At 63.1% G+C, this 56,205-nt stretch overlaps 2 protein-coding genes across 2 annotated transcripts; one reads left to right on the top strand and one right to left on the bottom strand.

The window, feature by feature from the left end:
* Positions 1-1,964: 1,964 nt before the first annotated feature.
* KIRREL1 (kirre like nephrin family adhesion molecule 1) lies at positions 1,965-32,249 on the bottom strand (the record flags this gene model as incomplete). The annotated part of the gene is made up of 15 exons (XM_084276557.1): positions 1,965-2,468; positions 3,036-3,110; positions 3,241-3,380; positions 3,865-3,972; positions 4,108-4,306; positions 4,418-4,518; positions 4,721-4,847; positions 4,962-5,089; positions 5,181-5,329; positions 5,531-5,636; positions 6,469-6,619; positions 7,413-7,570; positions 9,498-9,647; positions 10,602-10,751; positions 32,198-32,249. The coding sequence occupies 15 exons, from the start codon at positions 32,247-32,249 to the stop codon at positions 1,965-1,967; spliced, it is 2,298 nt and encodes a 765-aa protein (XP_084132683.1).
* An 18,214-nt stretch (positions 32,250-50,463) lies between these two features.
* On the top strand, positions 50,464-53,419 carry LOC311202382 (natural killer cell receptor 2B4-like). The gene is made up of 8 exons (XM_084276977.1): positions 50,464-50,883; positions 50,963-51,244; positions 51,526-51,648; positions 52,073-52,137; positions 52,267-52,332; positions 52,449-52,514; positions 52,632-52,691; positions 53,002-53,419. Exons 1-8 carry the CDS (start codon positions 50,664-50,666, stop codon positions 53,077-53,079), a joined length of 960 nt encoding a protein of 319 aa, XP_084133103.1. The 5' UTR covers positions 50,464-50,663; the 3' UTR covers positions 53,080-53,419.
* Positions 53,420-56,205: the final 2,786 nt, after the last annotated feature.

Raw genomic sequence — 56,205 nt, 5'->3', positions numbered from 1 at the left:
GGGGTCCCATTTCCCATGCTGGGGAACAGACCCACTCACCTGGGGCCAGGGGGGTCCTGGGGGGGCCCCATTTCCCAGATGGGGAAGGGACCTGCTCACCCAGTGCTGGGGGGGGGGTCCTGGGGGGGCCCCATTTCCCATGGTGGGGAAGGGACCCGCTCACCCAGTGCTGGGGGGGGGGCTCCTGGGGGGGCCCCATTTCCCACCCCAGGTTTTTGGGGGGTGGGGTGTGTGTGTTTTAATTTAAAGCTTCAGCTTTGATTCACGGCACCCGGGGGGGGGGGGGGGGGGGCGGCTTTGGGGGGTGTGGGGGGTGGTTTTTTGGGGGGTGGGTGGGTGGGTGGGGCTGCCGCTGTGGCTATTGCTATTGATGTGGGGGTGCAGCACCTGGGGCGGGAGCCCCCCCCCCCCCTTCCCCGCCCCCCACTCCCCAAGGTGGGGGGTGTCCCCAAAAGGAGGTGGGCTGGGGGGGTGAGGAGGATTTGGGGGGGGGGGTTAAATCAGGCACCATTGCACATGGCACACAGTCCTGCAGGCAGAGGCTCAGGCTCAGCACCCCCCCCCAGGCATTGGCCCGTCCTGACAGTACCTTTTTTGGGGGGCTGGGGGGGGGGGAATAAGGGGGAAAGGGGTGGGGGAGCAGAGGACCCCCCCCTTCCCCCCCAAGGTTGTGCCGTTGGGGTTACACTGGCACCCCCAAACCCTCCCAAATCGTACCTGGGGGCCCATCAGGGTGGTGGGGGGGGGCATTTCGTACCAAACCCTGGGGTGACTGAGGTGTGTGTGTGTGTGTGTGGGTCTCCCCAGCCAAAACCCCCTCCCACACCTCCACCCACCCCCCAAAACTCCTCCCAACCCAGCAGCAAGATCGAGGTCCCCCAGTAACTCCCAGTAACTCCCAGTCCCCGGAACTGGGGAACTGGCTCCTGCTCGGGTTGGGTTTGTTGTGGCTCCAAACCCTTGGTGCTGGAGTTGGGGGGGCTTCCTGGTGACTGGGGGCGGGGGGGCTTCCCATCTTCATATACATTCATAATGGGGACCCCCCCCCGTGTCCCCACGGGGTCACTGGGGACCGGGCTGGTGACAGCAGGATGGGACCCCCGCTGCCTGTCCCAGAGCTACGAGTGTGCGTTTTGGGGGGGGTGGGGTGTGAGGGGGGGGTCTCTGCTGGTCTGAACTCACCGGTCCCGACCCCCTGGGAACCCCTGGGGTCCCCCCTGCTCGTGGCTCTGAGGGTGGGGGGGCTGGTGGCAGTGAAGGCACAGGGACCGGGGACGGGTGACACCGGAGTCCAGGTGTGGTGTGTGTCCGACTGTACACACACAGCACGGCAATCCGGGGGGGTGTGGGGCTGGGGGGGCTGGGGGCAGCTCCAGTGCACCCCTTTTTACCCTGGCAGGTGCTGGCTTGGGGGTGCTGGGGGGTGAGGGGGGGGGAATGACACCCATCAGGGAAAGGATCCGGCCCCGTGGATTTGGGGTGGGGGGGTGGAATCTGGGGTGGTGGGACAGCGGGGGCTGCAGAGCCGGCCCCGACAGCCGCCCGCGCCCGCTGAGGCTCTGAGGGGGGGTCCCCAGGGCTGGGGAGGGGGGGGGCACAGGGTTGGGATGCTCCCCAACCCCCCCCGCCCCCCTTCTCCCTCCAGGAAGGTACCGAACAGAAAGATGAGTGGAAGCTCGAAGAGACTCAGGGTGGGGGTTAAGGGGGCTGAAGGGGGGGGGTGGGTGGGTGGGGGTGAGGGGGGCCACATCCCCCACTTACCACCAACCCCCAGTTGGGTGTGTTTGGGGAGGGGGGGGAACAGGGAGTTGGGGCAGCACATAGAGTCCAACCACCAGAAGAGAAGCTGGGCAGGAGGGTGAGGACGAACCCCTGAATATCAGGGGACAGTCGTGAGGTACCTATGGACCCCCCCACCACCCGTACCCCCCCCCTCCCCTTCTTTTCATCCCCCCCCACCCCCTTTAGACGTGCGTCTGCATCCGCTGCTGGAAGCGCTGCCCGTAGTCCGAGTGCTGGGAGGTGTAGGAGAAGCGGGTGGCGCTGGCGTACTTGCCCATGGGGTCGTAGGCGTCGTAGGGTGCCCTGTCCAAACCGGGGGGCTGCCCGTACCCCAAACGGTAGGTGGCATAACCAGCACCCGCCGGGAAGGCGGCGTGACCCCCGTAGTTCTCATAGGAGAGCTGACTCGCCGTCTCACCGCCCCCCGTACCGGGAGGGGGTCCAGGACCCGGTGCCGCCGCTACCGCCGCCGCCGCTGCCGCCGCCGCTGCCTCGGGGTTGTAGTCGGAGGTGGGAGCCCGGCTGTAGGTGTTGAGCTGGGCGTAGCCGCTGGAGTGGGACAGGCGGGAAGGGGGACGGGTGTCGTAACGCGCCGGGCCGGGGTTGCGGTAGTCGGCGTAGAGGACGGTGCGGGACGACGGGCGGTCCTCGTGGGCGCGGACGTTGTAGTAGCCGTTGGTGGGGTCCTGGGAGGAGAGGGGGATGACAGGAGATTTGGGGGGGGGCTCCGTAGGGAGCAGATCCATGAATCCCAGCCCTTTCCCCTCCCTGAGCTTGAGGGGGCTCCATAGGGAGCAGATCCATGAATCCCAGCCCTTTCCCCCTGCTGAGCTTGAGGGGGCTCCATAAGGAGCAGATCCATGAATCCCAGCCCTTTCGCCTCCCTGAGCTTGAGGGGGCTCCATAGGGAGCAGATCCATGAATCCCAGCCCTTTCCCCCTGCTGAGCTTGAGGGGTCTCTGTAGGGAGCAGATCCATGAATCCCAGCCCTTTCCCCCCTCCCTGAGCTTGAGGGGTCTCCATAGGGAGCAGATCCATGAATCCCAGCCCTTTCCCCTCCCTGAGCTTGAAGGGGGCTCCATAGGGAGCAGATCCATGAATCCCAGCCCTTTCGACTCCCTGAGCTTGTGGGGGCTCCACAGGGAGCAGATCCCTGAATCCCAGCCCTTTCCCCCCCCGCTGAGCACCCCTCAGCCACCCCATTTGGGACAAAAAGGGGGCCCTGCCCCTTGTTTTGCACCCCAGCCCCAGACCTTGAGCTCGTACTCCTCGCGGGTGTCGCTGTCGCAGCGCAGGTCCTGCTTCAAGTCCACGTCGTCCTTGAACGACTGCGGGAGAGGGGGAGGGAGAGACGCGCTCAGACCTCCGCCATCCCATCCCCCCCCAGCGTGGGGCGGGCAAGGGCGCTGTGGGGTGATGGGGTGACCCCCCCAGCCCTCATTGTGGGGTGCCCCTCACCGAGTAGATGGCCTTCATGACGCGGGTGGCCGTGGAGACGCTGGCCGTGTCCTCCTCGCGATCCGCGTGCAGCGTCAGGGGCTCCCTGTTCACCGTCTCCACCTTGATGTCCAACTTGCGCAGCGTCACGTCCTTGCGGCCTTGGGGACACGTGGGACCGAGGATGGGGACGGCCACCAGCAGCATCCGCCCACTCCCACCCCATGGGTGGCACCCCTTGCCATGGGCAGCACCCACAATCCCCCCCTGCAGATCCCCCCTCCCCACACTTCCTCCCCACACTTCCTCCCCACACTTCCTCCCTCCCTCCCTCCCTCCCTCCCTCCCTCCCTCCCTTCCTCCCTTCCTCCCTTCCTCCCTTCCTCCCTTCCTCCCTTCCTTCCTTCCTTCCTTCCTTCCTTCCTTCCTTCCTTCCTTCCTTCCTTCCTTCCTTCCTTCCTTCCTTCCTTCCTTCCTTCCTTCCTCCCTTCCTCCCTTCCTCCCTTCCTCCCTTCCTCCCTTCCTCCCTTCCTTCCTCCCTCCCTTCCTCCCTTCCTTCCTCCCTTCCTCCCTTCCTCCCTCCCTCCCTCCCTTCCTTCCTCCCTCCCTCCCTCCCTCCCTCCCTCCCTTCCCCCCTCCACTCACTTCCTTTCCGGCGCCGGTAGAGGAAGCAGGCGAGCGCCGCGAGGAAGCCGATGAGGAGGATGCTGGCGCCGATGGTGGCCCCGGCGATGATGCCCACGGGCAAGACTTCTACAGGAGACGGGGAGACGTTAGCTGGGGACAGGGGACAGGGGCGCTGCCAGGAGGTGGCCGTGGGGGTGGGCTGCCTGCCCTCACCCCCGCGGCGGGCGGTGCGGCGTGGCCGCGGCGCCGCGCCGGCGGTACCTTTCTCCTCCAGCTGGATGATGGCGGTTCCCGGCCCGAAGCTGTTCCAGGCTGTGCAGTTGTAGCGGGTCTGGAAGTCGGCGTCCATCACGTTGTTGATGGTGAGGGTGGAGAGGACGCCGCTGCCTGTGTTACTCCTCTCCACCGTGTACCGCTCCAGCGTCCCCGCCTCCAGAATGTTCTCCTTCCAGGCCCACGCCTGCCCCACGCCGGGGTGGGGGAGAGGAGGGGGGTGGTGGTGGGGGTTGTGTCAGCACCTGCACCTCAGCAGCACCCCCCTCTCCCGGCACCCCAAGCCCCCCACACTCACGATGCGGTCTGGGGGCGGCGTGCTGCCGATGAAACACTCCACCTTGCCGCGGTCCCCGCGCACCGCGTACTGCACGGCCTCGCTCGAGATGATGGGGGGTCCTGGGGAGGGGGGGGGGTTAAGGAGGAAAGGGAGGGGGCTTGACTAAACTCCCCAGGGAGAAGGGGATGCCACATGACAGGCACAACTCATCACAAGCATCACACCATCCGTGTCCTGGCTCAGGAGGTGGCACGGGGTGGGGGTGGGGGGGAGGATGAGGAGGGGGCTGGTGGCTGCTCACCAGGGGAGGGGGACACTCACCGTTGACGTAGAGGGTGACCTCACGCTCGCCCACCCCGATGCGGGGCACGATGGCCTTGCAGACGTACTGCCCCGCGTCCGCCTGCGTGACGGACTTGAGGTACAGCTGGTTGCTGTTGCTCAGGACCTGGGTGCAAACACCAGGGGGGGCATCAGGGAAGGGGGGGGGTACAGGGCTTTGTCTTCCCCCTCCCCCTCAACCTTGGACCACCCCCTCCCCAATTTAGCCCCCAGACCTTACCATGTTGGACTCCTTTTTGGTCCAGGTGAGGGTGAGCGGCGGGTTGCCGGACCACACGCACGTCAGCGTCACGTCGGAGCCGATGTCTGTGACGGTGGGTTTGGGGTCCACCACGATCCGAGGGGCGACTGGAGGGGTAGAGGGGTTGGGGAAGAAGGTGAGGAGCAGCCCAGGGGTGCCAGGGGAGGGTGATGGTGTTGGGGTTGCTGCCCCACTCACAGTGCACGTCCACCAGCGTGCTGACGTTGGTGCTGCCGATGTCGTTGTGCACCTCGCAGGACACGGGCTCCGTGAAGAAGGTGTAATCCACCTGCGTGTCGTACTTGTTCTCCTTGGCATCCTCGATGATCACCCCCCCCTTGGCCCACCTGAGTTGGGGGGGGGAGGGCAGAGACCCAAGGTGGGCATGTTCAGGGGGTGCACAAGACTCCCAGCCCCCCCTCTCTCCCCCCACCTCATCCCCATACGATGCTGAAGCCCAGCCAGGAGGTTGGGTGGGGGGGCCCCCCAGGAGGTGGAAGGGGCACCCCCCCCCCCCCACCAGGAGGTTTGGGGGGGTTGGTCCTCACCTGTAGCCCTTGATCTCAGGGTTGGCGGTCGCCATGCAGGTGAACACGACCCTCTCGCCCTCCTGCACCGTCTGGGGCTGGATGGACAGGGTGACAGTCGGGGGATCTGTGGGAGGGGGGATGGAGCCGTCACAGGCGCTGGCACGGGGCAGGGAGGGGGGGGAACCAAGGGAGAATCCCCCTGCCCTGCACTGTCTGGGCTGCATATCGCCCCCTCCCCACACTGCCACCCAGGGAGGTCCCAAATGCTCAGAGAATCCCTGCCTGCTGTGGGTGCTGCTGTGGGTGCTCTGTGTCTCTTCCCAGTGTGGGCACCCTGTATACCCACCCCTCATGGGGTGCTGGCACCCCACATCCCCATCTGGTGTGGGTGTCAGCCATGAACACCCCACATCCCTGCCTGGTGTGGGTGCCAGCTGGGTGCACCCCACATCCCTGCTGCCCATGGGTACTAGTCATGAGTACCCCACATCCCTGCCTGGTGTGGGTGCCAGCTGGGTGCATCCCGCATCCCTGCTGTCCGTGGGTGCCCCACATCCCTATCTGGTGTGGGTGTTGGTCGTGGGCACCCCACATCCCCACCCAGTGCGGGTACCAGCTGAGAGCACCCCGCACCCCCATCCTTCATGGGCGCCGGCCGTGGGTACCCGGCGGAGCCTTCCCGCAGCTGCCGCTGGAGGTCGGTGTTCGCCACCGAGTCCCAGCCCGACCATCCCCGGCACCAGCCGGCTGAGACCGAGGTAACCTCCCCCATCCCCTCCCAACAATGCGAACCTCCCCATCCCCCAACCTCCCCATCCCCCAACCTCCCCATCCCCCAACCCCATCCCCTCGTCAGGGACCCGGCTCCAACCGCAGAACGGGGCCACCCAAGCGCCCCATCACTCCCAGGTACCCCCCAAACCCCCCATCTCCATCTCCGCCCAGCTCCCACTCACGGTGGACGTTGAGCTTGACGAAGGTCTCCTTGCCGGCCGGGATGGCGTCGTTGGTGCTGCGGCAGGAGAACACCCGCCCGATGTCCAGGTCGGTTGGGTTGATGGCGAGTTGGCTGGTGGTCGTCTCCCTCTTGCCATCAGCCAACACCTCCTGACAAAGAGAGGGGGACAATCCCTGTTAGCTCCCCATGCCAGGGATGCTGAGGTCCACATTGGCTCCCAGTGCCAGGGATGCTGAGGTCCCTGTTGGCTCCCAGTGCCAGGGATGCTGAGGTCCCCATTGGCTCCCTATGCCAGGGATGCCACAGCCCCCATTGGCTCCCCATGCCAGGGATGCCAAGGTCCCTGTTGGCTCCCCATGCCAGGGATGCTGAGGTCCCCATTGGCTCCCTGTGCCAGGGATGCCGAGGTCCCTGTTGGCTCCCAGTGCCAGGGATACCAAAGTCCCTGTTGACTCCCAGTGCCAGGGATGCCACAGCCCCCATTGGCTCCCCATGCCAGGGATGCCAAGGTCCCTGTTGGCTCCCCATGCCAGGGATGCTGAGGTCCCCGTTGGCTCCCAGTGCCAGGGATGTCGAGGTCCCTGTTGGCTCCCAGTGCCAGGGATACCAAAGTCCCTGTTGACTCCCAGTGCCAGGGATGCTGAGGTCTCCATTGGCTCCCTGTGCCAGGGATGCCACAGCCCCCTTTGGCTCCCAGTGCCAGGGATGCTGAGGTCTCCATTGGCTCCCTGTGCCAGGGATACCAAGGTCCCCGTTGGCTCCCAGTGCCAGGGATGCCACAGCCCCCACTGGCTCCCCATGCCAGGGATGCTGAGGTCCCCGTTGGCTCCCAGTGCCAGGGATGCTGAAGTCCCTGTTGGCTCCCTGTGCCAGGGATGCCGAGGCACAGCATGGGGTGGGAGGGCTGGATGTGGGGTCGGGGGTCCCGGTGTGTCCCCGTACCGTGGTGGTGATGGCTCCATCCTGCTGGAGCCCATCCCTGTACCAGAGGATGGTGGCTGCTGGCTTGGCGCTGCGTGCCCGGCACGTCAGGTTGTAGGGGGTCCCCGCACGCAGCAGGATCTCGGGGGCTCCGTCGATGGTGGGGTCCTCAGGGGGGACTGCAGAGGGGAGAGGGGACACCGGGGTGGGTGCCAGGGCTCCCTGGGCACGCAGAGACCCCCACACCACGGCGTGTCCCTGGTACAGGGGGTGTGATTTCAGGCAGTGGAGGTCGATCTCCTCCCTGGCACCATGGGCAGGATTCAGCATTGGGCTGGTGCCAAGGGGGTCTTGATCCCCTTCTGCATCCAGAGCTAAAACCCCCTCACTGAGTTACCAGCTCTTGTGGGGAAGGAAAGTGGATGCCAGCCAGGGTGGGGGGGCATGAGCTGAGCTGGCCTGGGGTGTCCCTGGGATGGGGGCTTGGAGGGAGGGGAGCTTTTGGGGAGGGGGGTTCGTGCCACACGTGTGGAGATGGATGGGCTGGGATGGCTTCAGCTGTTTGGGAACGTCCCCAGTGGCAACAAGGGAAATGGCTCTGGGGCAGGAGTGAGGGTCCCCAGCCCCCACCTCTGCCCAGGGAACCCCCTGCCCAGGGACCCCCATGCCCAAAGAACCCTGGGACCCCCCAGCCCTGCCTCAGCTGAGCCCCACACCAAGCAGGGAGACCCCCACTGAGCTTGGTAGGGAACCCCCTGGGTACCCCCAACCTCGGCAGTGCCACCCCAAAGACCTTAGGGCAGGGCTGTTCCCACCACTTCAAGGGTGTCCCCTTCAGGCTGGGGGTCCCCAGGTACCATCCCTGCCTGGGGGTGGGGTGGTGCAGGGGGTGGGGATGCTCCAGCAGCTGCATCACACCCCATCCACATCTCGGGCTCGTGGGCCTTTTATCTCCTGCCTTTCCAATGGGAATTTCAACACCAGAAGGAGAAGAGGAGGGGGAGGGGGGTGGTGGAAATTAAGAAATCCTCCCCAAAATCCTCCCCTGCAGCTCCAGCATTTTCTTTCCTTTCCTTATTTTTTTACAAGGCACAAAAGTCAGGGAAATCAAAGTTACTGCACTCGCAGGGCCCGTAACTCAGGCGCAGCGTGAATATAGATTAAGGCATTAAAGATAATGGCACATCCAGGCTGCTGGAGGGAAGGGGGGTGGCAGCAGCGCAGCCAGCACCAGCCCTGCCCGCGCCTGCGACCAGCCACGCTGCCCGTGACAGCTCAGGGGATGCAGGAGATCAGAGAATCCCAGACTGGGCTGGGGTGGGAGGGACCCCAAGGGTCCCAGAGCTCCAACCCCCCTGCCACAGGCAGGGACACCAACCTCCAGCCCTGGAGCTACACAAGGTTGCCAAGGGCCCCAGCCAACCTGGCCTTGGACACCCCCAGGGATGGGGCACCCACCCCCTCTCTGGGCAGCCCCTTCCAGCCCCTCACCACTCTCTCTGGACAGAACTTCCCCCTAATCTCTCCTCTCCCCCTTCCCTCCTCCAGCTTCACCCCATCCCCCTTGTCCTGCCATTATCCACCCTTTAACAAGCTGATTCCCCTCCTGTTCCTCTGCTCCCTTCAGGGACTGGGGGGCTGCAATGAGGTCCCCCCACAGCCTTCTCTTCTCCAGGCTGCCCCAGCCCAGCTCCCTCAGCCTCTCTCCATGGGGAGCTGCTCCAGCCCTCTGAGCATCTCTGTGGCTCCTCTGACCCCTCTCCAACAGCCCCACATCTTCCTTGTGCTGGGCCCCAGCTCTGGCCACAGGACTCCAGCTGGGGAGGGCAGAGCAGAGAGGGACAATCCCCTCCCTGTCCCTGCTGCCACCCCTCTGCTGATGGATCCCATCGCCCTTCCCAGCTGCAGGAGCCACTGCTGGCTCAGGGGAAGTTCCTCATCCCCCACGACCCCCAGGTCCTTCTCCTCAGGGCTGCTCTCCAGGAGCAACTCTCCCAGTCTGTATCCGTGACAGGGATTCCTCCAGCCCAAGTGCAACACCTGACCCTTCGATATGGGGGGGTACAGTGGGAGATGGGGGGGTACAGTGTGGGGCTGGGGCCTTACTCAGCACGGTGAGCTTGGCGCGGCGGGAGCGCAGCGCGGCCTCGGTGGCCTGGCACTCGTAGACGGCGTCATCGGAGAGCTCGGCGTCGCTGATCTCCAGGTTGTACTGGCCCGAGTCGGCCGTGCCCACGATGCGGTAGCGCGGCCAGGCTGTGGGGACAGCACGAGGAGGGGGGGGTCAGCATGGAGGGAAGGGGTCCCCGGCTCATGTGGGGTCCCCGGCATATGTGGGGTCCCTGGAATGTGTGGGGTCTCCAGCACATGTGGGGTCCCTGGCATGTGTGGGGTCCCCAGCACATGTGGGGTCCCCGGCACATGTGGGGTCCCTGGAATGTGTGGGGTCCCCAGCACATGTGGGGTCCCTGGAACGTGTGGGGTCCCTGACATGTGTGGGGTCACCAGCACATGTGGGGTCCCTGGCTCATGTGGGGTCCCTGGAATGTGTGGGGTCCCCAGCATGTGTGGGACCCCTGGCTGGGGACCCCAGGGATCCCTGGCTCATGTGGGACCCCTGTGACATGTGTGAGCCTGGTACATGTGGGGTCCCCTGGCATGTGTGGGACCCCTAGCCGGGGACCCCAGGCACATGTGGGGTCCCTTGGCACATGTGGGACCCCTGTGACATATGGGAGCCTGGTACATGTGGGGTCCCCTGGCATGTGTGGGGTCCCCAGCTCATGTAGGGTCCCCAGCACATGTGGGGTCCCTGGCTCATGTGGGGTCCCTGGAATGTGTGGGGTCCCCAGCATGTGTGGGACCCCTAGCTGGGGACCCCAGGCACATGTGGGGTCCCTTGGCACATGTGGGGTCCCTGGCACATGTGGGGTCCCCTGGCACATGTGGGACCCCTGGCACGTGTGTGACTCCGTGACACAGGATGCTCAGGGCAGGCAGGGACCCCGGTGGGTGCAGGAGGCAGCAGATCCTGGGTGCTCAGCCCCAGCCGGCGCTTCGCTCCCGGGGCACGTGGCTCCAGCCCTGCAGCATCTGGAGATGCCGCTCAGGGAGCTGGGAAACGGGTCAGGGGGAAGTGGCACAGCGGGAGATGTACCAGGGACAGCCCCTACCCCCACGGTGACGTCCCCAGAGCCACCCCACAGGTACCTTTGAGCCCCTGCCCCATTCCCAGGGCGAGGCCGTCTTTGGTCCATTGCACGATCCCGGAGTAGTTGAGCACCACGCAGGAGAGGACGATCCTCTGGCCGGCCACCACCGTCTGGTCCTCAGGCTCCTCCACGAACCGAGTCTGCGCCACTGGGGACAGAGGAGGGGGCTCAGCCAGGGCTTTGGGTGCCCCCCATCCCCACACCAAGTGCCCCACATCCCCGCACCCACTGCTCCATCATGCCAGCGGCTCCATCACCACAGTCACCTCCATCACAGCCTCACCGGGGACCCCCACAGCCACACGCGGTCCCCAGAGGTTTTGGAGTAGCTGAGGGGGTGTGGAGGTTTTGGAGTAGCTGAGAGGGTGTGGGGACCCCCCCCAAGCCAAGCTCTGTCACACCCCTGAGCCCCCACCCTGTGCAGCAGCCGGCATTGATCTCAGGCCCCATCACAGCGCCTGTCACGCGGCCAGCGGGGTATCGACCAGGACACAGCAGGGGGAGGGGACACACATGTGCCAACATGGGCGTTCCAACACGCGTGTTCTGGGTCAGGGCACAGGGGACCAGGACCCCGAGGGCAGCAGGGAGAGGGACATCATGGCGGAGGAGCCGCCTCTCCCCGCCCAGTTCCACCCACCCCACCCCCCCCTTTAGAAGTTTTAGTTTGGGGTTTGTTGGTTGGGGTTTTTTATAACCTAAAATATTCAGATTCTCTCCACCCAGCAGCAGAGGGGGAGCAGAAAGGCAGGAATCCCTTCTGGGGATGAGCGAGCTGCGGATAACCAAGCTGCGGAGTCCCCAGCGCGGCCTCGGCCTGCGCGGAGCGCGGCTCAGGCCTGGCACCGCACGACTAGGCCGCTGGCGGCCTGCCCCGCTCCTTCCCCACGGCCACAGCCACAGCTGGGGTACCCCAACCCCGTTGGGTTTGTCGCCAGCTTGTACTATGTCCTCACAGAGCTGGGGAGGGGGGCCTGGGCTCCCTCCTGCCTTTGATCCTGAAAATAAAGCCCCCCCCCCCTTCCCTGACAGCTCCCGAAATCCCTGCGCCGCGGCCTCCCTCCCTTCCCGGCAGCCCCCGCGGCCGTGGGGGCCCTGAGGGTGCCGTGGGGGCCCTGAGGGTGCTGTGGGGGCCCTGAGGCTCAGCCACGCTGCTTGTCCCCACGCCAAGGGGGATGGGACGCACTGGCGCATGGCACCCTCCTCGCCATGCAGGGTGGGGTACAGCTGGAGGGACCCCACCACCCTCACGCGGTGTCCCGACCCCATACACCGAAAGGGTCAGCGTCAGGCATCCCCCCAACCCCCAGGATCGGGCACCCCAAGATCCCTGGGATCTTGGGATGTGACCCCCCAGGATCCCCAGAATGAGGTATCCTTGGCGTGGGGTACCCCCAAATCCAGCACCCAAGGATGGGGGCACCCCCAGATTCATGGTAGCCCTGGATCGCTGGGATGGGACACTCCAGGATCCCAGGACATGGCACCCCAGGTTTAAAGAGTCGAGGGCACAGATACCCCCCAGGACAGGGCACCCCTGGATTGGGCACCCCAGGATCCCTGCAGCGGGGCACCCCAGCACCCTGGGATGTAGCACCACTGGCCATGCACCAGGGACCTGCAGCCCACAGCGCTGAGGGGGGGGCAGTCAGTGGTCCTGGTCCCCCCCATGGGGTAACCCCAGCCCCCCCCAAACCCCAGCCCACGCTTGCCAGCCCCATGGCTCCCGGGGAGGGGAGACATCCAGGGATGCAGGGAGGGAGCTAAAGGGAAGGAGAGTGGGAGAAGGTGGGAGGGATGGAGCAGGATTGGAGGGGGGGAGGGATGAGGGGAGAGGGGAATAAAAAGCAGAGCGGAGATCAAAGAGGAAGGTGCCTGGAGAGAGGTGGGCGTGAGGGAAGATCAGAGCCGGGAACGGGGAGCCAGACAGGTGGGAGGAGGCGCAGGCAGCGGCGAACGGTGCCAGGCAGAGCGGGGGGACCCACGGCCCGACGGGCAGCGCGGCCTGGGCCTGGCTGGCACAGCACCGGACCGGCACCGGGCTGGCACGGCACTGGCACGGCACCAGTATGGCACTGGGCTGACACGGCACTGGGCTGACACGGCACTGGGCTGGCATGGCACTGGCATGGCACCAGTATGGCACTGGGCTGACATGGCACTGGGCTGGCACGGCACTGGCATGGCACTGGCATGGCACCAGTATGGCACTGGACTGACACGGCACTGGGCTGGCACGGCACTGGCATGGCACTGGCATGGCACCAGTATGGCACTGGGCTGACACAGCACTGGGCTGGCACGGCACTGGCATGGCACCAGTATGGCACTGGGATGAAACAGCACTGGGCTGGCATGGCACTGGCACGGCACCAGTATGGCACTGGGCTGACACGGCACTGGGCTGACATGGCACTGGGCTGACATGGCACTGGGCTGGCATGGCACTGGCATGGCACCAGTATGGCACTGGACTGACATGGCACTGGGCTGGCACAGCAATGCATGGCACCAGTATGGCACGGGGTTGGCACGGCAATGAGCTGGCACGGTACTGGCACGGCACCAGTATGGCACTGGGCTGACATAGCACTGGGCTGGCACAGCACCGGGCTGGTATGGCACTGGCATAGCACTGGTGTGGCATTGGCATGGCACTGGCATGGCACCAGTATGGCACTGGGCTGACACGGCACTGGGCTGACATGGCACTGGCATGGCACCAGTATGGCACTGGGCTGACATGGCACTGGGCTGGCACAGCAATGCACGGCACCAGTATGGCACTGGGCTGACACGGCACTGGGCTGGCATGGCACTGGCATAGCACTGGCGTGGCATTGGGCCAGCACGACACTGGCACAGCACCAGTATGTCACTGGGCTGGCACAGCACTGGGCTGGCATGGCACTAGCACAGCACCAGTATGGCACTGGGCTGGCATGGCCACACGTGCTTGTGTGCACGGGAACACGCCCCAGCGTGGGGCAGGGGCTGGGGGAGGTGCTGGGGGGGGGGGGATACAGCCAGGGAGCCCCCCCCAGCCTGTCTCCCAGCATCCCCCAGCATGGGGCAGGGGCTGGGGGAGCTGGAGGGGCAGCCAGGGACCCTCCCCTCCTCCCAGCCTGTCTCCCAGCATCCCCCAGCATGGGGCAGGGGCTGTGGGAAGTGTGTGTGGGGGGGCAGCCAGGGACCCTCCCCTCCCAGCCTGTCTCCCCGCATCTCCCAGGCGCGGGGCTGATGGAGCCCCAGGGCTGGAGCTCCCGTCCCGTCCCGCCCCCCCCCTCCTCCTCCTCCTCCTCCTCCTCCCGCTATTAAACTGGGGGTTCAAAGCGCAGCTCCTGATTCGTGCTGACAGCTTTCAGATGGAGCCAAAGCTCCTCGCGCTCCGGGGGGGGCTTTTTCCCTTCCACTTTATTATTATTTCATCTCTCCCCCCTTCCTTCCCCCCCCCCCTTTTCCCTTCTCCCTCCTCCCTCTCCCCCCCCCTCCTTTCCCCCTTTCCCAAGTTATTCCCTGCTATTTCTATTGGAAGGGAAAAACTGGGCAGGGAAGGGAAATAATTAATTAAATAAATATATATATCCATCCCCCCCACCCCACCCCCCCTCGCTGCCATTCCCCCTCCCACCCCCCCTGGTTTTATTCTCTGGGAGAGAAAAGAGGATTTGGGATCCCTGCAGCCCTGCCTGGAGAGATGGGAGAGGAGGGAGGGCAGGATGAGACCGTGGCTGGGTGCTGTGGGTGGGGGGTGTTGCTGGTGTGTGTGTGTCCCCCCTGCCACTGCTGTCCCCACCCCGCTGTCACAGCCCCCCCACTGTCAGCACCCTGAGCTGGGACAGGGAAAGAAGCACAAGGTGGAGCCCTGAGGGGAGCTGGACCCTTCGCTTGCCACTGGGGAAACTGAGGCACGGAGCGGGGCTGGGCTCAGGGCCTCTCGATGGAGCCCATGGGGGACACGGACACGGTCCCTGCGGGGTCCCATCCTGCCCGGTGCTGGCAGAGCCGGGCTGTGCCTCGCCGGGGGGATGCGCTGGCACCGAGATGTGATGGGGCCTGGCACGTCCCCGCGCCCCCCCGCGCTGCGCCCGGCGTCAGGGGCTATTTTAGGCTCCGGCAATTTGGGTCTTTCAGCTAAACCCGGCTGAGTCTCGGGCAGGGACACGGGGGGCTGGGGGGACACGGGGCTGGGGGGAGCATGGGGGGTTGAGGGGGACATGGGGGGCTGGGGGGACATGGGGGCTGGGGGTGACATGGGGGCTGGGGGGGACATGGGGGGCTGGGGGGACACGGGGGGGCTGGGGGGCATGGGGGGCTGAGGGGGCTGGAGGGACATGGGGGCTGGGGGGACACGAGGGCTGGGGGGACACGGGGGCTGGGGGCACATGGGGGGCTGGAGGGACACGGGGGCTGGAGGGACATGGGGGGCTGGGGGGGACATGGGGCCTGGGGGGACACGGGGGACTGGTGGGGACATGGGGGGCTGGGGGGACATGGGGGGCTGAGGGGGACATGGGGGGCTGGGGGGACACGGGGGACTGGTGGGACATGGGGGGCTGAGGGGGACATGGGGGGCTGAGGGGGCTGGAGGGACATGGGGGCTGGGGGGACACGGGGGGCTAGGGGGGTCATGGGGGGCTGAGGGGGACATGGGGGGCTGGGAGGACATGGGGGCTGGAGGGACATGGGGTCTGGGGGGGACATGGGGGTCTGGGGGGACACGGGGGACTGGGGGGGACATGGGGGGCTGGGGGGACACAGGGGGCTGGGGGGACATGGGGGGCTGAGGGGGACATGGGGGGCTGAGGGGGCTGGAGGGACATGGGGGCTGGGGGGACACGGGGGACTGGGGGGGACATGGGGGGCTGGGGGGACACGGGGGACTGGGGGGGGCATGGGGGGATGAGGGGCACATGGGGGGCTGGGGGGACATGGGGGCTGGGGGGACATGGGGGCTGGGGGGGGCAGCCACCGGGGCTGTGACCCCCCTGCTGCAGGGGGATCAAACTGGTGGGGATCAAACCAGCGGGGATCAAACTGGTGGGGATCAGACCAGTGGGGATCCAACTGGTGATGATCCAACCAGTGAGGATCAAACTGGTGGGGATCTAACCATCAGGGATCCAACTGGTGAGGCTCAGATCAGTGGGGATCAAACTGGTGGGAATTCAACTGTCAGGGATCCAAAGGATGGGGAACCAACTGGCGGGGGTCAAGCTGGTGGGGATCCAACCATAGGGATCACACTGGTGGGGATAAAACTGATGGGGATCCAACTGGTAGGGATCAAACTGGTAGGGATCAAACTGGCAGGGATCAAACTGGTGGGGATCCAACCAGTTGGGATCCAAGTGTCAGGGATCCAATGGATGGGGATCCAACCAGCGGGGATCAAACTATTGGGGATCAAACTGTTGGGGATCAGATCAGTGGGAATCAAACTGTTGGGGATCAAACCGATGGGGATCAAACCAGCAGGGATCAAACTGGTGGGGATCCAACTGGTTGAGATCCAACTGTTAGGGATCCAACGGATGGGGATCCAACCAGCGGGGATCAAACTGTCAGGGATCAAACTGGTGGGGATCAGATCAGTGGGGATCAAACCATCAGGGATCCGTCCAGCAGGGATCCATCCCTGCAGCCCCACACCAGTAACTGGCTGTTTGCCCCAGCGGGTCCCCGTTGCCGTCCCCAGTCCCTGCGGCTCCGGAGCAGCTTGGCAGGAGGCGCCGCTTCCGCTCCTCGCCGGGAGTCGCTCAATGGCCTCCTCTATCCTCCTCTACCCTCCTCTATCCTCCTCTATCCTCCTCTCCCTCCCTCCCAGCATCCTTAACGCTGGAGTGGCGCCACAGAGGAGGGAGAACCCCAGGGTGGTGATGGGGTGGGCACCCTGAGGGGTGGGTACCCTGAGGGGTGGGCATCCTGGATGGTGATGGGGTGGGTACCTTGAGGGGTGGGCATCCTGGATGGTGATGGGGTGGGTACCTTGAGGGGTGGGCATCCTGAGGGGTGGGCACCCCAGGATTGTGATGGGGTGGGCACCCTGAGGGGTGGGCATCCTGGGGGTGAGCACCCTGGATGGTGATGGGGTGGGCACCCCGACGGTGGACACCCTGGGATGGTGATGGAGTGGGCACCCTGAGGGGTGGGCACCCCAAGGGTGGGAATCCCAGGATGGTGATGGGGTGGGCACCCTGAGGGGTGGGCACCCCAGGATGGTGATGGGGTGGGCACCCTGAGGGGTGGGTACCCTGGGGGTGGGCACCCCGGGTTGGTGATGCTGGGGATAACAGCAGGTCCATCCCTGGCTGCACTATCTGGGGGGACAAGGGGGGGTTGGGGGGTTGTGTGGGTGCAACCCTGTCCCTCCCCCTCCCAGCTTCATTATCAGCCACCGGCGCATCCTGGTCCAACAAGCATCGACCCCATTTGACCAAAACCTCTCTCCCCTAATCCTGCCCTGATTGACATTAATTAAATGCTCCTATCCCTTAATTCCTGGTTAATTGAATCCCATGGCCGGGGTGTGCAGGGAGCTGGCAGCATCCCCGGCTGTGCCCATCCTCGTCCCGGCTGCCTCAGGACCTTGGTCCTGGCTCCTCTCCCGGCGCTGGCGGGTCCTCCCCATCCCCATTCCCCTCCCCATCCCCCTTCCCCCTCCCCATCCCCATCCCCATCCCGGCAGGAACGGAAAATATTTCACCACCATCATCTGACGCCAGCGCATCGTTGGCCAGCGCCCAGCGCCCGGGCTTGGGAGGCACCGGGATGGGGCCGCATCCAGCCCGCCCCACTCAGCACCACCTCGGGGTTGGGGGGGGATCATTTGACCCTCATTACATCTGCCCGGGGCTGTTTTAACCTGATCACACCCCTCTGAGGGGGGAAGCCAAGCGTGAGGGGCACAGGAGCCCCCCCAAACCACCCATGGACCTCGTCCTCCACCAATATTGTGCTGTGTCTGTCTCCCCTGGGGCTTTGCAGCCCTCCCTATGGCTGGGGACACTCAGGGGTCCTCAGTCTCCCCTGGGCTTTGCATCCCTCCCTATGGCTGGGGACACTCAGGGGTCCTCAGTCTCCCCTGGGCTTTGCATCCCTCCCTATGGCTGGGGACACTCAGGGGTCCTCAGTCTCCCCTGGGCTTTGCATCCCTCCCTATGGCTGGGGACACTCAGGGGTCCTCAGTCTCCCCTGGGCTTTGCATCCCTCCCTATGGCTGGGGACACTCAGGGGTCCTCAGTCTCCCCTGGGGCTTTGCATCCCTCCCTGTGGCTGGGGACACTCAGGGGTCCTCAGTTTCCCCTGGGGCTTTGCATCCCTCCCTATGGCTGGGGACACTCAGGGGTCCTCAGTCTCCCCTGGGGCTTTGCATCCCTCCCTATGGCTGGGGATACTCAGGGGTCCTCAGTTTCCCCTGGGCTTTGCATCCCTCCCTGTGGCTGGGGACACTCAGGGGTCCTCAGCATCCCCAGCAGGCTGGGTGCTGGTGGTGGTGGTGGGGCTGCTCTGTGCCTGCCCCCCAGCCCAGCTTGGCTCCCCAGGCTGGTGGTAGCAGAGCTCTCCAGGGGAAGGATGCTCCAGTTATTTTCATTTTTTAAAAGGCAAAATTAGAAAAACAAATGAGGAGGAGATTGGTTCCCCTCCCCCGGCCCCGCTGCTTCTCCTCCCCACCTGCTTTGGGCAGCACTGAGCCCCCAAAGCTTCCCCCCACCCAGGAGGGGGTCACCTTGGCTGTGCCACCCCCCCCCCACACACAACATCCCCCAGGGCACTGGGGATGCAGGATGGTCACCCATTGGGACTGGGGCTCCCCATCCCCTCCTCATGCTACTGAAGTGCCTGTGGTGACTCCAGCTGGGCTCTGCCATCCCCCCCATCCCTGGAAAACCGAGGGTCCCCCCACTGTGATTCCAGCTGCTCCCAGTTCCATAGAATCATAGCATCCCAGACTGGTTTGGATTGGGAGGGACCCCAAGGATCACAAAGCTCCAACCCCCCTGCCAGGGTTAGAAGGGACCCCAAGGGTCCCAGAGCTCCAACCCCCCTGCCAGGGTGGGGAGGGACCCCAAGGGCCCCAGAGCTCCAAGCCCCCTGCCAGGGTTGGGAGGACCCCAAGGGTCCCAGAGCTCCAACCCCCCTGCCAGGGTGGGGAGGGACCCCAAGGGCCCCAGAGCTCCAAGCCCCCTGCCAGGGTTGGGAGGGACCCCAAGGGTCCCAGAGCTCCAACCCCCTGCCAGGGTTGGGAGGGACCCCAAGGGTCCCAGAGCTCCAACCCCCTGCCACAGGCAGGGACACCAACCTCCAGCCCTGGAGCTACACAAGGTTGCCCAGGGTCCCAGCCAACCTGGCAGGAGGATGCTGGGGATGGTGGGGATGGTGCCTGGTACCCTGGGTACCACTCCCCAGGCAGCATCCTCAGGTCACCATGGAGATGCTGGCTGTCTTTGCAGGGAAACTGAGGCACAGGCAAGGGAAAACACAAAGGGAGATGGGGGTCTCTCACCCCAAGGATAACCAGGAATTAAGGGATTAAGGTCTCTCCTTGGGGTGAGAGACCCCCATCTCCCTTTGTGTTTTCCCAAGGATCTCTCCTGGTCCCTGTCCCCCAGAGTCCTTGTCCCCCCCAGTCTCAGGGCCCCATGGTTCCATGCCCCATGGTCCCCAGCCCCCCTGGCCCCCAGCACCCATGGCCCCCAGCCCCCATGGTCCCCAAGGGGTCCTCATGGTCCCCAAGGGTTCCCCATGGATCCCAAGGACCACCCCAAGGGTTATCCATGGGGTGACAACCACAGAGTCACGAGGTTGGGAAAGCCCTTTAAGATCACCAAGTCCAATTAAGACCACCAAGTCCAATTAAGCTCATCGAGTCCATTCTCCTCTTCCCAACCCAGCCCCAAATTTTCCCCCTCCATGCCCAGCCCGGGCAGGGGGTGAGGGAAGCTGGGCTGAGGCCCTGGGTAAAAATCAGCAGCACAGGGGCCCAGGGAACCCAATTTTCAATTAAAATGATGTTGGGAAGAGCAATAAATCCCTGGGGGGGGTGTGGGGGGGGAGATGACGGGGTGGAATTGGGTTCTATTTTTCCTTCCTGAGGAGCCTTAAATATTCCCCACCTCATAATAATAATAATAAAATAATAATAATAACACATAAAACCCCCGAAGTCCCAACGTGGGGAAGGAGAGATAAATCCCCCCAGTAATTACAGGACTCTCAGAGCTGCAGAGACCCAATAAACTGGGAACCAGAGCGGGGAGGAGGGGGGAAGGGGGGGGAATAAATGGGTTGGTTTAGTGTAGGGCTCATGAGGCAGGCTGGGGGGGGGCTGGGGAATGGGGGAACCAGGGGGCTGGGGAGGCTGGGGGGCCAGGGAGTGTGAGGGATGGAGACCACAGGGGCTGGGGACTGTGGGGGTCGTGGGCTGGGGGGGATGGGGGCCATGGGGGCTGGGACTGGGGGAGGATGGGGACTGGGGGGGCCAGGGACCATGAGGGATGGGGACTGTGGGGGCCAGGGACCATGGGGGCTGGGGGCCATGGGTGCTGGGACTGGGGGGGAAAGGGACTGGGGGGGACGGGGACTGGGGGGGCCAGGGACCATGGGGGCTGGGGGTGTCAGGGACCATGGGGGCTGGGGGCCAGGGGGTCTGAGGACTGTGAGGGACAGGGACCTTGGGGGCTGGGGACCATGGGGGATGGGGACAAGGGGGGCTGAGGGCTGGAGACCTTGGGGGCTGGGGGCCATGGGGGCTGGGGACCATGGGGGTTGGGGTCAGGGGACTGGGGGGGCTGGATCCCGGACCCCCCACCCCATCCCTGCCCCACGGGAACCCCCCGGGGCTCAGTGCACCTCCCCAGGGTCGCCCATGGGGGTGCAGGGTAGGGTACAGCCCCCCCCCCACCCTGAGGCACTGAGGCTCATCCCAAGTGGACCCCCACATCCTGCTCCTGCCCCCCCCTCCCAGTGCAGGGAGAGGCTGGGGGGGGAGGAATGGGAGTTGGGGGGGAGGAGTGGGGGGTCTTTGTCTCCCTTCCCTTTCTGCTGCCGTGAATGAGGGTGAATGGGGGCGGCCAGGCAGAAAGACAAAGGGGTGGCTGCGGGGGGGCACGGGGGGCACACAGGGGGCTGGGGGGACATCAGGGGCTGGGGGGGACACAGGGGCTGCGGGAGGACACGGGGGGCTGGGGGGCACACAGGGGGCTGGGGGAACACAGGGGGCTGGGGGGACATCAGGGGGCTGGGGGGACACAGGGGGCTGGGGGGACATCAGGGGGCTGGGGGGACACAGGGGGCTGGGGGGGTTGCAGGGGGTGCAGCTGAGGGCAGAGGACAAGGGCTGCGAGGGGCTGCAGTGGGGGGCACCGGCTGTGTGTGTGCACAGGAGGCTGTGTGTACATGTGTGTGTGTGTACATGTGTGTGTACATGTGTGTGTACGTGTGTGTGTACATGTGTGTGTGTCTACATGTGTGTGTACATGTGCGTGTACGTGTGTGTGTACATGTGTGTACATGAGGGTACATGGGTCTACATGTGTGTACATGTGTGTGTACATGCGTGTGCATGGGTGTACATGTATGTACACACGTGTACATGTGTGTGCACCCCTGTGTGTGCACATGTGTGTTTGCACTGGAGCCTCTGTGTGTGTGTGCACATGCGTGTGCATGCACAGGAACAGCTGCGCCTGTGAGAGCTGGGGGGGTGTGCACACGTGTGTGTGCACATGTGTGTACATGTATGTGTGTGCATGTGTGTGTTTGCACATGCATGTGTGTGCACACATGTGTGTACAAGTGTGTGCACATGTGTGCACATGTATGTGTGTACATGTATGTGCGTGCACACACATGTGTGCATATGTGTGTGCACATGTGTGCACATGTACGTGTGTACATGTATGTGTGTGCACACGTATGTGTGCATATGTGTGTGCACGTGTGCACATGTATGTGTGTGTACATGTATGTGTGTACACGTGTGCGCGCACGTGTGCACACATGTATGTGCGCACATGTATGTGCGTGCACGTGTGTGTGCGCACATGTATGCGCACACATGTGTGCACGTATGTGTGTGCACATGTGTGCACACATGCATGTGCACGTGTGTATGCACATGTGTGTGCACATGTATGTGTGTGCACACGTGTGTGCTTGCGTGTGCAGCCAGGATAGACCCCCCCCACCCCCCCCCAACCGAGCTCCCTCAGCCCTGCAGCACCCCTGGGTGGGGATGGAGGGGGGGGGTGGAGTGTCTCTGATCCTGGGGTGGGGGTGGGGGATGGAAGGGGTGACACACAGGGCGCCCTTCATGCCCCCTCCTCCTCCCCCCCGGTGCTGCCAAACAAAGGCCTGGGCTGCAGATGTGCGGGATGCTGCAGATGTTGCTCCCCTCCTGGGGTTCCCTGGGGTCACCCAGCATCCCCCCTCTGTGTCCGTGTCCCCCCACCCTGCCCCACTGTCCTGCACCCCATCCCACACCCCCAGCATCTCCCAGTATGGACCAGATCCAGCAGGGGGGGTGCAGCCCTGAGCCCCCCAAGCACCGTGGGGGTGCAGGGGGGGGGTCTCCCCATCACCCCCTCCCACCCCCCCCAGCAGACAGGAGCTGGCAGAGCCTCTCCCCTTGTTATTTCCTCTTCATTTCTGGGGCTGTTGGAATTACAGAGCTTGGGCTGTTTATTGGCTTGAGTTTAATTAATTTGTGTAATATCCCTGTTAGGAACAATGTCTAATTAAGACTTTTGTTTGTGTGTGGAGGATGGGGGGGGTGGAAGGGGGGGGGGGGGCTCTTCTTTGGGAAAAAAGGGGGAGGGGGGGATAAAAATCCCTGATCATTAATGAAGGGGGTGTTGGGGGGGAAGAAATATGTGCTGGCATCCTTCCAGCGAGCTGCTGGTGAGTGTGCTCGTTACAGATGTCTTAATGAGACAGCGCTTAATAATGGGATTATCATTCACATTGAATCGGGACCAGCAGCTGGGGGAGAGGGAGAGGGAGGGAGACAGGGAGACAGAGAGACTGAGAGAGGGGCTCCAGCACGGCCCAGGCCCAATGCATGGGGAGGGGGAGGCAGAGGATGAGCCCTGGCTTCGTTAGCCATCCCAGCCTCGTTAGCCATCCCAGCCTCGTTAGCCATCCCAGCCTCAATAGCCACCCCAGCCTCAATAGCCACCCCAGCCTCAATAGCCACCCCGGCCTCATTAGCCATCCTGGCTTCATTAGCCATCCCAGCCTCATTAGCCATTCCAGTTTAGTTACCTATCCCAGCCTCCATAGCCATCCCAGTTTCATTAGCCATCCCATCCTCGTTAGCCACCCCAGCCTCGTTAGCCATCCCAGCCTCATTAGCCATCCCAGTTTAGTTACCTATCCCAGCCTCCATAGCCATCCCAGTTTCATTAGCCATCCCATCCTCGTTAGCCATCCCAGCTTCATTAGCCATCCCATCCTCGTTACCCATCCCAGCCTCATTAGCCATCCCAGTTTAGTTGCCTATCCCAGCCTCCATAGCCATCCCAGATCACTAGTCCATCCCATCCTCATTAGCCATCCCAGCTTCATTAGCCATCCCGTCCTCGTTAGCCATCCCAGCCTCATTAGCCATCCCAGTTTAGTTGCCTATCCCAGCCTCCATAGCCATCCCAGATCACTAGCCCATCCCATCCTCGTTAGCCACCCCAGCTTCATTAGCCATCCTGACCTCGTTAGCCATCCTGGCTTCATTAGCCATCCCATCCTCGTTAGCCATCCCAGCTTCATTAGCCATCCTGGCCTCGTTAGCCATCCCTGCCTCGTTAGCCATCCCAGTTTAGTTACCTATCCCAGCCTCCATAGCCATCCCAGATCACTAGCCCAGCTTCGTTAGCCACCCCAGCTTCGTTAGCCACCCCAGCTTCATTAGCCATCCTGGCTTCATTAGCCATCCTGGCCTCGTTACCCATCCTGGCCTCACTAGCCATCCCGGCCTCATTAGGCATCCTGGCTTCATTAGCCATCCCAGCCTCGTTACCCACCCCAGCCTCCATACCCACCCTGGCCTCATTAACCATCCCGGCCTCATTAACCATCTCAGCCTCATTAGCCACCCGTGAGCTCTCCACAGGGATGGGGATGCGGAGGCACCGTGCCTCAGTTTCCCCATGAGCAGCTGGGGCTGGGCTGGGGGGGGTGATGGGGGGGGGAGGGTAACGAGGGGGGGAGGGTAATGAGGGCAGCTCGTTCTGACCCCCAGCAGATGGAGTTTAATTAACACCCCCCCAAACTGGGAGGAAATGGGATTGGGGGGGGGGGGGGAACAACATTGATGGGGATGGGGGGTGAGTCCGCACCCCCTTCCTGCTCCATCCGCACCCTGAATGCGATGGGGACCCCAGGTCACCCCCCCTGGGTGCTCCCTCCCCCTCTGCTCCCCCCCAGCCCTGTCTGGGTGCAGAGTCACCACCCCAGTGCCAGCAGGGTGTGGGGGGGGGGCTGGTGGGGGTGAGACCCCCCCCTCCCCAATAGAGCTGCCCACCCAACCCCAGTGCCTCCCACCCCTCTTTGTGCTGCACCCCAAACCGGCCACATGCCCCCCACCCCTACCCCAGGGGGGAGGATTTGGGGTTCTTGGGGGTCCTCAGGACCCCCCTGCCCCACTTGGGGTATTTGGGGGGAGGGGGATGCTGATCCCCCATGGAAGTTTGGGAAGGAGGATGATGATGATGATGATGATGCTCATCCCCCATGGAACGGAGCCCAGCAGCCCCCACACCACCCACTCACCCCAAACTGGGAGGGGTCCCCTATATCTTAGAGTGGGGGGGTGGGGAGCATCCCACCTCTGGTGTTGGGGGTCCACAGCCCTCTCCCCCCCTTTTCCCCCCCCCCATACCCCAGTCCCGGGGCGGGAGAGGCTGGAGGGAGCAGCCCTGGCCCGGGCTCGGCTCCTGCGGTCAGGGCCCAGCAATGATCCCACAGGCCTGGAATTTGAGGAATTTCCTGCCAAGGCTCTGGAAGCCGAGGGAAGGGAACGAGCTTAACCCTCCCCTCCCCACGCCCGGCCCGCTCAGGCTCCTGGAGAGGGGCTGCCGGGGGTTGGGGGGGGTATTTTGGGGGCAGAAAGTGGGCAGTGGGTCACTTTGGGGGCGGCTTCTTGCTGCTCCCCAGCTTTGGGGTTGGGTTTTGGTGGGAGGGGGAGGCTGGGGACCCTGTGCTGGGGGTTGCTCATGGTGGTGGGGAAAGCAAAGAGCTTCGTGCCTCAGTTTCCCCAGCGCTGCGCTTCTGCCTCCTCCCTGAGCCTCCCCTCCTCCAGCCTCCCCCAGACCCCCTGAGCCTGTGCTCCCCCAGACCCCCCTCCCTGCATCCCCCATCCTGAACCCCTGCGATGCCCCCCCACAGCCCACCAGCCTGGCCCAGGGGTTGGGGGTGGGATGGGGGGGGGGGTCTCAGCCCCTCCAAGGACACACGACAGAGCTCTGTGCACCCCCAGCCTGGCTGGCAGCAGCTCGGGATGGGAAATCCCCCCCCCCCCAAATGGTTAAAGTTGTTATTTTATATCAAATCCACTTGAAAGGGGGTGGGGAGGGGGGAGAGAAGGTGGCTGGAGCCCCCCCCCCCGTGTCCCCCTGAGGGGGTCAGAGGGGCCCTGCTCTGCTGGGGGAGCAATGGGAACCAGGCACACCAAGCCCCCAGCACCCCAATCCTCCAGCACCCTCATCCCCCAGGCACCCCCAGCCCCCAGCACCCCGATCCCCCAGCACCCTCATCCCCCAGGCACCCCCAGCCCCCAGCACCCCGAGCCCCCAGCACTCCGAGCCCCCGGCACCCCAAGACCCCGGCACCCTGAGCCCCCAGCACCCCAATCCCCCAGCACCCCAATCCCCCAGCACCCCGAGCCCCCAGCACCTTGATCCCCCAGGCACCCCAAGCCCCCAGCACCCCGAGCCCCCCAGCACCCCGAGCCTGGCAGCAGGATGTGTGTCATCCCCCCCCAGCAGGGATGCAACCTGGAGAGGAGGGGGAGCAGCCTGGGTGCCCCCCAACCCCCCCCCCCCCCCCCCCCAAATCCCCCACGGGACGGGGCTCAGTGGGTGTCCCCAGCATCAGGGGCCGAATGTGGGGTGTTTGCCCCCAGTGATGGAGCCTTCATCCCGCTCCTCCCCATCACCATCTGCCTGCTTTCCCCCCTCACACCTCCCTGCACGGCGGCGATGCCCCCTCCAAGGGGTGTGCACCCCTGGGCCTTTGCACACCCACGTGCCCCCTTGCACACCCATGTGCCCCCTCTCATGTCCCTGTGCCTTTGCACACCCACCTGGCCCCTCACATGCCAGAGTGCTCCTGCTCAGGCCCATGTGCCCCCTTGCACACCCATGTGCCCCCTTGCACACCCATGAGCCCCCTCACATGCCCACATGCCCCTCACACACCCATGTGCTCCTTTGCATGCCCACGTGCCCCATCACACACTCATGTGCCCCCTGACACACCCCTGAGCCTTTGCACACCCACGTGCCCCCTTGCACACCCATGAGCCCCCTCACAGACCCTTGTGCCCCCTCACACACCTGCGTGCTCCCTTGCACACCTCTGTGCCTTTGCACACCCACATGCTCCTTTGCACACCCAGGTGCCTTTGCACACCCAGTGCCTCTCACACACCCCTGTGCCTTTGCACGCTCAGGTGCCTTTGCACACCCACGTGCTCATTTGCACACCCAGTGCCTCTCACACACCCCTGTGCCTTTGCACACCCAGTGCCTTTGCACACCCACGTGCTCCTTTGCACACCCAGTGCCCCTCACACCCCCCCCCGTGCCTTTGCACGCCCACGTGCCCCCTGGCACGCCCGCGTGCACACTTCCCCAGCTCCTTCCCTTCTCCGTTCCCATGGCAACCCCTCCAAGGCACAACCGCTCTCGGATTGGAAATAAAAGTTGTTTTTCCTCCCCTCCTCCTTTACTCCTCTTCCCCTTCTCCCCCCCCCCCCCCATTTTGATTTCCATTTGGATCATAATCCGCCCGTTGCCATGGCAGCGCTGGCAGCCCTTTATGTCCCAGCCCTTGCAGAAAAGGCCTCTCTCGCCCCCTTCCTTTCCCTTCCCCCGAGTGGGTTTGCTCCTTAAATCCCTCCTTCCCGCCATCCCCCTGCGGCAGCGACCCCGGCAGCGCCGGATCCAGCCCGGCACCGGGGCCCTGGCGTCACCGGCTGTGCCACGCCTGGTGCCACGCCACGCCTGGTGCCACGCCAGTGGGGCTTGTGCAGTGGGCGGGTGGCAAGGAGATCAACCTCCAGCTCCTGGCCCCGAGGGATGCATCCCAGAGAAGTCCAGGATGGAGCCCGGACCAGAGCTCCATCCCTTTTCCACATCCTCTTAACTCTGCCCTGTTCCTCAGCTCACTGAGCATCCTCATCCTCCCCTGGAGCTGGTACCCAGGGTGGGGGTCTCACAGCTGAGCATCCTCCCCTGGAGCTGGTACCCAGGGCAAGGGGTGGTCCCACACCCAAGCATCATCCCCTGGAGCTGGTACCCAGGGTGGGGGGCCCACATCTGAGCATCACCCCTTAGAGCTGGTACCCAGGGTGGGATGTCCCTCATCTGAGTATCCTCGTATCCTCCGCTGGAGCTGGGACCTGGAGCAAGGGGTGGTCCCATGCCCAAGCATCCTCTCCTCGAGCTGGTACCCAGGTTAGAGGGGGGTCCCACAGCTGAGCAACCTCCCCTGGAGCTGGTACCCAGGGTGGGGGTCCCACACTTGAGCATCCACCCCTGGAGCTGGTACCCAGCACGGATGTTCCCATGCCTGAGCATCCTCCCCTGGAGCTGGTACCCAGGGTGGGATGTCCCTCATCTCAGCATCCTCCCCTGGAGCTGGTACCCAGGGCAAGGGGTGGTCCCATGCCCAAGCATCATCCCGTGGAGCTGGTACCCAGGACAAGGGATGTCCCTCATCTGAGCATCCTCCCCTGGAGCTGGTACCCAGGGCAAGGGATGGTCCTATGCCCGAGTATCATCCCGTGGAGCTGGTACCCAGGGTGGGATGTCCCTCATCTGAGCATCATCCCCTGGAGCTGGTACCCAGGGTGGGGGCCCTACACCTGAGCATCCTCCTGAGCTGGTACCCAGGGTGGTGGGGGTGTTCCCACGCCTGAGCATCCTCCCCTGGAACTGGTACCCAGCCCTGCCCACCAACCCCTCCAGAGGGTGACGCGATGGCAGCGTTGTCACTGAGACAAGTGACGTGGGTCACGCTGCCAGCACGGGATGGTCCCTCCATGTGTGTGTGTGTCCCCCCCTCCATCTCCACCTCCCTCCCGCGCCGTGCCCACTCCTGGCTGGGAGCAGGAGGTTATGAAAATGAGCTGTGTGCCCAGGAGACTGTAATTATCTGCTAAGTGTGAAAGCTAGAGTGATTAATTAAGAGATAATAAAAAGAAAAGGAGGCTAGAGAGGGAATAACGGATGCTTTGATGATAAAACCTGAGGTAAGGCAAGCAATTAGGGGAATCTTTATGGAGAGTTAGCTATAATCCCCGTGCTGGCTGCACAGCAGGGGGGCTGCGTGTCAGACAGACGGACAGACAGACCCACGGATGGCAGCAGAGGAACGGTGTGGCCAGGCAGCCAACTGTGTGTGACTGGAGCTGGGCTCCGGCATCCCCGGGGATGCGCTCACCGGGCCGGGCATGGATCCCAGTAAGGCGGGTGGTAGGATCCCAGGTAGGATCTGGGCCAGGAGGAAAGCTGGCTGGGGATTAAACCAAGCCCGAATTAAAGGATGGGAATGTAATTAATGCTGCTCAGCTCATCAGTGGGAAAAGAGAGAGAGAGAGAGGTGCCCAACGACCCCCATCTCACCTCCGGACGCTTGGGTTGCCGGAGGTCACTGGGGATGGCTCTGGATCCCACAGAAAGCAGGGAGGATGCTGCTGGCACAGGGAGGATGCTGCTGGCACAGGGAGGATGCTGCCGGGGGGAGGAGGGAGGAGGGGGGGTGCCCGCGGTTGGGCTGCCTGTCTCTCCCCGCCAGCAACCCGGGGCCCCAGCACAGCAATGGGGTGATTCAGCCCTGGCAAGTCTGGGCATGGGGTGCTGGCTGCTGGGGCAGGACCCATCCTGCCGGCCCCAAAAGCTCCCTTGGTCCCAGCACCGCAGCGGGATGGAGCCCAGTGCTGGATCTGGACCCTTCCTCTGGGACCATCCATGGCTCTGGAAAGATGGAGGCAGCCCCAGGGTGGGGAAGGGGCTTCATCCTCATCCTGTGCCTGCCCCAGAGGGGGGGGAAAAGCATCAACAAGACACCCCCCCCACACACACTCCCTGGGTCTTGTGAGCCCCAGTCACCAAAATGGTTTTGTGAAGGGGGGCTGTGGGGCTGGGGGGGTCACCCTGCTGCTGTGACCCCCACACCACAGCTCCATCCCCTCTGCCCAGGGGGTTTGGGGATCGCAGTGATGTGGGTTCCTGCCTGGAGGGAACGTGGGGGTGGCTGGCATGGCATCGGGGTGCAGGGCAGGGGGACACAGCGGGGTGCAAGGGGGGGGGACACTGAGAGGCAGAGCCTGGCTGCTGCAGCACATGGAGCCAGAGACGGTTCAGCTGCTCCAGGCTGAGGGCACCGTGTGCCCGTGGGGACGTTGGGGTGACCCCCAGCAGGCACCCAAGAGGTGCCTGGGGACCCCACGGTGGGTCGACCACCAGTCCCCAAATGCCCCCCACACACCCCAGCCAGGGCTTAATGCCAAACGCCACCAGCTCAGGGGGTGCAAAGGCCCCTGTGTGTCCCCCAGCACCACATCTCAGCCCCAAAGGGTTTTGGGGGGGGGGAATATTGGGGGGGTCTCTTATTACCCTGCAGCAGACACGGGTCATCTCACCAACCGCATCCCGGCGCCGCGGCTCCGGCTGCGCCCGGGGAGTGAAGCTGCTGCTGCTGCTGCACCGGAGGGAGAAGGGGCAGGTGCCCATCCCCATCCCCCTGACAGGACCACCGGGACCCTCCCCTGCATCCCCCCCCCCACCCTTTTACTTTGGGAGCCACCTCAGGGTGGGGGGCCAAGCCAGGGTGGGGTGGGCAGCGAAGGGCCGGCTCTGACCTCAAAGCACCCGGTGCCACCCCTCTCCTTTCAGCAGTGACGTCTCCCATGGGAGCCACCAGCGTGCAACGAGCGTGTCGGGTCTCAGAGCACACGCTGGGGTGGCCCATAATCTACCCTGGGGGGGGGCTGGTGTGAGCCCCCCTCAAAGCACAACCCCCCCCACTCCTCATCTCTCTGCTGTTTCAATTCTGCTGCTTTTGAGAGGGAAAAGGGGGAAGGAAAGGGGGGGGGAAGGGGGGGCAATAATACAACCCAGAGGAGAAAGAGAAGAAGAATCGCCCAGAAAATGAATAAATATTTCAATTTGAGGCGCAATCACGGCGAGTGATTGAAACAGGGGGGGAAGAATAATGGGTTTCATTTAGATAAGATACTGGAAATTATTTCGTGAGAAATGAAGAGTGATGAAACCCATTCAGCAGCTCCGTGCTCAGCCACATGAATGGCACCCCCCTCCCCAACCCCCAAATCCACACACACACCACCCAGCACAGCTCCAGGGGGAGGGAACCTTCAATTTTACCCCCTAAGAGTAGTGGGGATCATCCCCCCACCCCACCCCACCCCACACACAGCTCCCAGTGCTCCCAGTTTAGAGAGAGCCAAACTTAGATGGTGGGGACCACGATGCTGCTCATGAAGGAGTAAAGGGGAGGGGGGTCACTAGGTCCTTCACCCAAGAATGTGACCCCCCCCACACCCCTCTCCAGCCTCCAGAGGAGCCCCAGGCCCGGCCAGCCGGCTCTTCCCCTCCCTGGAAGCGGCGGTGCTGGAGCTGGGCCCCTCTCACCGACAAGATCCACATGGCACCAGGCGGGAGAGCGGCCGCTTTTGTTCCTGGGAGGGCAGCGGGAGCCCCCCGGCGCTTCCCCCCCCAGCCCCTGCGCAGGGGAGGCTGGGATCTGACCCCCCCACCTCCCCTCCTCTCCTCTCCCTTTCCCCGCCCCAGGCCCCCTAAGAAGCTTTAGCTCCTTCCTTTTAAACCCCGGGTCGGCTCAATTTTTTCCCGCCCCCCCCCCCCCCCCCCTTCCCTCCTGGCATCTTAGCAACGCCGCCCCCTTAATTAAAAATTAGATTGGATTTTTGCAGCAGGGGAAAGAGCCGGGGGCCGTGTAGGGGCTGCCCGGCTCTGGCCCCACTGAGGGATGAGCGGGCTGAGACCTTGCGAGCTCGCTGCACGCATGGAGCGCTACCCCGCTCCCCTCGCAGGGCAGGGAGGCCGAGCTTTGGGGAGGCCCTGGGGGGAATTGGGGTTGTGCCCCCCTATTCCCACCCCCTGCCCCGACTCTGCTCCTCTTGCTCTGTGTGACCTTGGCTGAGCAACAGCCTGTGCCTCAGTTTCCCTGAGGAGAAGCCACAGCGCTTTGGGGGGGGCAGAGAGGGATTTTGGGGGGGGGGGCTTGGGCTGCCCCCCCCCCCCCCCCCGGCTCACGGCAAGCTCTGGAAAGCAATGGGGAGGGGGGAGAGGGAGGGGAAAAGGCTGCACCACGCTGCCCCCTACACCCCTCCCAAGGGTCGCCTGGGTCAGAAGCTGGGGGTCCTGGCTGCTCCCCAAAAATACCCCCCCCCCGGAGGGACAGACAGACGGACGCAGCCCCCCCCTCACCTACCCATAAGCATCCCCACTGCCGGCCCCCCCCCATCACCCGCTGCGCCGGGTCCCCCCCAGCAGTTGGGTGCTCAGGGCCGGGTCCCCACTGCCGGGCACCCTCCTGACCCCGGGTCCTGTGTGTCCCCCCCTCGAATTCCCCCCCCCAGCTTCCCGACACCCACAACTTGCCGCGTCCAACCGGACCCCGACTCCCCGGGGAGCCCCGGGATGAGGGGGGGTCCCAACACCCAGATGTTGGGGTGGGGTGTGCGTGTGGGGGGGGGGCACACACACACAAGCCCTTGACCCCCCAGCCCGGCGCATCCTCCAACGGACCCGGGAGAACGACGCAGCCCCGGGGCGGGGTGGGGGGTGGTGGGGAGAACCAGCCCCGGCTCCATCGGGAACCCCCCAATAAGTGCTGGGGGGGGGGGTCCACCGAGACCGGAGCCGAGGTACCAACACCCTGGGGGGGGGGATGAGCTCCGTGCTGGCATCACCGAGGAGAAGGAGACGGGGCTGGAGGGGGGGGACCGACACCAGGATCCCCCCCCCAAAAAACCCAACCGCCGGGTCCCGGAGGACGAAGCCACCCGCGTTTCCCAACCCCCCCGCCCCGGGAGGAGGAGGAGGAGGAGGAGGAGGAGAGGGGGGGGCCGGGTTACCCCGGGTGGGAGCCGAGCCGGGGCTGGAGCGCTGCCCGCGGAGTTGGGACTCGCACTTCGGGCGGCCCCGCACGGCCGCCCCGGTACCCGGTACCCACCGCCCGGTACCCGGTACCCACCGCCCGGTACCCGGTCCCCACCGCCCCAGTACCCGGGTGCCTGGTGCCGGTCCCCACCGCCCCCTCTATCCGGTCCCCACCGCCCCGCTACCCGATGCCGGTACCCGGTGCCCGGTGCCCGGTGCCGGTACCCACCTTGCCCGTGGGTATCGGCGAGAGTCAGAAGGCAGAGGAAGAGGATCCGCATGCTCCCGCCCCGGCCGCGCTCCGGGCAGGGGGCGCGGGGGGTGGTGGTGGTGGTGGGGGGTGGTGGTGGGGGGTGGTGGTGGTGGCCGCCGCCGCCCCCCCCCCGCCCGCCCGCCCCCGCCGCCTCCCCGCTCGGCTCAGCCCCGGTACCGGTACCGCTAAACCATGGCCCCGGCCGGGGGAGAGGAAGGGGCCGGGGAAAGGGGCCGCTGGCTCCGCTCCGCGCCCGTCCGCGCCGCTCCGCGCCGAGCCCCGAGTGCGCTGCGGGCGGGGCGGGGAGGGGAGGGGCGGGGAGGGGGCGGCACCGCGGGACGGGCGGGAGGGGAGGGGGGGGCGGGATGGGGAGGGGGGGGCGGGATGGGGAGGAGGGGGGGGGCGGGATGGGGAGGAGGGGGGGTGGGATGGGGAGGGGGGGTTATGAGGGGGTGGGGGGTGTGCACGGGGGAGGGGGCGCTCGGGGGAGGGGGCGGGGGTGTGTGAGTGCGTGTGGCGGGGAGGGGGGAGATGGGGGGGGGGGTGTGCCTGGGGGGGGGATGCGCACGGTGGGGGGAGATGGAGGGGGTGAGTGTGGCTGGGGGGGGGGGATGCGCATGGGGGGGGGTATGTGGGGGGCTGTGAGTGTGCCCGGGGGGGTGGTGAGTGTGTGTGTGTGTGGGGTGCGCGTCGGGGGGGCGGTGGGGGGGATGGGGGGGGGGGGGAGTGTGCCCGGGGGGGTGGTGAGTGTGTGTGTGGGGGGGGGGGTGAGGGGGGAAGGGGGGGTGTGGGGGAGTGTGCCCGGGGGGGTATGAGTGTGCCCAGGGGGGGCTGGTGCGGACTCGGGGGGCACTGGGGGGCATCTGGGGTTCTGTGTGTGTGCTCGGGGGGGTGGTGTGGTGTGCTGCAGCTGGGGGGGCTGCGTGTTGGGGTGTGCACACATGTGCTGGGGTGTGCACATGTGTGTTGGGGTGTGCACATGCATGTTGGGGTGCACACACATGTGTTGGGGTGCACATGCGTGTTTGGATATGCACATGTATGTTGGGGTGTGCACATACATGTTGGGGTGTGCACATGCTTGTTGGGGTGTGCACACGCATGTTGGGGTGTGCACATGCATGTTAGGGCATGCACACACATGTTGGGCTGTGCACACACATGTTGGGGTGTGCATATGTATGTTGGGATGTGCACACACATGTAGGACTGTGCACACGCGTGTTGGGCTGTGCACACACAGGTTGGGCTGTGCACATGCAGGTTGGGCTGTGCACACCCATGTTGGGCTGTGCACACGTGTGTTGGGCTGTGCACATGTATGTTGGGCTGTGCACACCCATGTTGGGCTGTGCACACCCATGTTGGGATGTGCACACATATGTTGGGCTGTGCACACGCATGTCGGGCTGTGCACATGTATGTTGGGCTGTGCACATGTATGTTGTGCTGTGCACACCCATGTTGGGCTGCACATCCACACGTGTTTTGCCCGGTGGGCTGTCTGCACACGTGCACACACACCAGTGTGCACACCCCCCGTGCATCACGTCCTCCCGCCGGTGCACACGCGTGTGCAAGCATGTTGGGGGGTTCCACATGTATGTGAGCATGACGGGGGGGTTGTGCTTCTGTCTGCATCTCGGGATGGGGGGGCTCTACATCTCTGTGTGTGTGTGCACCCCCCCAGCACCCCCTGGGAACCCTCTGAGCCCCCCCTCCCCTCCCCATCCCAGCAGCTCCCCCCTTCCCACCCCCTCGGCCCTTCCTCCTGCGGGAGCCCCGGCGGCTCCGGGCCCTGGATGGAGCTCGGCGCCTCCAGAACCCCTCTGCCCGGGGGATGGGGGAGCTTCCAGGGCCAGCAGAGCCAGCTAAGCCCTTGGTGGAGGCAGAAACTTCATCTTTCATGGTGGGAGGGGTTTTTTTTTGGGTGGGTTTGCCTTTTTTTGGTGATTTTTTGTTTTTTTTTCCCTTTTTTTGTGATTTTTTCTTTTTTTTTTTGGTGTTTTTTCTTTTTTTTTTCTTTTTGCTGGTTTTTGTTGGATTTTTTTCCCCCTCCTTTTTTTTTTTTTTTTTTTTTCCCCTTTTCTTAAATAGAATTTCTGGCCCTGAGGGTTTCAGGGAAAACATTGCAAATGGGAAGCAGCAGCGCCCAGCCTGAGTCAGCAGGCAGCATCTCCCAGCTCCACGGGCTTTGCCAAGGGGGTAGGAGAGCAGCACTGGGCCACCCCCGCTGCGATTCGGGGCAGGGGCTGAGCTGGTGGCAGTGGAAGGGGACAGGATTTGGGGGGGTTTTCCCCCTCCCACCCCAGCCATGGGGTCCCACACTCTGTTCCCATGGCTGTGGGTTGGCACATCCCCACATTGAGACAGGAGGGTGGGGGGCACTGGGCTCCCCATCCTTCCTCATCCTCAGGGCCTTCCTCCAGCTTTTCCAGCTGCTCCTGGGCTGTTCACACAGGGAACCCCTTGGATTGAGCCTGGGGATCCCCTTGGATTGAGCCTGGGACCCCTTGGAAGGAGCCTGGGACCCCTTGGATTGAGCCTGGGATCCCTTGGAAGGAGCCTGGGACCCCTTAGAAGGAGCCTGGGACCCCTTGGATTGAGCCTGGGATCCCTTGGAAGGAGCCTGGGACCCCTTGGATTGAGCCTGGGACCCCTTGGAAGGAGCCTGGGACCCCTTGGATTGAGCCTGGGACCCCTTGGAAGGAGCCTGGGACCCCTTGGAAGGAGCCTGGGACCCCTTGGATTGAGCCTGGGATCCCTTGGAAGGAGCCTGGGACCCCTTGGATTGAGCCTGGGACCCCTTGGAAGGAGCCTGGGACCCCTTGAATGGAGCCTGGGACCCCCAACCCCTCCCCAGCACAGCCCCCCCAGGACCCCCAGAGCCGTGGCGGTGGCTCAGCCGCCGGGATGGATGAGAGGAGTAAAAAGAGTGGAAATAAAGGATGTTTTATTAACAGGAACCACTGGTTCTCCTCAGGAGGCGGCTCGTGGGCGACACAGGTTGGGTCCAGATCAGCACAGGGCCGGGGGGGGGACAGGAGGTGTCTCTGGGGGGGACACTGGTTGTCCCATCCTTGGGCATCGCTGTGCCTGGGGATGTCTCTTTACTCCTCACACCCAGCCAAACCTTTCCCATGGTGCTGGAGGGTCCCGTGGGGGTGAGGGGCTCTGTGGAGCTGCCATCATTCCCCACCCCCCCTCATCCTCTCCCCACCCCCCCAAGGCACCCGGAGGAATTTGAGTAGGAGAGGAGATGGCCAAGGAGTGGAGAGGAGGAAGGGAGGGAGGTCAGGGAGCCGGGAATTTGCTGACAGGAGGAGAGGAGAAAGCTGCTGTGGGAGTGGACAGCTGAGCCCGCTCTCCCCTGGGAGCAGGGGGGTGAAGGGGGTGCAGCCTGAGATCCCCCCAAGCCCCCCAAACCTTGTCAAAGTCCCCATGGGGCAGCACATCCTGGGCAGCTGGGTGTTCAGCCCATCAACCCTGGTGTCAGGGCAGCTTGGGCAAGTCCAGCCTTGCAGTGAGCTGTGGCCATCGTGGCCCTGGGGACTTGGGGACCCAAGCCCATCCTTGCAGTGGCCATTGTGCCCTTGGGGACTTGAGCAAGCCCATCCTTCTGTGAGCTGTGGCCATTGTGGCCCTGGGGACTTGGGGACTTGAGCAAGCTCATCCTTGCAGTGGCCATCAAAGCCCTGGGGAGCTGAGCAAGCCCCATCCTTGCAGTGAGCTGTGTCCATCATGGCCCTGGGGACTTGGGGACCCAAGCCCATCCTTGCAGTGAGCTGTGGCCATCATGGCCCTGGGGACTTGGGGACCCAAGCCCATCCTTGCAGTGAGCTGTGGCCATCGTGGCCCTGGGGACTTGGGGACCCAAGCCCATCCTTGCAGTGGCCATTGTGCCCTTGGGGACTTGAGCAAGCCCATCCTTGCAGTGAGCTGTGGCAACTGAGGCCTTGGGGACTTGAACAAGCCCATTGTGGTCTTGGGGAGCTGAGCAAGCCACATCCTTGCAGTGAGCTGTGGCCATCATGGCCCTGGGGACTTGGGGACCCAAACCCATCCTTGCAGTGGCCATCAAAGCCCTGGGGACCTGAGCAAGCCACATCCTTGCAGTGAGCTGTGTCCATCATGGCCTGGGGGACTTGGGGACCCAAACCCATCCTTGCAGTGGCCATCAAAGCCCTGGGGAGCTGAGCAAGCCACATCCTTCCAGTGAGCTGTGGCCATCGTGGCCCTGGGGACTTGAACAAGCCCATTGTGGTCTTGGGGACTTGAGCAAGCCCATCCTTCCAGTGAGCTGTGTCCATCATGGCCTTGGGGACTTGGGGACCCAAGCCCATCCTTGCCCTGAGCTGTGTCCATCAAAGCCTTGGAGACTTGGGGATCCAAGCCCATCCTTGCCCTGAGCTGTGTCCACCTTGGGGACACCCTTCCTGCGTCCCCTGGTCCACATCAGACATCCCTCCTCCCGCATCATCCCCCAGCAGGACCCAGGGCGCAGCCAGACGGGGGCTTTGGGATGGATGTGGGAGATGGGGGGGTTATTTCCAGCCCCCCCCAGCACTGTGCTGGGAATGGCATCAGCAACTCGTCGTCTCCCAGGCGCCGGCGGCGGCGGCGCAGGGTCCCCCGCGGAGCGCGGCGGCCCATGGAAGCCCATCTGTGCCAAGGATAATAACAATCATCAGGGTGTTTATACGGAGCCTGATGGCTCCCAGCAGCTTCCAGAACCCGCTGGAGGAGGCAGCCGCTCGCCCTGCCTCATTACTGGAGCGGAATGGCTAACGAAGCCGCTTGTTAGCCGGCCCAGCTCCAGCGCCGGGGCAGGATTGGAGCTCCCTCCCTGGGGGAGTCGTGATGCCCGGTGCTCCCGCTGCTGTGGTAGGATGGAGAAGGTGGGATTTCACCTCCAGCTCTCCAGGAAGAGGGGAAAAAAATAATCCCTGATGTCTTTTTGGCTCAGGAAAAAGCTCCTCAGGAGGGAAAAGCAGGTGAATCCCCTGCTTAAACACCCAGCCACGTCGGAGGAGTCTGTACCCCAACCCCCCCGACCCCCGTTAAGTCTCCTTATTATTATTATTATTCTATTTTTTTTCCCAAAAAGCAATTATGAGGCAGCTTCTTTCCCAGCGTTGGGATGCTCTGGGGGTGACCTCTATTCCGTGGTAATTAACTGCCTTCCAGGAGGGGCTGTGGCGGGCGCCGCTTGCCCGGCTTCTGCCTGCTCAGCCCAGGGTGATTTGCAAAGAGCTGGAGGGAGACTGGATTTCCTAAGGAAAGGGCAGCTCCTCTCCAGCCTCCTTCCCCCTGCCAGCAGCTCCTCGGCTCGATGGGAAAAGCAATTTCACAAGTGGGTCAAAGTCACGGGGATAAAGGGGATGGGGTGAGGGCTGAGGACTGAATTGGGGAGGCTCAGCCCTGTATCAGACATCAGAGCATCCTCCCTCCTCCCCCCCAGACCCTCCACGACTCCCTGGTGCCTTTTTCCTTTCATTTCTGTGGGGTTTTGGGGCAGGGATGAGTCCCAGGGAGTGATGGTGGGGGTAGGACTCCAGCCCCAGGAGCAGCTCCCGTGGGACCAGGGTCTCCAGCGGGTTTTGGGGTGGGTGCCGGGTGCTGGCCTGGTGCTGGGTGCCAGCCTGGTGCTGGGTGCCAGCTCACAGCTGGTCCTCACAGAGGCATTTGCTGGGTGGATACCGAACAGATGGGGCCGTGCCGGAGCTTCGCCGCGGGGCCGGCGGGCTGGGGCATCCATCAGTGCCTCAACCGGCGCCGTTCTCAGCTGAGATGGGATGGGGGATGTGGGGTAGGGCAGGTGATGGTCACCCAGCCCTGCCCTGGCCATCGGGACCCCAGCACCAGCACCCCAAACCCCTCAGTCAGCTGCCCCCCTTGGGTTAATCCTGCCTGGGGAGGACAATCCACTCCCCTGCCCCCGGCCCCAGACAGCAGCCGAGCCCTGAGCCTGTTTTGGCAGCACTAATCCTGCCCCCACAGCCCTCTGTCTGTCCTGCCTGCTCTGTCTGTCCTTCCCCAGCTGCCCCCCATCACCATGACCAGGTTTCCCCCCCCTCCCTCCACGGTCTCCCCTGGGCACCGCTGACCGGTCCCTTTACCCCTCAGTGCCTCAGTTTCCCCACCTCCCAAATCCTGCTGCTCCCAGCGATGGGCTCAGACAAGGAGAGCAGCTTGGGGTGTCACAGGGTGAAGAGGGGACACAACCTCACCCAGCAGCTCCAGTCACACCCCTCTAGCCACGGATTTAGCCAAAACACCCCCTCCAGCATCACCCCAGGGCTGGTCCAGCCCGGACTCCGAGCATCCCCTCCCACCCAGTGCCAGCACAAAGAGCCATCACAGGGGTGTCACAGCCATTTAATATTTATTTCCCCCCCCAACACACACACGAATTTCACATTGATCCCCCCCTCCTCACCCTAATTCCTGGCTCACACTCCCATCCTCTAACGAGGGTGTATTTGGGGGGGGGGTGTTTGTTTGCCTCCTGGGCTCAGCTCTCAGACAGAGGTGCTAATAAAGCTGACATCTGTCACTGGGGATTAGGTTGGGTCCTTGTTAACACGCTGTTTCCTTTCAATAAAGAATTGTCCCCCCCCAAACAGCCATTCAGTTATTAAAGCAAACACCAGCCCAGGCCTGACTGGGGGGTGATGGGTGAGAGGGGCTCCCCTGGGCAGGTGGGGTGGGTGCTGGGCTGAAGCAGGTGTGGGAGCATCCCCAGGGGGACTCATCTCCATCCCCATCCCAACTCCTCTCCATCCCCATCCTGACTCCTCTCCATCCCCATCCCTGTTCCCTCCACGGGGCCAAATCCAGTTCTCCCAGTGCAGATAACTGCCCAGCATCATCCCCAGGTGATGGGTGAGTGGGGCTCCTGTGGGCAGCTGGGGTGGCTGCTGGGCTGAAGTGGGTGCAGGAGCATCCCTGGGGAGACTCATCTCCACCCCCATCCTGACTCATCTCCATCCCTGTCCCCATCCTTTCCATGGAGCCAAATCCAGTTCTCCCAGTGCAGATAACTGCACAGAATCATCCCACTCCCTGGGGAGATGGGGTGGCTGCTGGGCTGAAGTGGGTGCAGGAGCATCCTCAGGGAGATTCATCCCCATCCCTGACCTGACTCATCTCCATCCCCATTCCAACTTGTCTCCATCCCCATCCCTATCCCCATCCCCTCCACAGGGCCCAATCCAGTTCTCCCAGTGCAGATAACTGCCCAGCACCATCCCAGTTCCCCCATTCAATCCCTGTCTCCACGTGGGAGTTTTTCACCCCCCCCCCAGAACTCACCATCCTCCACGAGTGACTCAATCCCCTCGGCTGCCACCTCGCCAGGGGACAGACACTTCCCCATCCCAGCACCCCACGAGGCTGAGCTGTGCTTCACGGGCTCATTTAACCAGCTCCACTCCTGTGATAAGAGACAAGAGCAGAGGGGACTCGTTACATCCCAGAGGGGGATGGAAAACTGGACCAGTCCCACCCCAGGGCTGGTGACTTCGTGCTGGGGTGGCGGTTGTCATCCTCCTTGAGTGATGCTTTAATCACACCCAGGACCTGGGGGGGAGAAATATGGGGTTCTCAGCGGGTTTGAGACACCTGAGAGCGACCCTGGGGCTGCTGGGGGGGAGGATTGAGGCTTCTTGGGGGAGCTGGAGCCCCAGGAGCTGGAGCCCCAGGAGCTGGAGACACGAGCTCACCGGTTCCAGGGGCAGTACCACACACAGCCAGTGTGCTGTGCCACAGCCCACGGGCAATGAAGCACCCGGGAAGGAGCCTGGGGCTGCCACGGGGCTGCCTGGGGGGTGTGGGGTGCTGGGGAGAGCGCTCACTGGTTTGGGGGAGCCCCTCTGACCGCCCCCCCCCTCCTATTGGGGAATAGCGGGGAGGGGGATGCTGCTTCTCTGGGCATCATTGTGGATCCCTGGATCGCTCCCTGACCCCACAGATCACTCCCTGACCCCCAGATTGCTGTCTGACCCCCTGGATAGCTTCCTGACCCCCCAGATTTCTCCCTGAACTCCAGATTGCTTTTTGAACCCCCCTGGATCACTCCCTGACCCCACGGATTGCTGCCTGAGCCCCTGGATAGCTTCCTAAGCCCCCAGATTGCTGCCTGACCCCCTGGACAGCTTCCTGACCCCCCAGATCGCTTCCTGACCCCCCAGATTGCTGCCTGACCCCCCAGATTGCTCCCTGACCCCCAGACTGTCGCCTGACTCCCCAGATAGCTTCCTGACGCCCCAGATCACTCCCTGACCCCCAGATTGCTGCCTGACTCCCCAGATAGCTCCCTGACCCCCCAGATTGTTGCTTGGCCCCCTGGATAGCTTCCTGACTCCCCAGATTGCTGCCTGACCCCCCAGATTGCTACCTGACCCCTCAGATTGCTGCCTGATCCCCCAGATCACTCCCTGACTCCCTGGACAGCTTCCTGACCCTCCAAATTACTACCTGACCCTCCAAATAGCTTATTGACCCCCCAGATCTCTGCCCAACTGGTTCCTGTGGCTGGAAAGATGCTGCTGAGCACCCCAGGGTGGACTCTCCCTGAGGATGCTCCTGCATCCCCATTCCCAGCGGACAGGGCTGAGCAGGATCCATCCTACCCAGTACCCATGGGACAGGGCAGCACCAGGGATGAAACATCACCCTGGGGTGTCCTGAAAGGGGGGGTTTTCTCCTCCCTAATCGTCCTCATTTGCCCAGGCCTTAATTCCTAACTCAGCAGGCATGAGTGGTGTCCCCAGGAGAGCGTTTAGACGGGAGATGGGATGAGTAATTTACTGGGAACATGAAGCCAGCACCAGATAACTTATTTATGAGAAGTTTCTGGACAGATCTGCTGCTCAATAATTCACACCACGCAGCGTTTAGTCAGGGTCACCAGTAAATAATTCACTGATAAACTGGGGAAGGGGTTAGGAGGGGCTGAGTTATCCTCTCACCCCAGATTTGGGGATGTAAATAGACACTGATGATGTCCCAGTAACAGAGGTGACCCCCCCCCTCCCCTTGACTGGGTGTGTTGGGACCTGATGTGGTGATATGCTGGGTGTGGGGGTTGTGCTGGAATGTGTTTGGGTTTTGGGGGGTTGTTGGGGGGCTGCTGGGTTCCCACCATGGGATGTGGAGGCCTCTAGGAGGAAGAGGCATGGCTGTAATTTGGAGAAGCTGCTTATGCAACAGATGGGGAAACTGGGGTTCACTTGGCACTGTGGGTGGGTTTACCAGAGCCAGCTGGGCTGTGCTGGGGAAACTGAGGCAGGGGATGTCACCGCCATGGGGATGGGCCTCGGGGGAGCGGTGATGTGGGGGGCTCAGACCCCCCTCTCAGCCCTGCTGGGATCTCATCCCCTGGCTTGGTGGCTCTGTCCCTAGTCATGATGTGGGTGGCAGCCAGCAGCATCAGCAGCGGCCCGAAGACAGCAGCCACCACGTACCCCTTTGTCAGGCAGTAGTTGTCCCCCACCCCACACGTCACTGGCCCCCTGCCACCTCCTGGGGGCTGCCCCCCACCTGCACCCTGAGTCGTGGTGTCTCCAGCACGGGACTCGGTCACTCCCTGGGGTCCCACGGTGCTCCTGCTGGGTCCTCCCATCTCACTGGTCCCAGTCACCATCTCAGCAGGGACATCTGTGGGTACAGGGCCCAGCGTGAGCCATGGAGCTGTTTTGGGGACCAGACCCCACCCTGGGGAGCATCCCTGGGGGTCTGGGTGCTGCCAGGGCTGGGTGCAGTGGGGGGAGCATCCCCAGGGGTCTGGGTGCAGTGGGGGGAGCATCCTGGGGGTCTGGGTGCTGCCAGGGCTGGGTGCAGTGTGGGGAGCATCCCTGGGGGTCTGGATGCAGTGGGGGGAGCATCCTGGGGGTCTGGGTGCTGCCAGGGCTGGGTGCAGCAGGGGGAGCATCCCCGGGGGTCTGGGTGCTGCCAGATGCAGTGCAGGGAGTATCCTGGGGGTCTGGGTGCTGCTGGGGCTGGATGCAGCAGGGGGAGCATCCCCAGGGGTCTGGGTGCAGTGAGGGGAGCATCCTGGGGCTCTGGGTGCTGCCAGGGCTGGGTGCAGCGGGTGTGGTGGGTGAGTGGAGGCACTGGAAGAGGAAGGGAAATTTCTTCACCCAATGCCACGTCCATCCTGGGCTCTTCTGCATGGTCAGAGTGGGGGGGGGGGGGAACACACCGTGGGGATGGGTGGGCTCAGGACAGGGACCTATGTGGGGTGGTCCAGAGCCAAACCTGGTCCCTGCACCCCTCCTGGACTCACCATGCACCAGCAGGAGGTACCTAAAGGTCTTGGGGCTGGTGGGGTTGGACGAGGTGTCCACGATGACCTTGTACATCCCATAATCAGCCAGGCTGAGCCGCCGGATCTCCAGCGAGAGGTTGCTGGGGTGGATGAGCAGCCGGCCCCGGAACTCAGGCACGTAATCAAGGGTGAAGATCTCCTCCCTGGGCTTGGCCTCGGCGATGTGGGTGGCCCAGGACCTCCAGGTGACCCGCACGATGTCTGCTGGGCTGAGATTCAGGGCTGGGAAGAACAGGGACCGGCCCCTCAGCCCCTCCAGCACCTTGAAGCCGTAGCAGAGACTCAGACCTGTGAGAGGGGAAGGGGACCAGAGCAGCTGCCAGCATCAGGGGGAGGGTGATCCCCTATCCCCTGCATCCCCCCCCTAAACCCCCCCCAAATCATCCTTAGGGATGGATGCTGGTGCAGCCAGGATACCCCAGCCCCCCTGTCCCCATCCTTACCCCTGCCCATGGCCAGCAGCACGCAGCAGAGAAGCCCCAGCATGTCCCCCTCCTGGGGTGGAGAGTCCAGCAGCTCTGCCAGGGAGGGATTGCACAAGGTTTGTGACAGGAAGGACCCGGGGAGAAGGGGTGTGGGGGGAAAGGGGGGGTTGGTGGGACGAGGGAAGTGGTGACTTGGGTGTGTGGGACGGGCGTCACGGCGGAAGCGGCGGCTGCTGGGCTTTACTGGGACGTGCTGGGGCCTGACTGGGCAGGAGGGGAAGGGGCAGCCCCCGCTTCCGATGATGAGTAACCCGTCGGGAGAGCTGGAAGGGGGGGTTAACCCCCTCCTGTGGGGTGCGGCCGGGCAGAGCTGGGGTGGGGGGTCCTTCCCCTGGGAGGAGGGACACGGCTACAGGCACAGCCCCCCCCCACCCTTACACTGGGATGGGGAAGTTTTAACTGGGGGACACCCAGTCACTCCAGGAGAGGCTCTCGGTGGAAACCTCCTTCCCCTGGCTGCAATCCCAGCGGAGCTTCCCTCCCAGTTCCCCCCTTTCCCCGAGTGACCTGGAGCCGGGGCTCAGCTCCTTCGGGATGGATGCTCGGGGTGGGGGGGTGTTCAGAGACCCCAGGCTTGGCCCCCACCCCAACCCCCGCAGGGAGAAGCTCAGCCCGGCTGCCACGGACGGTGGTCAGATGCTGCCATCTCTCGGGCAAGATTTGGGTTAGAAATAGCTGGTTGGGTTTTATTCCCCCCCCCCCCGCATCCAGAACAAGCGCGGGGGGTGCTGCGGGGATGGGCTGCGGGGCCCTTAAATAACAAAGGTGGGAGGGGGGCTGTGGGGGTCTGCATGGGGCATTCGAGCCCAAACCTTGCAGGGGAGAGGTGTGTGTGTAGGGGGGTGGTCACCCACTTTCCTCCCCCACCCTGCAGCATCACCTGCATCCCCACCCATACCAGAACCTTGGTGGGATGCTGGATGCAGGGAAGCACCACACATCCCTCCCCCCCCCCTTCTTCCTCCAACCCATCACCACACCAACGGCTCTACCTGCACGGAAACACCCCCCTAGACCCCTCCCCATCCCAGCCCTCCTCTCCTGGAGCATCTCATGGGCCAAATTTAGCTGGAAGGGGGAATGAGAACCCCACGGATGATGCGCTGAATAAAAACACCCTCTGCAATGCGGTGCTTCAGGAATGCAGCATCTCCCCTTCCTCCTCAGGAAACGTGGTAAATGTGTCCCCCCCCACCCCCAACCCCTTTCATTCCCTTCCCTTATTTCCCCCCCCTTTCCTCACACTCCCTGGGCAAAGCTCCTCCAGCCCAGGGAAGGTCCCCTTGATGTAAATTGGTCCCTACATGTTGAATGGAGCTGCAGACAAAAAGCTCTAATTAATCAGCTCAGCCCCTGCGCTGGAGCAGGGAGGGGGGGGGCTGGGGTTATCCTTGGATCCCTTTGTAGCCTTAATTAGGTTTTTGGTTGAGGGGGGGGTGGTGGTGTGGTTCTTGCTGCTCTGCCTGTGAGGGGGAGGAAGGGGCTGTGGGAGCTGGAGTGTCCCACGTCATTGCCAGGGTGCTGCGTGGGGAGGGAAGGCTGCTGGAGCTACTCCAGCTGCCTCTATAGGGGGGGGGGGTGTGTGTCGGGCTGTGCCTCAGTTTCCCCATCACAACGGTGGGGCTGAAGCTGCTGGGTGATGGGACAGGGATGTGTCAGCTCATGCACCTTTGGGTCAGCAGGCTTGCAGGAGAGGCTGAGCTCATCCTGCCCCTCTCCACTCAGCCTTTTCCCAAGACTTCCCTGGGAATCTACCCCTTTTCCCCCCCCACCCATTTGCCCAGTCCCTTGGCAGACCCAGCCGGTGAGCCCCTTCCTTGGGGTAGTTCCTCTGCAGAGGGGGGTTCCCTGATCCCTAAAACTCATCCCATTCACCGTTCACCCCCATCCACCCCCCTTCCCTGCCCGTATCCAGCCCGGCAGCGCGGGCGGGGAATGGCTCAGGGCTGCTGCAGAGGCAATGAGCTTACCGTAAGGTGATTAGCGGCGCGGATCGGAGGGCAGAAGCAGACGGCGGCAGGGCGATCGGATTAGGGGCTGCCGACCCTGGCACCTCTTGCTCTCTTCCAGCAGCACCGCCGCTCCCTCTGACCCACCAGCCCCAGATGCTGCTGCCGGGAGCAGGGACCGGGGATGCCTGGGCTCAGCAGGGCTGCGTTGGGCTTGGAGCATCCCTGAGACAGCAGGAAAAGCCAAGAGCACCTCTGGATGGTGGTCCAAACCCTCTCTCAGGATAAACTCATTAATACCTCCCAGGGCTTTTAAGGAGATGGGATCTGTCGGCTGGAGCTTGATAAGGAACCTCCGAGCTGCTGCTGCGCCCAGATAACACGGGGGGTCCTTCCACGTGGCACCCCGTGTCCCTGGTTGAGCTCAGCGTGGCAGATGGGGAGTGAAGATGTTTGGGAATAAACCTCTGGTGACAGGCTGAGCTGCTTCGTTAAGGGATGGGGAGGAGAGTTAACGAGGGACTGGGGGTGGGGGGGGATGCTCCTTGGTCCCTGCATCCCCATCCTGGTGGGCTGGCTCCATCCCAGAGCATGGGGTCTGGCAGGGTGCTGGGCAGAGGAGTGCACCCCTGTTTGCAGCCCCCACACACCCCTGGGGGGGTCTTTTCTGGGGTAAGGGGAAGCTTTGGCTTGGGCTATTGGAGGAAGCCTTATTTTTGGGGTGCAAACCACTGCACCCCATTTGACCTCCTCCCTCAACAAAACAGCCCAGGACACGTTTAACGACCTAAAATACAGACTCTTGGGGGGAAAAAGGTCGATTTTTGCTCTTTAATCCATGCTCAGGCGGGTTAACAGCTCTCAGGGCTCAAAAGCAGCTCGTTCATCAGGGGGTTTGGGGGTCTGACCTGGTGCAGGAAGCGGGGTGGGGACTGGCAGCTGCTTCACTGGCTCCTGTCCTTGAGGGGTCAGTGCTCGCAGGGCTGGGGGTGCTGTGGGGAGGGGGTCCCCGACGCCGGATAAGGCCCTGGGTGATGGCCACAGCCGTGCCCAGGCTGCCCAGCACCAGTATGGAGAGCAGCACCCTCACTCTGCAGTAGGACCATGAAATACCTACAAGTAGAGACACAGAAAATGGGGATGGGGGTGAGTGGGGAGGGGTAGGAAACACATCTCCTGCCCCCCCCCCCCCCCTCCCACCCCACGGACAACGAGGCTCAGAACCCTCATGGGACTGATCCTGCCACATCCCCAGTGCCACCAGTTCACAGCTGTGCTGCTCTGCATCCCCTGCCCATGGTTACCTGTCCCACAGATGGATTCATGTCCCAAACTTGATTTTGGAGTTGGAGGGGCAGAAACTCCCCCCCACACACCCCCCAAAACCCATTTGTCCCACAAACCTGAGGCTGCAGCAGGGCACAGAGCTGTGACGTTGGTGCTGGCCGTGCTCCAGCTCACTGGGTTGCTCACGTTGCAGCTGCAGATGATGGGGGGGTCGGTGGCCCCAGAGACCTGAACCTGCAGCTGGGGATGGTGCTCTGGGGCTCCCAGTGCATCCCCAGTGCAGGACCAGTCGTAGGAGACGTTGCCAGCGCTGGTGGCAGCACAGGCCAGGGAGATGCTGCACCAGCCGTTGTCCTGGTGCAGGATGCGGGTCTCCAGGCGCGGCAGCTTGACGGGCTCTGTGGGGACAGAGCTGGTGAGAGGGGATGGGGACACGGACACACAGGGGGATGGGGTGATGGGGACCCGGCTACTCACCCCACACCGACACACAGAAGTGCTGAAGAGTAACAAGTCTGCCTGATGAGCCATCAAACTCTGCCCAATAACGCCCACTGTCTGCCACTCTAACGGGGCTGATCCGCAGGGAGACGGTGTCCTGCTGGAAAGTAGCTCTCCCAGCAAAAGAACCTCTGGGGAAACTGGGTTTATTCTTCTCAACCTCCAGGATCATTTGCTGGCCTGGGTCTCCATCCAGTCTCACTTTCCATTGGATCCTGTCCCACTCCCTTGGGGGTTTCTCCAGCTGCAGGCTCAGGTCTCCATCAACAGCCACAACTCGGTCCCAGCACTCTGGGGCTTCTAAAGCAGAGAGGGTTGAGCAAGGGGACTGCAGCCCCAGGAGATGCTCCCTGGCTGGGGAAGGGGCACGGTCACTGCTGCCATGGTGGGGGGGTGTCCCATCCTGCCCATGCTTGGTGGTCCGTGGCTGGCAGCCTCGGTCATCGCGTGTCCCCAGCCATCCCTCTGCTCCCCCAGAAGCCGTTTTCAGTTCCTGCCTCTCACATCCCCCTCCTACCTTCAGCGTGGTGACAGCCACACTCCCCACTGTGCCCTCATGGGACTGTTCCCTCCCGACAGGGGAAGCTCTGCCAAAGCTCTTGCTCAATCCCCCTCCCCTGTGCCTCCTACAGCAACCCCAATCCTCCTGGGCAGGGCAATTTTTTCCCCTCCATGTGCTGCTTTTTCTTAAGAAAACCCCAGAATTCTCACAATATTTCCTCCTTAACGGCCCAGTTTAAGCAGCATCCGTGGTGCTGAGGCTCTCTGAGCCACCCTTTGCTTTCAGCTTCCTTTTACTGGGTTTTTTTTCCCCCTCACTCAACCACCCCAGAAGCTGCTCCCATCCCACAACAAACCCTTCACATGCTACTTTGCATGAGAGGAAAAATACAATTCCCCCCAAAAAACTCACCCCAACCCATAGCCAAGCACCCTGCCTGGAGCAGAGACTGGACAAAACTCATTACAGCTCCCATGTTTACCTTGTGCTCGGCAGAGGAAGCCGAGGAAGATGAGGAGAAGGGTGATGTGCTCCATGGTTGTTGGGAAAGGTGGGAACTGGAGTGGGAGATCAAGGCAGGAGGTCTGAGGTCAGTCTTGGCTCTGCACCTGCTGCCCCCTACCTCTCCCTGGAGCCCCCCTGGCCGGGCTGCATCGCTCCCCAGCTCCTTGGCCCCCACACTGCTCCATGATGGGCTGAATCCTGCTGCTTGGGATGGTTCTTGGCGTGAAGTTGGCACAGTGCAAAGTGCTGCTGTGCAGCTCCCAGCGCTGCTGCTTCTTCCCAAATGAGCTGCAAAGGGAAAGTAAAACCCCCCAAACCAGCTCCTCCCGCCCCCCTGAGTAATTAAAATTAGTTTCCTCTGAGGTCTGCAAGTCATCCAGCCCAGCAGAGAGCTCGCCGGGGCAGTTGGCTCCCTGTCCCTCACCCCCCTGAGCTCCATCCCACGGGACACCCTGGCATCCACCCCAACAGAGGGTCAGGTTGTTTTTTGGGGGGTGGTGGCCAGGGGAGGTGAGACCTGCGGCACGGAGGAGATCACACATAGAAGGAGGATGTGAAGGAACCAAGGGCGGGAGAGGAAGTTGCTGCTGGTCACTCGCCGGTCCTGGGGTACTTCACACCTCCCCAGCTACAGGGAGCTTCTCCGGTGCCATCCGGACATGAACCGGTATCGGGGTCCCTGGTGTCCACTGGCACTGGTGGTGCCACTGGTGCTGCTGGTCGCGGCCGGTGGCCAAGGTGAGGAGGGGGGACGTGGTGCCTGGGGGGGTGGTTCACCCACTGCTTCAGAGGGGAGGTTGGGTGGTGGTGGGTGAGCCCGGGTGCCGGTGCCCGCAGCGCTGGCAGGGGGGATGGGTGGATGGGGAGGTGGGTGCCAGGGGAAGGCCGGCCCTGCCGCTGGCATCCCCAGGCTCTCAGGGAGTGAGCTGGGTCCTTGGGGGGATTGAGGGGGACTGGGTGGGTTTGGGGTTCTTCTGTTCCCTATGCCCAATCCTGCCCAGAGCAGGTAGAGGGGGCACAGCTCCCACCCCGTGCCAGTTCCTCCCTGGGGTCGGCGTTGCTGCCAGCAGCACGTAGGGCTTCTCCAAAATAACTGACTTCCCTGCCAGCGCAGCACCCGTGTCCTGTGCCAGCCCTGACATTTCCTCCAGCAGCTCTTCAGGGCCAGGTCTCTCACTGAACCATCACATCACTGTGATGTCAGGGGAGTTTCTGGTGGCTGAGGGTCTTTTTCCTAAAACCAGTGATTCCTGAGTGAGGGGAACAGGGAAACACCCAGGTTTAGGAGGCCAGCTGGGTGCCTGGGGTATATCCCAGAGAGCAGGGAAACACCCAGGTTTAGGAGGCCAGCTGGGTGTTTGGGGTGTATCCCAGATGCATCCCTGTATCCCGCATCGTGCCTCCCCTCCCTGCTTTTGGGGAGCCCAGGCAGGCAGCACTTCCACCTTCCCTCTCTCCCCACCTTGAGAGGCATTTCCCAGCGCCCACCCTGATGGTGCAGAGCTGGTGGGGGTGCCACTCGCTGCTCAGGGTGTTGCTCACCAGAAGCAGCACAGCCTGCAGCAGCTGTGGGCTCAGCTGAGCTGCAAAGCCCTCCCCACAGTCGCTGCCGTGGTTAACGGGTGGGCTGCCCTGGCCTGGCCCCAGCAGCACCTCATCACCACACATCCAGGCTGCAAAGACTGTTTCCTGCATCACTTTTTCCCCTGACCCCCCTCCGGGGCAGCTCATGATGAGGGTGTTGAAGGGCCCCCACATCTTTCCCTGGGGCATTAGATACCCATGGAGCAGCACCAGCCCCTGTTTCTGGCAGGTGGTGGGCAGGGCCCCCTTTGTAATGAGCTGCATGTCCCAGGTGGGAAGGAGCTGATAAATAGGGTCTGCTCCCTCTGCCTTAATTTCCCTGGGGGAGGATGGTTCTGCCTTTATCTTCTTGGACCTCCCAGTGTTCCTGGATCTGCTGAGGTGGGGATGGTGAGGGTGGGTATGCTCATGCCTTGCAAAAGTGAGGTTTAAGTGGGGGTCATTTGGCTGTGCCAGGGCAGAGCGAAGCTGGGGGCTGCCCAGCCCCCCTTGGAGCATCATTCAATGTTTGGACTCTTTGCATGAAGACAAGGCCCTGCCAAGGGGCGAGAGGGATAAGCTGAGCTCCTGCAGCCTGATGGCCGTGCAAGCCAGGCTCTGCAGAGGGCTGCAGGATGGGTGGGTGTGTGGAGCTGTGCTGAGGAGCCCCCCCGCCAGCTGAGGCAGCCTCTGGTGCCGGCCCCAGCACCCGCAGCCCTGAGGAAGCTGCAGCGATCTGCACGCTCGACCCCGGCACCGCGGTCGCCTGGTTATTTTAAGGAGGTTTTATCTCCTCTCTGCCAGACCCACCTCGACATCCGGGGCTGCAAGGGGTGGGAAGCACAGAAAGTCATGAGAAAAGGCTCCATGAGGAAGATTCTGGCTGCTCCCCTGGCTGGGATGGAAGGAGGGGGGGAAATTGGAGCACAGAGGGGCTGTAACTACCCCTGCGCTGGGCAGAGGATGTTGCACAAGCAGCTCCAGCACGTGGCCGGGCTGTGGGTGAGGACAGACACACAACCAGCCCCAGATACTGCAGAGCAGAGGGAACTGTGAGAGGGGGTGGTGATGGGGATGCAGGCTGAGCTGGCCTGGGGAAGGCAGGAGGGGCTGTGCTGGGGGCTGTGGGTCTGGAGGGGGCTCTGGCAGCCGTGCCCCTTGCCCAGCCAGGGAGCATCTCCTGGGGCTGTGGTCCCCTTGCTCACCCCTCTCTGCTTTAGGAGCCCCAGAGTGCCGGGACCGAGTTGTGGCTGTTGATGGAGACCTGAGTCTGCAGCTGGAACCCCCGAGGGAGTGGGTCAAGATCAACTGGAGAGTGAAAATGGATGGAGACCCACACCAGCAAGTGATCCTGGAGGTTGAGAAGAATAAACCCAGTTTCCCCAGAGGTTCTTTTGCTGGGAGAGCTACTTTCCAGCAGGACACCCTCTCCCTGCAGATCAGCCCCGTTAGAGAGATGGACAGTGGGCATTATTGGGCAGAGTTTGATGGCTCATTAGGCAGAATTATTACTCCTCAGCACTTCTGTGTGTCGGTGTGGGGTGAGTAGCCGGGTCCCCATCACCCCATCCCCCTGTGTGTCCGTGTCCCCATCCCCTCTCACCAGCTCTGTCCCCACAGAGCCCGTCAAGCTGCCGCGCCTGGAGACCCGCATCCTGCACCAGGACAACGGCTGGTGCAACATCTCCCTGGCCTGTGCTGCCACCAGCGCTGGCAACGTCTCCTACGACTGGTCCTGCACTGGGGATGCACTGGGAGCCCCAGAGCACCATCCCCAGCTGCAGGTTCGGGTCTCTGGGGCCACCGACCCCCCCACCGTCTGCAGCTGCAACGTGAGCAACCCGGTGAGCTGGAGCATGGCCAGCACCGATGTCACAGCTCTGTGCCGCCCTGCAGCCTTGGGTAATGTGCCCTCAGGTCTGTAAGAACAAGATTTAGGGGTGCACAAGCCTTTTAGGGGATCCTTTATCCCCCTGCCTGGGCCACTGAAACTGTGAAGGACGTCACGCTGACGCCAAAATGTGCCCAGCTTCCCCTCCTGGGAAAGGAATTGTGATAATGGAGCATGGGGGAGTTAACTGAGGTTTCCTGGCCAGGTCTGTCCTCTGTGGGCTGTGATGGGTGGGAATGGTTGGGGGCTCCGACCTGCAGCCACGGTCTCCTCTCTTCTCCTTCCTCCCCAGGGCTTTTTGGCATCTTCCCATTGTGGGTAGAGGCTCTGATCCTGGCTGTGGTACTGGTCATCCTTGTAGTCATCTTTGTCTGCTGCTGCTGTCGGAGGAAGGGAAGAAGCACCCCCACGGGAGGTTTGTCTTTGGGGTTGGGGCGGTAGCTCATGGGATGGTTTGCTGGGGGGGTCTTGGCTGCGCTCCCCACTGCTGTCACCCTCCTAACGCTCCCTGTGCTGGTCCTGGGCTTCTCCCTCCTCCTGGGGCTGATGCGGGATATGGCACCGGGCACGGTCACCCCCCTGCCAGGCACTGCACAGGGAACAAAGCCCTTGCCCCCCTCCAGTTGGTGAGCCAGGTGAAGCATCCCTGCAGCCCACACACGGGTACCCAACCCTGGAGTCCTTGTCCCATGGGGTCTTAAAGGACTCCGTGGGTTTGGCTACTCATTTTAAAGGATCTCTTTCTCTCTGCTTTGCTTTGCTTGAGGGCTGCCCCTCCCCTCCTTCCCTGGGGGTCCAACACAGCATCTCTCTTATGCTGACCCTTTGAACTCCCCCAGAACATGACGGGCAGGTGCTGACCGTCTACGAGGAGGTGGGCAAAGCCCAAACCAGCCGAGTCCCTGTGAGTGCTGGGGGTGTCCCTGGGTGTGTCCCCCCCCCAAACTCGCTGCCTGGAGGGATGGACCCTCTGGAGGTGTCTGTCACCCTGGGTTGCATCCTTTAACCAGCCGGGCGTTGCTTTCTCCCCCAGCAAGGGACCAGTGAGGCCACGGTGGGAGGAAATACCGTCTATGCAGTAATCACTCCTAAAGCACAGGTAGGACCAGTCCTGTGCCCCCTGGGGGCTGGATGCATCTGTGGCTGCTGCCAAACCCAGCCCTGTCACCCCAAGTTTGTTGCTCTTTGTGCTGCCTGATGGTTTTCTCCTGGCAGGGACCCAGGTGCCCTCCAGATCCTCAAAGCTGCACCGTCTACTCCTCGATCCAGCCTATTGGGATGGTGAGGCTTCCCTGCTGTGATGCAGCAACTGGGGTCCCCTCAGTTCATCAACTGGGTGCTGGGGTCACCATCCTGGTGGTGTGTTGCCTAAGGGCAGGTTCTTGTTCTTCCCCACAGTCTCCTTCTCTTAAGAGGAAGAAGCTGGACCCGGCTCTGACTTCCACTGCCTACGTAGAGGTAACGGGTGTTGGGCTGGTGTGGGGGTGGGTGCTGGGGGCAGTGGGGAGGGTGGGTGCTGGGGCCAGCGTGGGGAGGATGGGTGCTGGGGCCAGTGTGGGAGGATGGGCGCTGGGGCCAGTGTGGGGAGGGTGGGCGCTGGGACTGGTGTGGGGGTGGGCGCTGGGACCGGGGTGGGGAGGATGGGCGCTGGGCTGGTGTGGGAGGATGAGAGCTGGGGCTGGTGTGGGAGGATGAGCCCTGGGTTGTCTCCACGGCCCGTCAGCTCTTGGGGGTTGTGGTGTGCTAAACCTCACCCATTTCCTTGCAGTCTACGGGGGCTTCTAGGCGCCGGTGCTCACCCTTGCAGACCTCATCCCCAGTCCCTGGCATCCACAAGTTCTCCTAGTGCCCCAGCACCCTCGGCAGGACCTTCCCTTCCCTACAGGCCTCTACCCAGAGACCTCCAGCACCCAGCAGGACCTGACCCACCAGAACCCAGAGGCTCGTTTGGGGTGGAAACGATCAGGCTTGGGGTTTTTGGGAGGATGAGGATCCCAGCTGCTCCTCTGAGGGAAGAGGGAGGTTTGGAAACCTGTCTTCAGAGAAGACGGATGTGAAATCGGACAGACAGGGTGGCAGAGGAAGAGGAGGATGCATGTGGTCCCATGGGGGGATTTTTAGGCATTGACATGCTCCATACCCCTCAGGGATTTATTTTCAGGTGTAAATATAAACTGGACTGTGTGAAGCAACTGTGGTGCTTGTTTCATTAGCTTAATTGGCTATTTGTAGCCCGAAATGTGCTTTGGGCACAAGGGAGGGGGTGGGAATTGCCTTGCTTGTGGCTTGGGGACCTTTGCAGGGGTCTCATGTGGGGATTCACTCTTCACATGGTTTGAGCTGCTGGTGTTGGGTAGAGGAGAGGTGACTGTAAGCATCAGCTTGGGGCAGGATGGTCCCTGGACATGGTGCTGTGTGCCCCATGGTGAGCTGAGAACAGAGATGCCACCATGCCCCCTTCCACCTAAGTTGTCCCATGATATCACAAGTGGCTCTGGGAGAAGGAGGTGGGAAAAGAGGGGCTCCAGCTTCAAAGATCTTCCCAAAGGCAACATCAAGGGCTCTTCTTCTGGATGAAAATGAGATGTGGCACTTTGATGGCAGCATGGGGAGCATCGTGGAGCCGCTCCCACCCCAGTCCCTGGATCAAACCAGCTTTGTGGCTGCTCCCTGTGAAATGAGCATTAATTGGGGGTCATTAAGTGGGATCTGTGCTGGGAGGCTGGCTTGGGGGAGGGAGGGAGTATCTGTCTGCCACAACAAGGGAATTTAGGGGGCTGGACTGGCATGAGTGGGGGCTCAGGCTCAGTGTGCTGTCGCTGCTGCTGGAGCCAGGATGGGTTACACCATCCCGAGCCCCATCCTGTTTGTGCAGGTGAGTAAAGTGGTTTTTACACTGTACCACATCCCCTCTGCACGTGGTGTTGATGGAGGGGCAGCTGCTGGGTCCGCTGGGAGCTGGATTAGAGGTTAGGGTAGTGTTGGGTTGATGGTTGGACTTGATGATCTTGAAGCTCTTTTCCAACTTTTGATGATTCTATGAAAAGCTGGATGATGGAGAGGATGGGAATCCTTCAGTGTGGGAGCTGGGGATGCTGAGGCAATCCCTGCCAGGCTGAGGCCGCTGCCTGGGGAAGGGGCTAAAGCAGGAGGTGCATCTCAGCCCCTTTCCAACCCAAAACACCCCGTCCCCATGCTCCTGACAAGCAGAAGTGTCTGCAGGTCATGGAGATGCTCAGAGGGCTGGAGCAGCTCCCCTACAGAGAGAGGCTGAGGGAACTGGGCTGGGTCAGCCTGGAGAACAAAGGCCCCCGAACCACCAACCTTCACAGAGGGAATCCAGGCTGTAATTAAAATCCTCCCCTTTGAGTATCTGCCCTGGCCATAGGCCAGCAGCTGGGGCTGCAGAGGGAGAAGTACTTGGAGGTGTTGAGGGGCAAGAAGCTCAAAGTGACATGGCAATGTTGACCCAGAAAGCCACCCATGCCCTGGGCTGCATCCCCAGCAGTGGGACCAGGGGGGCTGGGAAAGGGGGAATCTGCCCCTTGGCTCAGGGTGCTCAGAGAAGCTGGGGCTGTACTGGGATCCCTGGCAGGGCTCAAGGCCAGATTGGATGGGGTTTTGGGGTACCCTGGGCTGGGGGCAGGTGTCCCTGCCCATGACAGGGGGTTTGGTTGATCTTGGGCATCCCTTTTTTACCCAAAACAATGTGGGGTGCTGTGAGGCTATGGGTCAGCAAGTCATCCCTCCTGTCTCCTTCCCAGCTGTGGGCTGGGGTGCCGGGGACATCCCAAACGCTGGTGCTGGTGGTCCCAGTTAGAGCTGGTGCTGTTGGATGGGATGTCCAGGAGCCAGGCCTTGATGAGGATGCGGACCTGGGTTTTCCGTGGTGGGACCCTGTGGGTGCGTCACGCCGGCTCTGAGATGTGAAACTGGTTCTGCGTATGGTCGGGGTGACACTGAGGAAGTTGCAGGCACTGCAAGAGCCCCTTCACTGGGGAATCTGGGCAGCCCAGGGCACAGGGTGGGGAGGCAGAAATCCCGCTTGTCCCTGGGACGTGGCGCTGGGGCCAAGCGAGTGCAGCGGCGTTGGGAATTAGTGAGTCAGTGGGGGGCTGCCATTCCCATCGGTCTGGGAGGAATCGGGGTCCCCAGATGGGGCTGAGTGTGGGTGAGGGGAGTGCTGAGCCTGGATGTGTGAGCAACACCCATTTCCTCTTTCTCAGCAGCCCCAGCACAGAGCTGTACAGCGCATACAGGCGGATGTTGGTTTCGGAAGCCTGGTAGCAAAAAAGCAGCAGTGGAGAGATCTTGCCTTGTCACTGGCACCCTGACAGCCCCGTTCCTGCAGAGCGTCCCCAGCCCCACTCTGGGATCCGTGGGGGCTTCCAGTGGGGGCTGCTGGCCCTGGGTGGTCCTTGGTGTCGCCCTTGCCTGGGTGACATCTCTTCCATGGGTGTGGACATAGAGAGAAGATGATGGTGACAACTGCCGCTGTGCTCCTCGTCTTCATCGCGCAAGGTAGGGCGGCACGTTCCCTTGGGGTGAGGGTGCTGGGGACCGTGGGGAACCTTGGGGATGTGCCCATGGGTAAGGCCTCCCTGTCGCTGCTCTCTCCCCCATGATCTTCTCCTTCCAACGCTGTGTCACAAGATGTCACCCACCCTCTTCCTTCCTGTGTGAGCGCCCGGCATCGCCAGCGCCGAACTGGGGTAAAGGGGCTGCTCCGGGGGAGTCTGGGGTGGAGACACAAGCCCAAAAATGCAAGTGAAGGAGAAAGAGCCACTTCACTGGGGAATCTGGGCAGCCCAGGGCACAGGGTGGGGAGGCAGAAATCCCGCTTGTCCCTGGGACGTGGCGCTGGGGCCAAGCGAGTGCAGCGGCGTTGGGAATTAGTGAGTCAGTGGGTGGCTGCGATCCCCATCGGTCTGGGAGGAATCGGGGTCCCCAGATGGGGCTGAGTCTGGGTGAG

Source organism: Gallinula chloropus (genome assembly GCF_964237585.1).
Source record: "Gallinula chloropus genome assembly, chromosome: 29".
Taxonomy (NCBI): domain Eukaryota; kingdom Metazoa; phylum Chordata; class Aves; order Gruiformes; family Rallidae; genus Gallinula; species Gallinula chloropus.
Note: the sequence above shows the minus strand (reverse complement) of the source record. Positions and strands in the feature narration are given on the sequence as shown.

Bases quoted from the DNA above. Each gene is read 5' to 3' on its own strand.
- LOC311202382 (XM_084276977.1), top strand. From the start codon at position 50,664: ATGGATGGAGACCCACACCAGCAAGTGATCCTGGAGGTTGAGAAGAAT. The intron at 51,649-52,072 runs GTTTGTCTTTGG...GAACTCCCCCAG, and splicing joins AAGAAGCACCCCCACGGGAG to AACATGACGGGCAGGTGCTG. The intron at 52,515-52,631 runs GTGAGGCTTCCC...TCTTCCCCACAG, and splicing joins CGATCCAGCCTATTGGGATG to TCTCCTTCTCTTAAGAGGAA.